The following is a 72,089-nucleotide window of genomic DNA, read 5'->3' on the forward strand; positions in this document are numbered from 1 at the left end:
ATGTTTTGTCTTTTTTTCTTTTATTTCTCTTATGAACTATCTCTTTCTCCACCCAGCTCTCAAACACTCATGTTGAGTGTCTCTTCGATCTCCTCTTAGGTTCTTTCCAAGAATATTCTTACAGCTGTTTTTTTCATTGATCTGATCCCATTTTAGAAGGAAGAAGTGGCTCGTAGGAGGTAGATTTCCTACCACTCCTCAGCTTCCCAGACCTCCTGTTGCTTGCAGATCATACCACTTTATAATATGAATAAAGAAACTTTTGACAGAAAAATAAGTTGTGACTGAAAGAAGCATGCAGTCTTTATCCCCATATCTTATACCCAGTTTTCCCCGGGACAGTTTTTCTGTTGGTTCCTCCACAGTGATCTTAGGGAAATAATGTTTCTTGAATGTAGCTGTTTGGGTCCTGCCAAGAAGGAGAGACAGCAGGTTTCTGCAACGTGTTTCTTCCCTTTGCACCCCATCTCTATTTTGAAGGTTTTTTTATTTCAACTTCCTGAACATTTCTGGGTCTTTCTTCCTTTCTCCTGATCTATTATTATTCCCATAATTGTGCTATGCACATTCATGATAATAGTAAGGGAGTATTTAAGTAATCATCAATAGATAACAATACAGATATATTATTTCATAACACCTCACTGGAATTAACATGGTTTTCCTAACACTAACAAGCATTATGAAGTTAGCATTAGTCTGGGGGCTTGTATTTGTATTACTATCTGTATTATATGCAATAGATCAATGAATGTTTTTAAGGTATTCTTACTGAGCTTCACATCCAATGAGAAATAAAGTGTAGTAGCTTCCTGTCAAAGGAATACTTATTATGGTGTTTTGCAATAAGGGTATGCCAGAGATCAAATTAGTATCCTAATGGGATGGAGTTCAGCATCGTGATCATCGTGACATTGTGTACATCAGCTGTGAACATGTGCAGGGGAGAAAGACACTTTTCTAGATATTTATGCATATTGAAAGCTACAGCCATCAGTGTTGAATGAAGCTAATACTTATCCTAATCTTTTTCTACTCCCTTTCACATCATAAAACTGCCCTGCAAATTAGGTTTTCAGAAAGTTATTTAATAATACAGAAAGCTACACTGCCACACCAAATATACAGTAGTTGCATGTGGGTATCCAGTATGTTTACAGATGGTGCATTCTAAGCCTTGAATGCTATTTCTCTATTTGTTAGGCTTCAAAGGAAGTAATGCTTGCTGTTTTTCATGATACCTGGCACTGGTATCTGACCAGCATAATGAAATGCTGACCATAGGTAACAGTATAAATTTCTTTATTTCTTTTCTTCATAAACTGTAATTCACAGTTTGTCTACAATTAGTTAGCATAAAAAGAAAAATGAGAGTTTAAAAGTTGGCATATATTTATGGAAATTAAAAATACTGTTCTAAGCAAGTTCATAACCACTAACAATGTATACATTTCCATGATAATAAAAAATTGGAATCTGTCCTGCACTTCCAAGAATTATAAAACTAGTTACCAACAACGTAATAGCCATTTGTTACAAATTTTTATCCAGTCATTTCAATCTACAAGTTTCATTCCCACTGAAATATCTTTGCTGAAAATTACTTTGTTTTAAAGAATGGACATCAAAAGTAAAGCTAAAACGATATTAAAATTGAACCTGCATTTTGAGATAAAAGAAAAAAACATTGATATATTTTTAAGATGGTTTTGTACAGTTTGACCTTGGAATTATATGGATGTTTCCTTTGCAATTTGGAGCTCATGGCTTCCACCATTGACTTTTTCATTTCGGGATCATTAGCTGCATCAATGATGATTATTTAAGAAATATTAAGGTCTTCAACATTTTCTGAAGATCTCCTCTGACACTGCAATTTCAGGGACATTTTGTGTGTACTAATCTATAGCTCATATTCTTTGACAGAATTTCCAAAGGCCCACTCAAGAAAACTGGGACAGGCAAAAATCCAGGTCTTTAATGTTTACTAACTGTTTGCTTCCTAAATCCTAAATTCACTGGATCAATGAAAGCTTTGTCTAAAAACTGCCTGAGTAAGAGACTCTTCAATTTAACACAAAACTGAGCAACTTTAGAGCAGTAAAATTCTTCTATACAAAAATCTGTCTTGACCTAATTCTTTGAATTTGCTGTCTTCAAAATACTTTTTCTTCTGTACAGTAAAATGAAATTGTAACACAGTATAACCAATATCTGGCCACTGACTTCTACTTCATTTTGGTCCATCACTGTCGTGGTTTGAGCCCAGCCGGTAACTCAGAACCACACAGCCGCTCGCTCACTCCCCCCCCCCCCCCCCCCCCTCTTCCTCCCCCCGCTCCCGGAGGGATGGGGAGGAGAATGGGAAGAATGCAACTCCCACGGGTTGAGATAAGAGCAGTCCCGCAACTAAGGTATAACACAAAACCACTACTGCTACCACCAATGATAATAACGATTAGTGAAATAACAAGGGGAGAGGATACAATTGCTCACCACCCGCCGACCGATACCCAGCCCGACCCGAGCAGTGATCTGGGCCTTCCGGGTAACTCCCCCCGGTTTATATACTGGGCATGACGTGCTGTGGTATGGAATACCCCTTTGGCTAGTTTGGGTCAGGTGTCCTGTCTCTGCTTCCTCCCGGCTTCCCCTCCTCCCTGGCAAAGCATGAGACTGAGAAAGTCCTTGGTTGGAATAAACATTACTTAGCAACAACTAAAAACATCGGTGTTATCAGCGTTGTTCCCAGGCTGAAAGTTAAAAAACACAGCACTGCACCAGCTACTAAGCAGGAGAAAAATGACTGCTATAGCTGAACCCAGGACAGTATCCACCCCTTATTCCATACCATTCACGTCATGCTCAGATCCCACATCTCTCAGCACACCATCACCCCTGTCCCATATATACACATATATATACACCCACACCCACACACAGAGAAAGATATCATTCCCTAGTCCATGGACCAATCCCTGTAAAATTGCTGAACTCATCCAGTCCATGATGTCAGGTTCCATCTCTTGTAATAGTCTTTCAGGGCAGGAGGGACGGTACATAGTGTTGGGTTGTTGCCTGCTGATGATACCGCCAAACTCATCTGGTCACTGCTGAGCTCGTCTGGTTTCCTCAAAATTCATTCTTTGTTGAGGTGATGATCGGAGGGAAGTCAGGGTCAATGGCTGGTGACCTGAAGATATCTAGCTAGTGGGCTATAAAAGTGTTATAGAGCAGGCAACAGCGTACAATTGAGTTCATTGGCTGTTTTCCCCCAAAATCAAATCCCCTTGAGGTACACATCGGACTTCCCCATCTTCCCGCATTACCCACCAAGTATATCCAGGTCCCTGAGCAAAAGCAACCCCACGAGTGGGTTTGCCTTTACCTGAAGCAGGAATAACCCAGACTGTCTTCCCCAACAAATTCTTTATGTGCACCACAGGAACTTTATCCCCCTCTACAGTACGTAAAAGTTCTGATTGGGCTGGGCCAGCCCTGTTGGCAGATCCCCTACTGTTGACCAACCAGGTGGCTTTTGGTAAATGTGTATCCCAGTGTTTGAAAGTCCCACCACCCATTGCTCTCAGTGTAGTTTTTAACAGCCCATTGTACCGTTCGATTTTCCCAGAGGCTGGTGCATGGTAGGGGATGTGGTATACCCACTCAATGCCATGCTCTTTGGCCCAAGTGTATATGAGGTTGTTCCGGAAATGAGTCCCATTGTCTGACTCAATTCTCTCTGGGGTGCCGTGTCGCCACAAGACTTGTTTCTCAAGGCCCAGGATAGTGTTCCGGGCAGTGGCATGGGACACAGCGTATGTTTCCAGCCAGCCGGTGGTTGCTTCCACCATGGTAAGCACATAGCGCTTGCCCTGGTGGGTTGGTGGGAGTGTGATATAGTCAATCTGCCAGGCCTCCCCATATTTGTACTTCAGCCATCGTCCTCCATACCAGAGAGGCTTTAACCGCTTGGCTTGCTTAATTGCAGCACATGTTTCACGTTCGTGAATAACCTGGGCAATAGTGTCCATCGTTAAGTCCACCCCTCGATCACGAGCCCATCTATATGTTGCATCTCTGCCTTGATGGCCTGAGATGTCATGGGCCCACCGGGCTAAAAATAATTCACCCTTATGTTGCCAATCCAAGTCCATCTGAGCCACTTTAATCTTAGCAGCTTTATCCACTTGCTGGTTATTCTGGTGTTCCTCAGTGGCCCGACTCTTGGGTACATGAGCATCTACGTGGCGTACCTTCACCACCAGGTTCTGCACCCGAGCAGCGATATCTTGCCACAATGCAGCAGCCCAGATGGGTTTACTTCTGCGTTGCCAGTTGCTCTGCTTCCATTGCTGCAACCACCCCCACAGGGCATTTGCCACCATCCATGAGTCAGTATAGAGATAAAGTACTGGCCATTTTTCTCGTTCAGCAATGTCCAAGGCCAGCTGGATGGCTTTCACCTCTGCAAATTGACTCGATTCACCCTCTCCCTCAGCAGTTTCTGCAACTTGTCGCAGGGGACTCCACACAGCTGCCTTCCATCTCCGATGCTTTCCCACAATACGGCAGGACCCATCAGTAAACAAGGCATATTGCTTTTCACTCTCTGACAGTTCATTATATGGTGGGGCCTCTTCAGCATGCATCACCTCCTCTTCTGGTGACATCCCAAAATCTTTGCCCTCTGGCCAGTCCATGATGACTTCTAGAATTCCTGGACGACTGGGATTTCCTATTCGAGCTCGTTGTGTAATTAGTGCGGCCCACTTACTCCATGTAGCATCAGTTGCATGATGTGTAGAGGAGACCCTGCCTTTGAACATCCAGCCCAGCACAGGCAACCGGGGTGCCAGGAGGAGCTGCGCTTCAGTTCCAATCACTTCTGAGGCAGCTCGAACCCCTTCATAGGCTGCCAGTATCTCTTTTTCAGTGGGAGTGTAGCTGGCCTCGGATCCTTTATATCACCGACTCCAAAAGCCAAGGAGTCGACCTCGAGTCTCCCCTGGAGCTTTCTGCCAGAGGCTCCAGGTAGGACCATTCTCCCCAGCTGCGGTATAAAGCACATTTTTCACATCTGGCCCGGCCCGAACTGGTCCAAGGGCTACTGCATGAACTATTTCTCGTTTAATTTGTTCAAAGGCTTGTTGTTGCTCAGGGCCCCATTTGAAATCATTCTTCTTCCGGGTCACGTGGTAGAGAGGGCTTACAATCAGACTGTAATTTGGGATGTGCATTCTCCAGAACCCCACAACACCTAAGAAAGCTTGTGTTTCTTTCTTGTTAGTTGGTGGAGACATTGCTGTTATCTTGTTGATCACGTCTGTGGGGATCTGGCGGCGTCCATCTTGCCATTTTATTCCCAAAAATTGAATCTCCTGTGCAGGTCCCTTGACCTTATTCCGTTTTATGGCAAAACCGGCCTTCAGCAGGATTTGGATTATCTTCCTCCCTTTCTCAAAAACTTCTTCCGCTGTATCACCCCACACGATGATGTCATCAATGTATTGCAGGTGTTCTGGAGCTTGCCCCTGTTCCAGTGCAGTCTGGATCAATCCATGGCAGATGGTAGGGCTGTGTTTCCACCCCTGGGGCAGTCGGTTCCAAGTGTACTGGACGCCCCTCCAAGTGAAAGCAAACTGTGGCCTGCATTCTGCTGCCAAAGGGATTGAGAAAAATGCATTGGCAATGTCAATTGTGGCATACCACTTGGCTGCCTTTGACTCCAGTTCATACTGAAGTTCTAACATGTCCGGTACGGCAGCACTCAATGGTGGTGTGACTTCGTTCAGGCCACGATAGTCTACTGTTAATCTCCACTCTCCATTAGACTTTTGCACTGGCCATATGGGGCTATTAAAGGGTGAGCGGGTCCTGCTGATCACTCCTTGGCTCTCCAGTCTGCGGATCAGCTTATGGATGGGAATCAAGGAGTCTCGGTTGGTGCGATATTGTCGCCGGTGCACTGTTGTGGTCGCAATTGGCACTTGTTGTTCTTCGACCTTCAGCAACCCCACAACAGAAGGATCCTCTGAGAGACCGGGTAAGGTGGACAGCTGCTTAATTTCCTCTGTCTCCAAGGCAGCGATACCAAAAGCCCATCTATACCCTTTTGGGTCTTTGAAATACCCTCTCCTGAGATAGTCTATGCCAAGGATGCATGGAGCCCCTGGACCAGTTACAATGGGGTGCTTTTGCCACTTCCTCCCAGTCAGGCTGATTTCAGCTTCCAGCATAGTTAACGCTTGGGATCCTCCTGTCACTCCAGAAATAGAAATGGGTTTCACCCCTTGATACCTTGATGGCATCAGAGTACACTGTGCACCGGTATCTACTAGAGCCTTATACTTCTGTGGGACTGATGTGCCAGGCCATCTGATCCACACAGTCCAGTAAACCCGATTATCCCTCTCCTCCACCTGGCTGGAGGCAGGGCCCCTCTAATAGTGATCACAAAATTCTCCACTTCTGTCTTGTAGAAAGGGATTAGTATTCCTTATCACAGGAGCTGGGGTAAAATCAGCTCTTTCGCTCCATCTGGGAAACTGCTCGCCAGAGACTGGAGCAGCAGCTTTCCTGGGAGGATCATCCTTGACCATTGTTCTCCTCTTCAGTTCACGCACCCGTTGCTCCAGAGCTGAAGTAGGTTTTCCATCCCACTTTCTCATGTCTTCTCCATGATCCCGCAGGTAAAACCATAGGGTGGCCCGTGGTGTGTACCTCGTATATTTTCTTTCTCGAGCAGTAGGGCGCCTTCTGTTGATAGCTGAGACATGGGTTGGTACGCGTGGAGAGCTGGATAGATCGGATAAATCGTCTCTCAATTGTTTGAACTCCTGGGACAGTTTTTCCACAGCTGAAATGATGGAAGGGGTGAGATTGTCTTCGAACTCTCGGAGTTGACGAATCAGGAAATCCACTGTTGGTGATACTCCGTCATTCCAGGTCATTGATGCCAATGTGTGGGCATATGATGATGGCGCACTCCGTGTAAGTTTCCGCCACATGGGTCGTGTACATTCGACTTCATCTGGGTCTACGGATGTGTTCCTGGAATCCGGCCTACGATAGATCATCTCTATAATGGCTGATTCCCTCAGGGACTGGATGCCTTTCTCTATCGTGGTCCAGTTGGCTGAGCGATTCATAATATCGTCTTTGTAGGGAAACCTTTCCTTCACAGCTGCCAGGAGCCGCCTCCAAAGACTGAGGGCTCGCTTCTCTCTTGCAATCGCTTTGTCAATTCCTCCTTCCTTAGCAAGTGATCCCAGCTGCTTGGCTTCCCTACCTTCTAGTTCATGACCGTCGGCCCCATTGTCCCAGCACCGGAGCAACCAGGTGACAATGTGCTCCCCTGGAAGACGGGTGAAATCTTTTCGCATATTCCGTAGTTCGGTTGAGGTCCGGGGTCGAGAAGTGACCTCTTCTTCTTCTTCCTCTTCCTCTGACCCACGTAGTAGTAACTCTTGTTCAGGTGCTGTTGCATATAGTAATGGCACTGGGTCTTCATCTTTCTTCGCTTCACGGGTTGCTCTTTGTGCCTTTCATTTGCTTTTGCTTACAGGGGCAACAGACATTGTCACAAACTGGACATTTGGTTTAGCTGCAGTGTTTGTCACTGTGGTTGGAGTGGCTGCAGTGTCTGCCACTAGGATTGGAGTGGTTGCAATGTCTATTGCTGGGGTTGGTGCAGCTGTTGTGCTTGGGAGTTGAGTAACACCAACAGCTGCATTATCTGTTGCTGTCGGGGTTTGAGTAGCTACTGTGCTTGTCACTGGGGTTGGTGTAGCTGCAGTGCTTGGAGTAGCCATATTGTCTGTTGCTGTCGGGGTTTGAATAGCTACTGTGCATGTCACTGGGGTTGGTGTAGCTGTGGTGCTTGGAGTAGCTATATTGTCTGTTGCTGTCGGGGTTTGAGTAGCTGTTGTGCTTGTCACTGGGGTTGGTGTGGCTGTGGTGCTTGGAGTAGCCACATTGTCTGTTGCTGTCGGGGTTTGAGTAGCTGTTGTGCTTGTCACTGGGGTTGGTGTAACTGCTGTATTTGAAGTTGGAGTAGTTGCGTTGTCTGTTGTGGTCAGGGTTTGAGTAGCTGTTGTGCTTGTCACTGGGGTTGATGTAGCTGCTGTACTTGGAGTAGCTGTGTTGACTGTTGTGGTCAGGGTCTGAGTAGCTGCTGTGCTTGTAGTTGGCATAGCTGCGTTGTCTGTTGCTTTGCCATCAGATCCAGAGACATTTTTTTCCCTTTGAAGGTGCTGGATAGTGTTGAGCAGGGCCCTGTAGGCATAGGCCAAGCCCCAGCACGTTGCCAAAATTTGTCCCTCTCTGGTATAACCAGGACGACAGCACACCTCGTTTAAGTGTTTTACTAGTTTTTCCGGATGTTGCACTTGTTCAGTGGTGAAGTTCCAAAGCACTGGAGGGGCCCACTGGCCTAGGTACTTGCCCATACTATCCCACACACCCTGCCACTCATAACTGTCCAGCCTCAGGGAAAATCTCCTGGTGGTCCTCCTATATCGTCGTCTAACCCTAGACCAGATTCGAACCTGATACTGCTGAATTTTTGACATTAAACAAAATAGGATGTTCCTACGACGGGATGGCCGTGGGTAAAACACACTCCGTATGTTTGCCAACATGCTGATCCCCAGCACAATCAGCAGGCAGGTTTCAAGGGTACTCAAAGGCCATCTAAAACCTTCAGAACTCTCAATTGCTGTTGCAAATAGGCTGGTGGGGGAAGGGGGGGTGAAAGAGAATGCTTCCTTCGTAAGTTTACCCCCCGAGGAGAAAAAAAAAGATATGCAATTGCTAAAATATTTCATTATATACCTCCCAATGTATAGTGGTGATGGCCACACTGGAAGCACAAACCAGACCAGTTTCATGATCAATGAGTCTATTGTATTACAAGTCATTACCATGAAGTACAGTGAAACAAGAACCTTAGCCCAGGCCCCCCAGCCGATAAACACTAAAACAGCAAATAGTGGCTGTAAGTAAGGTACAACATGCTGAAACTCTGAGATCAAGCACAACACGTCTGAGAGCCAAATAATCACCATTGTGACGAGTAGTAACAATGAATGCTTATCACAAATATGATTAAACACACTCTGGTCAGATCTGTCGTTATCTCAACCTTTCGAGCCCCACGTTGGGCGCCAAAAAGAACTGTCGTGGTTTGAGCCCAGCCGGTAACTCAGAACCACACAGCCGCTCGCTCACTCCCCCCCCCCCCCCCCCTTCCTCCCCCCGCTCCCGGAGGGATGGGGAGGAGAATGGGAAGAATGCAACTCCCACGGGTTGAGATAAGAGCAGTCCCGCAACTAAGGTATAACACAAAACCACTACTGCTACCACCAATGATAATAACGATTAGTGAAATAACAAGGGGAGAGGATACAATTGCTCACCACCCGCCGACCGATACCCAGCCCAACCCGAGCAGTGATCTGGGCCTTCCGGGTAACTCCCCCCGGTTTATATACTGGGCATGATGTGCTGTGGTATGGAATACCCCTTTGGCTAGTTTGGGTCAGGTGTCCTGTCTCTGCTTCCTCCTGGCTTCCCCTCCTCCCTGGCAAAGCATGAGACTGAGAAAGTCCTTGGTTGGAATAAACATTACTTAGCAACAACTAAAAACATCGGTGTTATCAGCGTTGTTCCCAGGCTGAAAGTTAAAAAACACAGCACTGCACCAGCTACTAAGCAGGAGAAAAATGACTGCTATAGCTGAACCCAGGACAATCACCAGCAGCTGAAGACACTGTACCAGCTGCAACAACAAAAAAGTATCCAATATAATGCTGGATCAAGTACAACAATTGCTCTTCTGTTTTCTCTTTTGAGGATGTTTGGTTTGTATTTTACTTTTATGAAGACAAAAAAGATACTTTTTGGATCTAATATCTACATTCTGGGAATGTCTGTACAAATATGCAATTCTGTCTGTACAAATATTTCTCTTCTTCTGAACTAAAAATAAAATTATTTTACATAAAAGCTTGGGAAAAATGTGAACCAAGGTGAATCATGTGCCATATTGCTCTTTGGAATATTAAGGCTAAATTCCCTGCTGGCATAAACTGACGTAGGTTTGTTGAGTTCAATGGAGTTATTCTAGTCCACACTAGCAGGGAATTATGGAGCAGCTTGGTTTTGTTACATAAAATAGACTGATGTATACTAGATAATTAGAACTACCAATTAAGCTATACATTGTGTATTATCTGATTCATGCAAATACAGGGACTGAATATACATGATCAGAGTTTAATTTTAGAATTTGTATTATAATATTCTGAAGAGACAAATAACACCTTGATTCTTTACAGTAATGGGAATGATTTTTCTTAAGCGGTGATAACATCCCCAAGAGAGGACTCCTGTATCTTTAACATTTGTGCATCTCACACACTGTAAATATCTCAAATGCTAAATAACTAAATTTAAAGTGAAAGTAATTTTCTGGTCAGTTCTCAGCAATTTCACATGCATCTATCTTGCCTTACAACCAGGAAGATAGACCTCTTCCCTGCTATGGAAGGGGATGAAAAAGGAGTCATGGAGAACAGAACTTGAGCTCGATGGATATCTCTACAGTTTATGGATAGCAAGTTAGGTTGGCATCTGTAGGAGAAGGAAGTACCATTAGAGAAACTGCTGCTCACAGCAGTCTGTTGGATCTTCATTGAGGCCCTGACAGGAAGACCAGCAGATCAAAACATCACACAGAAAACATCACACAGTATAATCTTTGATAAAATGTGTATACACTCTCTTCTCACCCTTCCATAAAACCCTTTCTAAATATTTTAAGCCACCACAGAAAGGGTTGGCTGCACAAGGAGTATCCAACAACAACATATCTGCTACAGAGTGGGCTTCCAGACCAAGCTGCACAACCATTGTTGTTGTCTGGATAGAGTATAAGCCAGCTAGAACTGATTTATTAGCAGCAATGAATATCATGTAGCTGTAGAGATGCACTATTAAGGCATCAATATTACAGTCATGCAGGTCTGCACTTCAGGCTGGAGTTGGTTTTCCAGGCTATCCAACATAGACAAAGGAGACCTACCCCCCCCACCAGGTCTTCACCTGCTGCTAAGACTCTGCTTCTGGCTTACTCTTTTCATTACATGTAGATAACCAAAAACAAATGTGAGCAATATATCTTTTGGAATAAAACTGCTCACAGACATCCACCCTGGTTCACAGCAAACATCAGCACTGAGATCAGCAGTGCAAATACTGAAAGCTGAGCATGTGTTGGCTGTCCAGATTCAGCCTGGATCACGACTTCCGTTTAGCTTTCTCTTAGGGAAAAGTGGGGAGAAATATTAACTATAATAACAGTATGACCATGTGCAAGTGAGGGAGAAATGAGCTCGCTAAACCTAGTGAGCGCTCATGGTGGGGAACAGAGCAGCCTTGAAGGAACCAGCCAGCAGATGAAGGACTGGGATCACCTACAGGTCCACACCAAGAGGCCTTAAGAAGGGTTCTGATACACAGGCAGATCACAGAGGAGATGTATTTTCTTCAGGGCCTAAAGGGGGCTGTGACATGTTTATTTTATCTCCTGATAAAATAAGCCACTGAAGATTTTTGGACTGAAAGCTAGATTAGAGAAAAGGATTCAGCTTGTAAATACATTGTGGACAGTGCAAACATTTTTCAGACTGTTATTTTAATTTCAAACAGCTGATCTGAATTCCTTTGTTTTAAAATTTCCTTTCCTCTACCCTGCATTCAAAAAAAACTACCATTAGAGGCTGAAAGCCCTTTTGGTGTCCTCACTATCATGCAAGATGCGATCAGCCTTACTTCACAGCTACACCTGGCTTGCCATCATAACTACGTATTCCAGTAAACTCTTGGAAAGCAAAGAAAAATGAGCTTTCTCTTCCTCTCCTCAGCTTTCCCGATTGTGCAGACCTGAATCCTTCAGTCTCCTGATTGATAACTGTGTCTTTCCATGGCTATTTGAGATAATCATGTGGAAAATCAGTGCAAATGATGCATGTTTAATTGGGGCACTACCAGAAATCTTGCATATCTGTCGACCTCTCTGGGAGATATCTGTATCCACTTTGAAACTCAACCAACAATTTCTGGCAGAGCCAAAGACAATTGGGCTTGTGCTAGTAAATAAGTGATATACTCAATGGCCAGAGAAAATGTGAGCCATTCAAATTGCTTTGGCTCCTTTTCTATGGCAAAGAAAATATTAAATTACATTTAGTTTCATTATTGATTGGTAAAATTCAATCTTTCTTGTGAATAAATCAGCAGATATCAAGTAACAATAACAGCCTAAATCGTCAGTTGGCATAGGCTGTCTTCATTCTGCTGCTCACTGAGAAATTGGCTCCACAAACTCTTTGTCTCCTTCTTTGCGAGTACGACCATCACTAGCACAGGACAGGACTTTACACTTCCTCGGTTTTAAACTTTGAGCCAGAGTCCATGGGGAGAGAAAACAGAAAGCTCCAGAGAAAAACCTACTGAGCATTGCATTCTGCTCCGTTTGGAGAAAACTTAGTAGCTATTTGCAAATTAATTAACTTAGGGTTAGCTCTAGGGTGAGCTCTTTAAAACCACCATATTGTTTCACATACAAGCAAAATATCAGTCAAACAAAGCGAATATTATATAATCTGATCTTGAATAACATTGTGCTGTGGTCTTGAACTGTCAACTGTTTCAGCAAAAAGACACAATGATACCTTTTGTGCTACAAAAGCTCTCAGAAGCTACACCAACAAGACGTTTGCTATGTCCCCACCTGAGTCTCTTTCATCATTGAGACATTCGTGTGCCTATTAAAAATACATTTCTGTTTCTAGACTACTTGTGGCAATAGGTAAAGACATTTATGGCTAGGAGGATCTGCTTGTTTGCTGAGCCTATCAGAACACTTTCGTGTCAACAGAGAAAATATATGTGCACAGCTCTAATGGGGATCCTTCTATTGTAGTACTTTGTCTTTTCGAGAGCATTTTGCCCTCCATGCCCTGTGAGCATTTTTTACAGTCAAAATCAACATGCCTGAGTTCTTGTTTCCAACTTCCAGTAATGTTTATTATTGTTTGTCAGCAACTCAGCTCTACTGGAAAAACCTCCTTCGGTGAATAATGAAGTCATTCCCACAGTGACTGCTGGGTTCCAAAATTTTCTGTACTCTACCTACGGCTATTTAGCTGTACATGAGAAGTGCAGAAAATCTTACTTTTCATGGCCCATAAATAAACACCCAATCCAACACTTCAGCACATTTCTAATTGTAATGCAGCGTGTAATGTTTCAGTGCACAATACAGATGTTTTCATTCAGATGTTTGAGTTATTATATGAAGAGGAGACAATGATGGTTAAGTATGTGTTTGCATTATAGTCACGGCGTGAAATCATGATGTTCAACTTTCCTGATCATTTTCTTCACAGAAAAAATAAAATTCTGTTCAGCCATGATTCTTTCCCACATGGAACAAGTTGCAGAAAAGTCAAAGATATCCATTTATAGTCTACTTACTTATAGCAAAATAAAGGGTAAAAGCTCTGTTTAAACACTGGACTCTCTCTGTCCTCTTTCCCTGTTGTTCATCATATACCATCTCTTTGTTGAAATGAGCCCAGGAGGTACTAGGATATAAGCAAGAGCAGGGTTTTCCTGTGGGATTTTTATCATCTCTGGTAACAGCCCAATCAGCCATTTCCCTTGCTCCGTCCCCACTGGAGGTATAAGAGGCGACTGTCCTCAATGGAGCACCAAAATGTTCTCTCTCTAACACTGGGGTACTGACTCTACTTCTTTGATACTGGTTCTCATTACCTTTTCTCTGCCTTCAGTCCTCTCTTCCTTTCTCCCCCATCCTTTCTGCCCACCAACATCAGTAGTCTTTTTGTAAAGTTAAAAAGTACCCAACTAAACCTTCTGCTGCCATTTCCTTTTCTATCCCAGAGCTATCTCCCTTTATATCTGCCTAAGTTCAATAAATTATTACTTGATGAGAGTAACTCATTTGTTCACTTATAAAAAGGCCTGACTTCACAAACAGATATTTTTATGAGTTCTATTTGTGTAGGGACAAATAACTATTTTGGTTATGTGAACAAGCCACATGGATACACATAGGCAATAAATATCTGGGCAACTCCAGACCACAACTTGAAACCATTTTAACTTTAGAAAAATCAAACCTTAAATGGCAAAAAAGTTTCATATTGCTAGGTTGGCAGGGTTAGGTTTGTCTCTTCAAGAAGACTTGTTTGACACCATTTGTGATGTACAAATGCAGATGAAATAACAGGAAAAAAAAGAGGTTTGACACTTTTTACCAGTGGTTTACAAGGTACTGAAATGAAAACCATAATCAGAAATGGTCCAAAGCCATCACTACAGCAATTCATACAATTAAATGAAGTAAACTTTTAACCTTCTTGTTACACCTTTCTTTTCTTAAAGTACAGAATTAATGTGAGACTCCAAGTCAAGACTAAAGGAGAGAAATCAGTGACATGGAACAGAACAGTTTGATTTTAATTCTAGCAAACCCTAAAATACTAAAATGTAGTGACATTACAGTTACTAAATGAAAGTATTTCAGAAGAAAATATAAGGCCAAAGGATTCAAACATGTAGACTTGAATGAAAATTTTTACTTTCAGATGAGTGCTGTTGATGAGAAAGTGATCAAAACCTCTGATTTCAAAACTAATCACATTTCGGATCCCATGTAATTTGATATCTCATTGATAAAATAATTTCACTGCAACGATTAATTGGGCCTAATTTGCATACGTGTACTTATACATGGTTTAAAATACAAATCTTAGAGAAACTCTTGGAAAAGAAGTTGCAGCGGTTAAATGACATGACTTAAGATTGCAGTTGAATGAGCTCACAAACAAACAATTTTTTTAAATTTAGTTTATTTGTCAAACAACTAATTATGGAAATTTATTTCAGTCTATTGTTCATCCCAAGCCACGTTTCTCACACCTCTGTACCATGCGTTGCTACAGTTGGATGATTGATTATCTGATAATAAAAATCTCCATTGAAGACTTTAACTCAATCCTTTCTTCCTCCTTCAAGTGGACTCCAACAGCACTTTTGGATAGTGTTCCAAACACTAAGGAAAAGAAGCAAAATTCAATGAGTTTATTACCCATCTCAAAATCAACCTGCAACTTGTTTAAAGCAGTCTTCTGAATAGGCTTCTTCTCTGAGTCATTGCCTGCAAAAAACTGTATATAGGTAACATTCATTACAGGGGAACTTTTCAATCAGCAATGGATATGGCTGAATGCTAAGCATAAATAGAGTGACATTAACCCTTTTCTTCGTATGGTTCAGTAATCAAGTTTGAATTGTCTTAATTTTTTCTCCTTTCACTAGTGGTCAGAAATAAATAGCTTTTGTGAACAAATGATGTGATGCGAGGTTTTTATACCTTAAAGTTTCACTTCATGTTGACACTTTTTATTTAGTGCTGTCAGCTAAATTTCATTACAGTCCCTTGTCACCTAACATTAATGACAGAAGAAAGAAGAACAAGAAGTATGTCATTAGAGGCAATTCTTGTTTTTTCAAGAATAGCCTAATTCATATGTGAACATTTTTTGGGAGCACAAAACTAGCACAAATGAGGGGAAAATGATGCAGTAAAGGATATATTAAGAATTTGAAGACTGGTATATAAGCATACTTATGCAGTATGGGATTATTTCTCTGGGTACCAGTACATATTTATATCTTGCTTTCCCCTCTTCCACACTTTTGCTCTGATTGCCTGTAAACTTTGAAGATAATATTCAAAACAAGCTCCTACAAATAATTGCATTTTATCATGCTTCACAAACTTCATGCTATACGCTGCATTTTTTTTTTCATATTTAGTAAAAGCGACTGTAAACTATTTGTATTATTAATACAATGCAGTATTGTATTAATAATTGTATTAATAAGCACTGATATCGAAGTGAGGTACAATAGGTACCTAAATTCTAAATTAGCACTTTCAATAAGGTAATCAAGTCCATTTATAACACTGAGGTTCCAAAGTAAAAATGGAACAGACTTACAGTAATTAAGCATTTGGTTTAATGCATTAAATCATGTTTTGGAATTTACCTTATTTACTTTAAGGATTGAAAGTGAGTTTTCAAAAATAAGAAGATTAATAATCAAGATAAGATCACAAAAGGGAAAGGAAAACTGGGAAACATCGGTATTGTTTTAGAAGAGATGCTAAATTGAATTTCTGAAGGCAATGGTAAAACCATACATAATTTCAAACTAGATCAGACAAAACTCTTCGGAATATGTTGACCATCTCTATAGTCTTCTGAAAATTTCCCTGCATTACAGGTACAGACTAGTAAGATAGCCAAGAAGGTCATTTCCACCACTAACTTCTAGGCAACCAGGCAACATCTTGCTGTGAAGCAAACCACTGGAGAGAAATAAGTAGTTTTATACTTAATATTAATACATCTAACAAGGACATATTTGTGGTCAGGTTTCAAAATGGCTTAATTATAGGTCTTTTTATTTAAACATGCAAATTGCTGGTGAGTTAAGCGTATATTGCAGAGTACGAATTCCTCACAACCAACAACTAATAATAACAATTAAAAAAAAAAAAAAAAAAAAACCAAAAAAAAAAAAAACCAAAAAAAAACCTGGAGAAAAGCAGCCAAACCATCTGACAAAGCCTAGGGCACATGGGCACATGTAACCCCATCACTACAAATGACTGCAGAGCTTACAAAACGAGCCAGATGCTGCTTCTGGAAGGATTTCATCTGTAATACCCGAACCGCATGACAGCCTATCACAACTCATGCTTGGCCTAAAGGTGTGCATCACTGGTGGAACAGGCAAATAATGAGAGTGAACAGGAGCAAAGCCTTAATCCTAACTAAGGAGGGTTTTTTGCTGTGGCTTGTTGTATGGCATTTTGGGGTTTTTAATTTGAAAATTGCATTTGTTTTACCTGCAGACACTAGCACAGATGGTGCTCCTATAATATGCTGTTATAATAGACTGATTTGTTTGCAGTATTGCATTCATGTCCAAATTCATGTCCAAATATATTGGGTCTTCTATAGTGTTGCTCAGGATTGGGTCAAATGTAGATAAGATGTGTGTCCTTGGTGTATAACAAATTTGTCCATAGACCCTCTGGCAGGCGCAGCATCTGTGTTCTCAGCTCCCTTCCCCAGCTAGGCATGTGGCTGGATAATAAAATAATTGCGGAATGAATAGACTTTCTGAAAGGGTTCAAAATATACATGGGAAGCTGCATCTCACAGACATGGATACTAATAAGGGTTACACAATCCATTAATTCTGGCTTCATTTTCCTTTCTTGATTTTTCTGCAAAAAGACTGCTAAGTAAGGCTGGAGGTTGAGAAAGACCAGAACCTTCCCCCTGGTACTGTGGTTTTAAGCAAAGAGATTTAATAGTATCAACTGAGTTTACTTCCATGTTGCTTCTTTTTGATTAGTTTGAAGTTACTTTTATGAAAGCCTTTCCTTGCTGAACAGTCATGGCTGTGTCTACATTCAGCTTAACCTTTCCACAACTTACACCACATTTTTCAACCTGCATTAAATGATACTTAGGAGGATTATTTGCATCTTGTTAAATTATTTTGCTGGTTTATGACGGCAGATTTCTCTAATCAGAAAAAAATCATTGTGATTCCTAAAGGTAAACAAAAATGGCCCCTCGTTGTGACACTTAGGAAAGCTACTTCAACACAAAATTGATTATTAATACACCAGCATAAGTTCATCACCATTAGGAATATGCTTAAATACACATTTGTGTTGCCTCTTAATATGTTGAAGCAAGTCATAAGAAAGATTTAAGGCAAGAAACTTGCAGATCACAGCCAGAAGACAGCAGAAGAAACTATCATCCAGTGAAAGTTTGATCTATGCTGGATGCTTCAGCACAATTCTTACATGTACATACTTTCTTTTTAGTCTTCTCCTTTTTTTCTTTTTTCTTTTGCTTTTTATTTTATTTTTGATAGCCAAGAGAGCTCTAAGTCCTTGTTAATAATAAGTTCTTGATGAAGATTCAATCTTCCAACTGCTATTACTTCATCAGTTCACAGCAGCACATATATGCTCAGGTCTCACAAGCATTCCCATGAGAGATCTCCAACTTGCAGATAGACAACACAAGTGATTCTTTCAAAAGGAGCATTTCTGTCCTAACTTTGCTGATCAGGAATATGGGAGGGAAAAAAAGGGTCAGTGGGAGCCTCGGTCCTCTTACAATGATAGTTTAATCCATCTAGGCAACTCATATGAGTTAGAGAAGGTATAAATTTCCCGTTATAAATTGCATTCCACTAGATTTTTTCACTTGCTTATATTCCAGAATAGATAATGCCTAAAATGACTGGTCCTATTCCCTCTGAATCAGTCACCGAATAAAAGTTAAACTTAATGTAGAGTGGGTATACCACTATGGTGATACTATCTTTGGATAAGGAAATAACCTAATAACAAACAAGAGTGCAATGTTAAAACAATGGGAAAATGAAAGCCTTAATCAGCTGGAATCCATGTCCTGTGGCAATTGCTAAATGCTCTGTCTCTTGATTACTGCCCTTCTTAGGTAGATCTCAAGACACTCAAGGGTCTCTGGAGTCAGTGCGACGCTGGTTCTGCCACCTCTCCATTCCTAACCATTATCATCCTCATTGTGGCCAGGAAAGGAATAGGACTGTCTTGTCAGAACTGGAGCCAGCAACGTGCACTCAACTTTGGAGGTACCAGCAGGAGTTAGTTGCCCTGTTGTTCAAAACCCAGAAGCCCAGCCCTTACATGTGAGTGCCTTTATACAGTCCTGACAGTGCAATTGCACAAACAGATCCTCCTGCAGACCAATCCTGCTTCATTCACAAATGTCCAGAGGCTGGGAGGCCTCAGCAGGCTGTGTGTGAGCATCATAGCCAGGCACACCACAAGCCCGCAGTGTGCTTTCTTGTTCCTCTTTTAGGGATCAGTTAGGACAACTACTGTGCATACTGATGAAACTTTTCTTAGTGGTTTCCACACCATTCACATTCTTTCTGTCATCAGATAGAAGATACCATATAATGACCATCTTTGTAAACATGGTATTTGCTGAAGAGATTGCCTTCTACAGCACATAGCCAATGTGGCCAAAATAACTTTAAAAAGTAGAGTTAGTGAGTGGCAATGGCATATTAATGAAAAAGTTTTACAGTTTGTCTATGACCCCATTAGTAACAAAGTCAAAAAGGCCAAAAAATTTGTAATGCCTGTGATGCAGCTCCTCCTAGACTCCCCACCCTTGTTATGTGCAATGCAAATCACTTCCTGGTAAATCACTTCCTGGTATACATAAAATCACAACATAATTCTGGTTTGGAAGGACTTCTGAATGGAGATTTCGATGTGTTTCTCATTTTGTTAGCTTTGTAGAAGATACTACATCCTTTATTGCCAGCAGCAGTACTATTAGTAGTACTATTGATGAACATTAATGTCAAGCTAACTGCATAGCTAATAATCAGGTATTCTTAACTTCTGGCTTGAGAGCATTGTGTTGCTTGTGAGACATTACTCATAGATACAGAAGATTAGAGAGTTAAACAAAAATTGCTATAGAGCATAAAGATGACACATAGAATATGCAACTGCTCCTCTTTCCTGTGAAAAAGCAAAGGATAGGGATCACTGCGTTCATGTGTATCTTCTATTCTATAGATTGTCTGCAAATAAAGACCTCAGTGTATGTGAAAAGAAGGGACGAAATCATGTAAACATGGATTTGAAAAGCAATTATAGGCAGAGGAATTAGGACAATAGATATGCCCTGACTTTGTCTCACCTGTTCTACTGAAATACAACACCCATAATGGATGCACACGTTAGCGGAGTTGTTTGTTATTCACTCTTTTGATGTACTGCCTGATGTATCTTTGTCATGATTCATTATTCCTAACAGCTATATCAAGTGTTGCAATTACTGCAAAATACAGATTTAAGCCTATAATATTTCTAGATTGGAGAGAGAAAAATAATATATTAAGTTCTTGTGATATCTTTATGTATAAGTTTGAGAATCATTAAATAGCTGTCACTCTTCCTTCCTCCTCAGCATCAATTACTCCACTCTGGTTTTACTTACTCCACTCTCTATAATGAGTCCCTAGAGCATGTTTCATTGCAGGAGAATGAACACATTCTTCACTTGCGGTCAGTGGGATGTGGTTAATTTGAAATCACTTAAACTATTATATCTGTCAAGCGTGGTTATTTTATTTTCAATTCACGTCAGTGTTTTAGTATGCATGTGGGTTACTGGGTTAAACTGGCAAATTAATTTCCAAGCATTCTGTTGTAATGCTCTTCATCACTGCTTTACATGTAGCTCTTGTTGAAAGTTAATGTTACCATTAAAAATTACTTCAGAGAAACCTACATATAATATAAACACTCATATGATAAACACTCACCACTGAATGAAAACTGGCAAGATCAGTGGACTTTCAGCTTTTCTCATGAAGACACAGAATAGTTGGTTTTTTTATTGTTTCATCTTCACTTGTTTTGGAAATGAAATTTACATCATTACATGAATTTGCGACAAAACAAAGTTCAGTAACTAGAGTGTCTTTTACATATTTAGTTTTTTTCTGATATGTTTATATATCGCATTGTTCAAAAAAGCTGCAGGCTTCAATTCAGTGTGAGCAGATTCACAATTCACATTGTATAAAACTGTTTGGGTTTTTTCTTTTTAATATATTGTGGCTTGAAATTTATAAATAGTCAGAATTTGAAGATGCTGAAATACTGACTTACACAGCTACTAATAACAGAGTGCTCATCCAGAGAAATAGAGGAACCGCCAATGGGCTTTTTATTACAGCAATATTGTACATATTACGTGAATAAATTACATTGTTGCATTATGCAGCTGCTGCATCATCAGTTTAGAGAGTAGACTGCGATCCTAAGTATTCGGGGATGCAAGCTCATTATCTCTAAACCCACTTTGGTTACAGCCACAATGCGATCCAAGCTAAACTGCTTTCCTATAACGTATTGAATAAACCTATGTGTAATCAGGCACATAGCTCAGAGACAGACTGATGAGTTTAGGTGTCTAATCAAATTTACAAAAAAAAGTCTGTTTAACTGAATCAGGCAGAATCTTTCACTTGGAAAGGTTATTAGTAAAACTGTATTACCCATAAAAATACAAACCTACTTATGTTGTGAAACATTATTGATTTGAAAGATGCTAGTAGAAAAATATGCATTTATATAATGACAATTCTCACTGTAAAAGAAAAAGAAAAAACTAAATTAAAAAAAAAAACAAACCTGTTTTCCTCTATCTTATTATGACGATGACAACTGCTAATGTTTGAATGTTGCCAAGGCACTTCTTAAAACTCAGTTGTTTTTATTCTCTGCACGTTGTTCTCTCGTCCCACCAAATAAAACACAAATCTTAACACTCTCCACAGCTGCAAATGTTTGCCTAGAACTTGTAGATTCACATTTACATATTTTATATATTGATGCAAATATCTTTGGCTAGGCATATAATATGTTGTCAGTTCTGTTCATTTTGTTGAACCTGTTCCTTTTCATTGCTACTTTTTACTTTGCTGAAACTGTCTTTATTTTTGTTGTTATTGTTATTCCACTCTTCTGAAAGCACATACATCCCTTGCAATACCCAGCTGGCTCACTGTGCTCATCACCTCAAAGGAAACCCTGCGCCTGAAGAAATCAGTCAAGGTTTTACAGCTAGCTTCAAGCTGGACAATGTTTTACTACTGGGCTCTTGCCAGATGAGGCTGTTTGCTTGTTGTATGACATTTCTGCAGAACTTGTCATAAGTGGTTTCTTTAAGAGGTTCCTAAAAGCTATCGTAATCATGGAGATAATAGCAGTTAAGGTGAGGATAAACATGTAGAGCTGTATCTTTTTACTTATATACAATAAAACTAGGTGTGAGAAAAATCTCACACTTTCAGTCTAAACTGTTATAGAATAGAGAGGGCCATCATTCAAATCCCAAAGTTGGAAGCTGCTGTTTTGAATATTTTCAAGAGATTCTAGACAAATGAAGGTCTAAGCCTAATGTGGAGTGATGTATATATGATAATGCATATATTAGTCAGGGCACTGGAAGAGCACCCAGGACTCACTAGTCTTCTATCCACGGAAGACGTGGCCCAGCATTGACAAAAACTGAATCAGAAAATAAAAGGAAAAGCTTTGAGGCTGCGTTTCCCCTGCACCTGGACATGTTGCTAGCATAATGTAAGAAACATCCATGTTAGACTTGAAAGAGGGAAGGGAGCAATGAAAGTGTTGATTCAGCCATCAACCATGTGTCACTCCCTCTCTTCCATTAAAAGCAGAAATACATTTTTCCTCATAAATTTTTAAAGTTATGGTTTTCCCACATAGATATCTAAACACTCTGCAACATTTAGACTTCCCTAAACTTCAGGCTAAGATACAATGATTCCTGCACCTTCTATGCCATTCCAGAAGCACTGTCAGCTGTAGCCCATAGCTAGTCAGCAATCATGCATCCTGCTGAAGCTGAGAAGTTATACATGAATCCTAAATAATACTACAGCATAAAGTGAAGATACCCTATGTTAATAATATCAGATTACATGATTTGTTCCTGTTGTTAGCCCTTTTTGGTCCATATGTCTGAAAGTGAAGAACACAAATTTGAATACAGTCTGTACCTATAATTGACTCTTTGCTTTTTGTGACTTACAAAAATCATATAATATTGTTTCCATTATCCACATACAACAAAAAAAAAGAGCTTTATGACTGTCAAAGAATACTTTTGTGTTAAAATGTGCTCAACCACATGTTCCTGGAGAGAGAATAAGAGGGGTGAGAAATGCAAATTCGTTAATGCAGTTGGCAGTATTCATGCATCTCTGTGAAGATACATATACCTGAAAAGAATGAAAATTGCCCTACATTTACAGGTAAGACTGCCAAGGACCATCACTGATCTACTTCCAAACCTAAATTTACTTCAAGTGATAAAGTAAAGATCTTCTCAGTTTTCTCTCACAATATCCCTAATATTTTTATGAAAATAAAGAAAAGATAAGTGGATAACCTGTTTTAATTCTTCTGTAGAGTGAAAGAGCATAGTATTTTCCAGTACTAATCCTGAAAACGTTCTATCTATATGACACACTACTATATGGGGGGAAACATTAAAATATTATTGCATACTAAAAGATAAAAAGAAGTTAAAATTCGAAAAGGAATTGTCTAGGTGAATGCTGCCATACTCATAAACCAGCATTGATATATATATATATCAATGTGTGTGTGTAATGTACATATATGTATGCACAAATTTGTACATATAGATAATGATGCATACAGTAGTATGTACTATTTTTCTTCTTTTTTTTTTTCAAGGTCTTGAGTTTATTCAGCAAAGCACTGAACAGAATTTTTCAGTTATAGTATGGCAATTTCAAATACCTTTGGTCCCAAATAATGCAGTTATGAGGACGTAAGCTGTTTTGTCTTTTTATATCAAAAAATTGCTGAAGCAAGCTGGATCACAGTCACCTTTTGGTGGCCACAGTCATAAGTGGATATGAAAAATTTTGATTGTAAAGATTATTGTAGGTAAATGAGAAGACCTTTCAGAATGGAAATGAGTAGACAACCTTATCTTAACTTTTATTACATGCAAACTAAAAAGGCAATCAACTCAGTGGCAGCATCTGATCTCTGCATGTCTCTTCAGAGTCAGTCAGCAACCAGTACTGTGAGCAGCTGTAGAAAGTGAATTTAATTTTGCTTGTGTTTGTGTGTATAAAGAAATTGTAAAGCTGCAATTTTTTTCAGTTCCTGAGCACAAGAAAAAGTTGGCATACAAGTTGTCTGTGGTTACCGGGGTAAAACAGTTTATGTGCGAGGTTTTCTTCTTCCAAGCTGTAGTGAGAGATGAAGAGATCCCATATGGGCCACTAGTACAAAGAAAACAGAGAGTAACAGGAAAAAGAAAAAAAAAAAAAAACCAAAAAGTGTGTAGGGTAACAGAGGGAAATAAGATTGAAAGAACAAAACATCAACATTGTTAGTCATGAGGAACAGACAGGAGGGAGGCATTGCCTGCTGACCATGTGTACCAATGCCAAAGAATCTAAAAAAATCCAGCATCTGTGGTATGGGATGGTCTTTCTCTAGATCTGAAAGATAGCAGCAGATTGTTTTTGTAGAAAGAAAAGGTGTCAGCAGAAACGAAGGAGCATACACACATGGAAACATTTGCTGTAAGAAGCCACTTGAAAAACAACCAAGGAGCTGAGTGAGAGAAACATCTGTGAAACATGCAGTAAGACCACCACTAGTGCTTTATGGAAGAGGTGGGAACAGAAGGGAATGCACAAGAAGTGTTGGACATAGCATCTTGTCAGATTGACAAGGAAATGTCTGTACTTTCAAGAAAGTCCAGCATCTTGTAAGTCTGAGGGGGAAAAAAATTGCCTTCCTTTTGAGGGACCAAGGGAGTACTCTTTATGCTTATGAAGAAGCAAGTATGTGTATGCTCACTGACCAAAGTCAATCAAGGAGTGTTACCTTTAAGAAGAAATTGCACTTTTCAGGGAATATGTTGGTAATTCTGCCTACCAGGATCAAGGTTCATTTCCACGGGCTTGCTTCTGTTTTTAATAACCCTAATATGCAAAGTCTTAATGAATATTAGTTTAAGGGATTGCAAATTGTCACCAGTGAAACACAATGGCTGTGTATTTTTCGGGTCAGTGAAAGCAGGTGTAATATGTAACATCTAGAAGGAAGAAGTCCCATACCTTTTAGCTGTCTGGCCTTAATTTTATTATTCAGACTTTTTCTGGTTGACAGAAGAAAGCAAAGGTTTCATATCAAGACCATAACTGAAGTCACTTCAACTATTCCTCATGAAGACATCAGTCTAGATGCAAAATGACCTGCTTTTAACCCAAATGAAAAAGAAAGCATTGATTGGAGAAATTTCACTTCTCAGGGTCTCAAATAAAAGCTTTTAATGACTTTTCAGTATTGCCAAGGAATGGTGCAGGAAACGATATTTTGCTAGCCAACTATTATATATAATTGTATGGAAAGCCCATGTGCTACCCAAAGGCCTCTTAAGGAGGTCGCATAAAAGATGAGTCATAATGTAGCTGATTTCTACCAGATTATCTCTCCATTTGCTCACTGCAGAAAAAACAAACTATGGAATGCAAAAGCACTTTGAAGTGACTGATGATCTTGCTGGTTATTAACCACACTTAAGGAGACCTTAGTAAAAAGCAAATGAAGGCAAATAAGAAATAAAGACTGGGTGGCTCATTCTGACCAGTGTAAAGACAAAGCAAACCTTTTATTATTTATATAGGGGTGCTCTCTTATCTCTCTAAGGAGAGATATTTCTCAAGGGGGAAATATTACTCAGTATCTCTCAATATTGAGAAAAAATATTATACACTTCAATTTTTTTACAAAATATATACCCACTTTACTGAATTTAGAATTTTTTGTAAAAGAACTAATTCTTTAAGTTAACAATAAAATTCCTGCTTTTTTTTTTTTCTTCTTCCAGAGATTAATATGTTTTTTCATGTATTTTTGGTGAATCCATCAAAAAATCCACTTTTTCTAATGAAACAGAAAGATTAGATAAATACCTCAATATAAGAAAAAAAAAAGTCCAGAGGAAAAGAAAGATTCTTCACATAGAAACAGTGTCTATCTGCAATAAGTTCCAGGTAATTTTTCTGTCCTCAGTGTCTTTCAGAACAAAAAACTTTCTTTCCTAGTACAACCTTCCAAATGTTGTTAATGAGTTTTTATATTATCAAACAGCTCTTCAAAAACTGACTGTCTAAAAAAGATCAAAAATCTAACAAAAAAAGGCATCTGCTAAGCAAATGTAAAAAAAATAGATTATAAGTTCCTACTATTACAAGAAATTGATTTTTTTAAATTTGTTGTTTGATGTTGGCTGCTGTAGTATTAGTTATATCTCCTTTCCTTGTTGTTTATTATCTAGACCAGATTTTTCCTGCATCCTTCAATACACCCACAGACTGGGAAATCAAAAACCTGCTACACCTGTCCTCAGTTAGCTGCAGGATGGGTCCCAAGGGTCATGTAGCATCAGGCTATTGGCTGTGACTCACCAAAATCCGTCCTGCTTTAGGAGAGAGGTATGGCATCTCGGACATCTAAACCTTAATCCAAATGCCTGGCAGTGCATACTAGTCTTGACAGGTACTGAGCCAGCTTGCCATCTGGCAGATTAAAAAGGACTGCCTCCTGGAGATTAGATGGTTTGGCACAGCAAGAACACAGAGGTCAAACTATGATATTTGCCAACCAAAAAAGATCCTCTTATTTTCCCACTCTATCACTGTTCCCTGGACAAGCATTTTTGGCCTTTTACCTTGGCTTGAAGGCAAGACTTGTTAGGATTTAGCCTAAGGGACATGCTTTACTGTTGAAGATCAAGCTATATTTTAACTGTTGTGAAGCCCTGATACGATAAGGTCATATTCTTTCTTGTTAGGACTGATCTCTCAAGGCTCCGGGTGACTTCTGGGACATCATCAAGAATGGAAATTATTCCACACCTTGCCGAGACCAATTCCTGATGTTTTTTATGTTCCAGATTCAGGAAATACAGACAATTTTCCCTGAGATTGCAGCAGAACAGAACATAGACATTTCAATACATATAGAATTTCAGAACATGAACATTTGGATTTCTTCCCAGCAATATACTTTGTCTTGACTCCTACTCATTGTTTGTATATTTAATCTTAATCATCATGTGTATTTTTAAACCAGAAGTAATTACACTCTAAAAATGTTGAAACCAGACTTATTGTAAGGTATTTCATTGTCAATGACACAGCAGATTCTGAAGAAACACAATCCTATTGTCATTTTTCTAACAAATTTTACAGTCATGCATCAGTGGTGGTTTATTGTTTAGTTTTTCTGGAGCTAGCATCAGTACTGCAATGATGCTTTTCTGCTCTGGACAATACCTCTGCCTTTTTACTACTCAGTGTCACACAATCTCTGCATATCACATGCCCCTGAGCACCTGACACTGCAAAAAAGGCCACTGCTTCCTGGCATGTCTTGTGTGTCTGCTTAGAGCCAAAGCTTCAGCAGCAGCACAGGAATGGTTTTTTCCTGATTTTCTGGCTCAAACAACAGTCATCTGGGTATGCCACAGTGTGATATAACTATATCCCCTCCTCAAGACAGTCTGTTGAGGAAAGCATCATTTGATGCACCTCCAAATTCACAGCGCTCATCCTGTCCTGGAGACTTCCTCCGTCTTCATGATGTCTTTTATGAAAACAGAGTATCTCAGAAACAACCAGATGTTTTGACGAGAAGTGTAATAAAAGGAACTTGAGCAATCTGCATACGTTTTTATTCCTTATCTGTCTTGCTACAACAGACTGTGCAATAGGGGGAAAGTTTTACCTACTATCACACTCACAATTTGTCCAGACCTCCAATAATCCATTTATAGCTCCAGTACATATCAGCTGCTCAGTTTCTCATCATTGTGGTAGAGTTTATTGGAATTAATAATATAGCTGCTCTTCCAGAAGCAGCATAGACAATCCTTTCTTTTCTCAGACATGGTGTGAACAGTCTTCTGATTATGAAGTTGAAAAGGATAAATGAATTTTTAAAATCAAATCAGTCCAAATTGGCTTTTGACCTGCCAAGTTTTTTTGTTTCATTTTTCAACTTTTTCTAAAGTTTTGATTGAGGATTTCTTGACTTCCACCTGATTCTCTTCTAACAGACTGAGCAGCAAGGAGCTTCTGTCACTACAAAGAAAACATTCCAAATTCCCTGCTCTACTGTCAAGCCCACAATAAAAAAGAGAAAGTCAGCAACCTAAGGATGCTGCCTGAAAAACTCCTAAACAAAGGTGTATTTCCCAGAGTTTAATAAGACTATTTGTATGCATAAAGTCTTTCATAGCTGGAATTATGTCGTGTCAGATCAGGATAATTTTTTGTTTGGGGTTTTTTTCTAGTATTTTTAAATATTCTTAGTAATGTCAATACCAATGCTGATAAGAATTAATTTGCTGCTGTAAAAATTGTACTTTATTGAAAAGCATTGTGATTTTATTGCCTTTGCTTAGTATCACTTGTTATTCTCATTAAGAATGGTTGAAATTTCTGAACTCAAATATTCAGTATTTTCACTTTGCTAAATTTTAGATCTCTTGATCCTTTAAAATTCTAGACCATTGTGTCTCTCTTATTTGCTAATAGTTTCTAACCTAGAAAAAGACCCCCTCCCATTATTGCAAAAGTAAAAGTAAAATGTACTACTGGCAAAAAAAAAAGTCTACCCAAAACGTTGTTTTGACAAAGATTTAAGAAAATATGTTAATAATATGTTAATAATAAGGAAAGTACTGGAAAGACTAACATCCTGTGCACCATTACACTACTGAGAAAAATGTAATTAGTACAGAAAAAAGTACAGCAGAAGTATCTGTAATAGGGGTAAAACCAGAAAATAAATGCATAGAATTAATGTCTAAAGGATATCTGGATGGAAATCTTTTCTTTTTTTGTGGTGTGATATGGAACACCACTGTACTCCAGAAAAAGTAGCCAACGTAGTAGAGGACACAAGGACCTCAGTTATTAAAAAGGGTCAGACAACTACTATTTGTCTATATTCTTTAAGATAAAGAAGATTAAAAGCCAAATAATAGGGGCCTCAGAAGGCTGAGATGAATCACTCACTGAAATCAATGGGAAAATGCACACACATCTGAAGGCAGGGTTTGGCCTGAGCAAGGGAACCTCACTGAGAGAAATCGTTCTGCAAAGGCATCAGAATGGATCAAGGCTCCTGCGATCCTTGAATTCATGTCAGCCACAGAAAGGGAGAGCATTAAGAAAAACCAAGCATGGCTCAAGTACAAGAGGAATTGAGGGAGAATGTCTTTGCACAAACCATCATTGTGGAAATGAATTATGGAAAGTAGGAAAAATACCATTAATGTAAGATCTTAAAAAGGAGCACGGCAGCTTTCAGAGGAAAAAGCTCACTTTGTAGTGTACAGCTGCTAATGCAAAGGATGGGTCAGGACTGGCAAGACATCCCATCCTCCTTCTGCCAAAAAAAAAAGAATACATCAATCTTCTTGTATCATCAGCATTTAATCAGGCATTAAACATAACAATTCAAAGCAGTTCCAGTGTGTCCTCCAGATCAGGAAGGATATATTCTGTGAGAACTCAACATTTCACTAAACTAACGGTGCGTCGTGAATGAGTCAAGGTCCCCAAATTAGATTTAAAGGCGAAGAGACATGCTTAAATTGATGTGGAGTCCGTTAGGCGAATTGCTGCGGCTGTAGGACCGATGCAGCGACCGAGACTCTAAGCTGACATCAAAGCGAAAAAAAATCAGCTGAAATGACAGCAGCAGCTGCAGCATCCGCCTCTAAATTAGGCTGTGTTTCAAAGTCTGAACTCAACTGCTAAGCAGTATAAAGACCCAGGAGGAAGGCTGCCCAAGAAAAAGAGTTAGATTTCTAACCTAACACATCAAAGTAACACATGCTTAGAAGAGCAATAAATGCATATGGCACACATTCACATGCTGCCTAATTGCAGTGGGTTCATGAAGCCAAGACAAACCTTCAGCTGGTTCCTACTTTTAGAGAGGATTTGAGTCCTTTTCAAATACAGAAAGCTGACATAAATTGGTAGCAGATTAGAGTCTGGCATTGTGATAATACATCCCATAATTTAAAAAGATGGCCATTTTTCATATCGTAAGACACCTTCAAAATACTGAGCTCCCTGTTATATAATTTATACATCTACCAGATTACAGCATATCCACAACATAATAAATTCAGTAAATCTTTCTCTCAAAATTCAGAAATAGAACAGAAAGCCACCAATTTCACTCTTAATTTACTTACATACCAATTTAATCATACTTGTGGGAAGAGTGGGAAATATATGATTAAATTAAATACATTGCTGAACGTTTTAGCAGCCAAAATCATTGATTCAGGGAAAATACGCATGTTTCGGTACGCACTTTTATTTTAGTTTATTCTATACATCTAGGGAAACTATTTGTAATGTTATTGATGATGTACAGATTTCTAAGAAAGTAATTGGAAATAAACCTAAATGTGTGTATACTTTATTTATGTGCACCAAGCATGCTTAGTACAAAAAAATTGCATATTTTCATAGTTGTAGGGATATGATTTGATTTCTTTTTTCATTTCGCGCAAGCTCACAAACAAAACTAAGTTAATTACTTGAGATGTTTACTAAAATTCCTATGAAATTGCAGTGCAGCAGTGAATTTGTGAACTAATTCAAACATACCTTCCTCACTTGTCTTTGAGAAACTGTGAATAAGTATGTAATAGAAACACAAATAAATGAAAAAAAGAGAAAAAACATGAAATATAATTCTCTACAAACCTCTGAATCTTGTTATATAGCTTTAAATTTATACACTTTTGTAAAGGGTTAAAGTTGCAAGCAACAACAATCATCTAAAGTGCACTGTCTTAACTTGTGCATTAAGAAAAACAATTCCACCAGAAATTATGCAATAACCCTGATAGACTGGCATTATTTCTCATGAAGTAATATTGCTTTTTATGCTTATAGACTTCTACCAGTTTAAATGAATCTGTTTGAGGACATCAACATCAAACACAGTAGTATAGTAGTTATCATCAAATCAGAGATGCTAAAAAAAGAAAAAAAAACCAAAAGTGCAGTACTCTAGGGAAAGCAGAAGCACAAATGTCTATACATATGTTGTACTTACAGGATGTGCTATCTCACTCAAGAATCAACTGATAAAATATATCTGTTGAAATTATTCATCTTGAAATAAAAATTACTCAGAAGCTAACACTCAGACACTCCTAGAAGGATGCAAATTAATATGGTGCAAACTAAGGCCAGATTCTTATTTTGTCCAGATTTTGTCATTTGTGTAGTCGATGTAATATCGTATGAAGTCATTATGAAAAATGAGGTAAAACAGCACTGCATGCTGCTTCCGGGCCTCAAGCAGCAAAACATGGAGGAGTGGTGCAGTGGGTACCACGGGTTAGGTGCAAAAGGACGCTGAAAGCATGAAGGTCATCACAGCCCTTCTTAAATTAACTCATCCTGACTAGTTGGGTGCACTGACCTGTGTTTCAGGTCACCACTGCAACCAACTTGGAAACAGTGTGATTTGCTAGTGCTTAGTCAGATTACTTTTTATTGTTTTGTTTCACTTTGTCTTTCATAATACTTATTAAATGCTAGTGTTTAGTAAGCATTTTGGAGGAGGGATGTCTTTGTTAAAAACTCAACCACAGTGGCTCTCAGAAAGTGCTGAGAACTTGCAATGCAGACTTGCTGAACACTCTCAGAATTACACAAGATCAAATAGTTATGTGGTTGCCTCAATAGACAACTTGCCTGGTATGGAAATTAGGAGAGAGTTTTTTTCCTGTGGAAATTGAAAGACCATAAAAGGCCAAACTCAGCACAACCTTTTTTATAACTAAACATGAAAATACTGTTTTCATTGTTAAGATTAAATGTTTCTGAAGTTATACAGTAATACAAGCCTTTAATTTGTTTCAAGCTTTTCCGACCCAGAATATTCGTATTTTGAATGAGAGGATTTTTGTTGCAGTTCTGAAGAATTCTAACAACCACAATGTTTCTGAGAGGACCTGCTCATTTTCCCCCAGCCTGAAGTGTACCCAAACAGTGTATTTTCTGAGGATGGCCTTAGCTTTATGCTCTTTATCTCCTTCATTACTAGACTATTTCTCATATAAATTCTGTAAAAGGGGGAACTGAGACCATTTTTTCCAAGATTTCTGCTCAAAGTTTACCTTACACTCTGGTCCAGGAAGAACCTGGAAATCTCACAGAAATTAGGAAAAGATTCTCTGCAGCCTCAGCAGTTTCCAACTATGTCATTAACTTTCCTATCCCAACCCCAAATGAGCTTAAATATAGACTTTTCTACATCTAATGAGCCATAATTAGCTCATCAACTTCTGACAAGCCTAAATAGACTTGTTAGGGAATGACAAGTCTGGTTCATCTCAGAGTGGAATGGGTGTCAACCCTCCAAGGAAAGAAACAAATCTCTTACAAGTTATTTGAAGGGTTTCCAGTCTCCTCCAGGAGCCCCAAATGAAGGAACCTAGTTTAGGTCACTGCTCTCCTACCCTTCCCTTCTAAAGTTTGCAAACATTTGCAAAAAATTATCTAGATAAGGAGACTGTAGACATAATTTATTGGTGTGATGCATTATCCTTTCTCCTTCTGCTCCCCTAGATAAAGAAGGGACTGTGAAGCTGAAGGGAATAATCTTTGGCTTGTTTCTGTCAGCTCTGTCTCTGCAGTTGCCAAAGCCAAAATTAGCTCCTCAGCTCCTGATGACCCATGCCGCTGTTACTATTTAAAATGTCAATAACTCTTAAAATAACAAGAATGTAATCATCTAATCTTTATTTCTCTGCACTAAAGCTCAACTAGGTGTGTCCAGGGAGCCAAAACATACTTCATTTATTCCAGGTTATTTATTTATTTTTTTAGCTAGGGAATGCAAAAGTGTCACAGAGTTAACAGAGCATTGGGACTGCTGAAAAATGTCTTTCCTCTGTAGGAGAGCCATAATGCCTCACAGGATCCTGCCATTTTTGGCAAGTGTTGGTTTATATGGGTGTTTTGTTACTTGCATAATTCCAAACTGAAATGAGGAAACTGGGCCAATATTTGCAAGTTTTGAGAAATGGGAAGACACACCATTTAAAAAAAGCACATGTATGCATCTGATGTTAAACTTATTTGGACACATAAACCTTAATAGTGATCTGTCTGTTTCAGAGTCTATGCAGTTTGCATGCTTGTCTGTCTAAATGCTAATGTAAGAAAGATATTACCAAATAAAAATATTGCTTGGATGGCTAGAACTCTTCCTGAAATAGCGTAATAATGTGTTCAATTCCCTCCTGTGCTGGAGGGCGGTCAAACTCTTCACATATTAGATAGGTCTCCTCAGCCACAAGGATGCCATAGCTAAGGTCGTTCTCCCTGCCCCAGGAAAAAAAGAAAAGAAGATAAAATGAGGAAAGAACTGAAGATTCATTTCAGAAATTCCACATTGCAGGTTCCACAAGAATGAGCTCTTGTTTTACAAAATATGATGGCCACATCATCAGTAGGTCATTACAACATCTGGGATTTTTGGAAGCCAGTTGAAGTTCTGAGAGTGGGATACCTCTGGAAATCTGTATTAAATTTACAGCTTAACCACTATTGGTCTATTGACTTCAGCGGAATAATGCAATTTACAGCAGCTGAGTCAATGCTGAGTGCCACAGAAAGCCTGTAGAGAAATTAAAATTCCTGCTCTGATAATAAAATGGATCTGAAATCATGAAACTGCAATAAAATTAATATGATTCTCATTTGCTTTTTTAGCAGTTATTACATCTCAATTTCTGAAAAATATCTATTTTTTGTTTCCAAGCTATGTTTGTAAAGTAGGATTCTGCCCTAGGAGAATCTTACCACCAAGTTATAAATCTCAGAACCCAGAGGATATCAACAGAAATATTTATTCATTCCTAACTAGTTTGGGTTTAACACTAACACTGTAATTGTGTTTTCTTCACTTTTCCCCTGCTGTTTGAGAGAGAATGCATTTAGCTTTCTGTTATACAATGAGAACTAAGTGAACGCTAATCTACTTTAACCTCAGTGGATTTGAAGGAAAAGATAGACTTTGATTTTATTAATTGTTTTCTAAAACAGGAAAAAAACTCAGAACAGTGCCTTCACACACTGATGAGGAATTTCAAATAAAAATCCTGTTTTCATTACTCTAGCACAAAATAGCAACTGATTCAGCCAGACTTTAATTGATACAACTACTGCATGTCAAAATATTTTATCAAGTCTTCATTTATAAACTCAAAGTTAATGAAAGAATATGTCTTCTACTCCCACAAATATACTTAAAATTGTCTATATACAACATCTTCTCTGCTACCATCCTCCCACACTATGCTATTTAAATTACCACAAGGTTGTAAGTGCTCCCTTGAGGCACCAAATAAGGTTAAAATGCTCAACTACTGCTTCTTTTTGTTGATTTTTTTAAGTGAATGTCATCAAGCAATGGCTCAGGCATGACTGGGAGTGGATAACTACTGGGAGGTGACCCCGCTCACATGGACACAAACACCCAAGCAAATGGTGGAAATTATTTGGGGTGTCTTCAACTAAATTTGAATAGCTATATTTGATATGTTATCTTCTCCCTGATCCTGAGTTGTCCTGGATATTGAGTCCTCAAATTTTTGGAAAGGAAGTAGCACCAGATAGGCCTGCAGAAAGGCTGGGGTTGTATGTGAAATTTGTAGATATTTAGGTTTCCTGCTCAACCTGTTCAGACTTGCATACAAAGACAGCACTTTGACCAAATATTCAACATACATAGACCAAGATGCTGTTAGTCAGGAAGATGGTGTGATTGTCACTGAGCCATCTGACATACCCTGGCAATCAGAGAAGTTTGCTAAACTGACATCTTTCATCCTCTCCCACCACACAGGAGATCCAGGAGAACACATTTCCCTTCCTCACTACAAAATCTCATTTATTTTGGGGCTGTCAGGACAAGAGGACTGCTGTGTTATTCCTGTGCATCCTCTAATACAAAACATTGTTCATTTAATGGGTTCAGACAGACAGAACTTGAAAGTGACATGGCTCTAGTGAAATGTTTTATTATGCTCCTTGCAAGTGGAATACAAAATTACTGCTTTAAACTCTTACCTCCTTATTTTTAAAGTCAGAAAATGTGACAATGAAAGTTGGAAGCATTAGATAAAGCAGCATGACAGCTATAGAGAAAAAGTTACACTATAGGCAACTTGCTTACTCAGCAGAATACAAATAATTCTTTAGAAAATTTGTGAAAAGTAATACACTAAGAGCAGATAAATGCTTTGAATAATCAGGATCAGTAACCTTACATAGGCACCCGTCTTCTGGGAATATTGGAGAAGACAGAAAATCTTGACCTTTGCCCTGGCAGAAAATTAACCATCCTTTTTCTTGAGCAAAGTACAAGCAAAGAAAACCTTGTCCAAATACAGGAAAGAGAGTGCATAAACTCCCTCTGCAAAAGCCAATGACAACATGAGGAGCAGAAAAGTACAGCCTTAGTAGTAGCCTCAGAAGTTTAAGCTCACACACAGAATTCTTTAGATAGCCTAAAAGAAAGTGAAATGCTCTGGCTGAGATCTCTTCCTCACTAAGGTCAATGACAAAACATCTGCTGAGTTTGTCCTCCAGATCTTGATGTTCTGCAAACAGAGGTTGTAATAGGAGAAAAAAACACCGAGATCAAACTTGTTTACATTACCTATGTATTTGTATCATAAGGGGGTTTTCTGTCTATTAAAGATGTTTCAGGAACTAAATAATGAGCTACAGCATTCATTTCACAGTGGCATAATAGTATCAACTTACAACAAGGTGTCTAGGAATGAAGATATACAGGAGCACAAAAAGAGTCAATGTGATTGTTTTACAGTATCTCCTATTTGTAAGATTACCCTTTTGCATTTTCAACGATTAGCGGTGCTGTCTAAAGACTTATGTATTAAGATACATGGGCTGAGTATTTTCACACCTTCTTGCGAGCTGTTTATGCAGCACAAACTCCATGAGAAAAATACTACCTACCTACATTGAGGGAACTGAACCTTATAGCTTCCTGAGCATAACTGTGATGCCTGGGCCATGCATAAATGAAACACTATCTTTTTATTTAGATCCTTACAGTCCATGTGTGGACAGTATTTGTGTGTCTATGCTGTCCTGTCCTTGACGAACTGAGAAACATCATTTCTGGAGCTACAATGATGCAGAGTACTTAATTCAGAACAAGTGCTTGATTGAAAAATCTGTGGAAATGAGTATTTCTTTCTCTCTCCCACAGTAACACAGAAGCCCCAAGTTAATTAGCTTGTGTTAATTACCTAGAGAGAAAAAATAATAAAGCAATGGAAATATGGTGAACAAAGGTACTCAGATATTTTGTTAAACCTTTTGCGCACTAATATGTGATCCTTTGGAGTAGAATATCCCAGCCAGTCGGACCACCATATTGCCTGGCCTTCCATGCTGGGTTATGCTCTAACAAAGCCAGAACCCTTTACTATTCCATTGGCCATGTGGTCACTCAGTAGCCTGCCCATTCCTCTCAATGTCACTGCTTCACTGTAATTTCCTGATTTTAAACAAACAAATCAATAAAATCACTTTAAATTCTGTTTTTAAAGGTTTCTTTCTGACCTGGCGTATAAACTGAGACTTGAGTACAAAGAACTTAAAAGCTTTCAAACCTAATATTTTCAAGTACAAAGTTTCCAAACACAAGATATGGAAACTGTATCTTCTGTGGTGGGCTTTGGGTTAAATCACATATAATACCTTCAACCCAGAAAGAGGGCAATATAGAGACATCCAGGAAGCAGTGGAAAACCTCTTTGAAACGTGAGAAATACTGTTTTTCTTACTCTTAATAGGTTACATCCTGTCCCTTCCATACGTCCTAAGTACCCTTTCATCCTACAGGTCTATGACTTTGTCTCCTAAGCATCCACTAAAGTCAAACAATCCTTGTGCTTTCTGTGATATGCAGCCCATGCATAAAGAACAGGCAATAGCCTGGCTGTGTCTGAGCCATGAAGCGTTAGCCAGAAAAATATTCTCAGAATATGTTTTAAGATCTGTATCAAGTAAAAATATAGTACACTGGTCTGTATGTTATTTTCCATGTGAATGACACAATACAAAGCATATGTCTACTTTATAATGAAAAAGTCATTTTAATAAAAGTTTACATTGTGAAGTTCAGCAGAATGCCGTTAGAGGGCATGAAAGAGTAGCTGTGTAAAGAAGGGAACACAGCCTCAAGCAAATAAACCAAGCAAAATAACTGTAATCAAAATAAAGTCAGAAAAACATTTTAGTGAATCACCTCTGTTGAGCAATCAGCTCTGGATGTCATCTCTGCAAAGCCACCCTTCTTCCTTCTTGAGTCTCCTGTCACTGCAGGGAATGGGTCTTGCCCACCAGCAAAAGCAAGATCAAACCCATTTTGGTCCAGCAGCAATATTTAACTCCTTCTGGAATTTTTAAATCGTGCATAAAACAAGACACAAACCCAAAGGTTTAGTAATCTAACTGCTGTGCCAGTGATACAGGCAAATCAGAGGGATTACAAATGCTCAGTACAGTTGGAGCAGCTGATGTCTAAAAGGCTCAGTAAAATAATAAGAGATTCACACCAGGAAACAGCCACAACAACACATGAAATGTATTTTAAAGGTATTTAATAGATTTCTATTAACCCCTTGGACTGTTGGAAAAGGCCTGTGGAAATAGAAACATGTGTCAGAGCAGAACCACCAGCTGCAGAGAATGTTAGTTAAACAAAATTCCAGCTTTCTGAGAGACCTGGAGGAAAAGAAATGGTCCATCACAAGAAAACCATCATTTTCTCCTATGCACCCCAAAGCAGAGCTAGAGTGATACATGGGAAATTATTTTCTGCACTCTACTGCTCCTAATAACCCCTTAGCTTTCAGAAAAAATTATGGAGGAAGTAATTAAAAAAAGCAACTATTGAAAATATAATTTCTATTCTTTCACTTGGGAAGGCACTACAGTCATCAGAATCATCATCTCGAACCCCTAGAGATATGGTGACTCCTTTGTTATTATTAGGGTACTATTTGCCCATTTTTTTTTTTATGCCCTACTTTTCCTCCCTCAAAGTTCTGTTCGAGACATTTTTTACAAAGGCAGCCAGTCTCTATTTTTTTCTGTTTTTACTCCCTATCAGGAAAAGTTACAGCTACTCATTTAGTCTTGTACTTACAGAGAAGCTATCCAAGATTTCATCAGGTAAATAGTTGTTGCAGTTTGTTGGTTATGTCCTTGGTTCAGAGGGACCAAGGCCAATGCCATCATACATCCTTTGTGGAGTTTCTGCCCAGTGTTTATTGGCAGACTTTTACTAGGGTGCATTAAAGTCCTATTGATTGAAATAATTGTGAAGTTGTCATTACTATGACAAAGAGAGAGAATACAGCCTGAAGACACAGAGGCTGTTCCTATGAGACCCCAGTAGTCCAAACAAAACAACTTGTGAAACATAAGGTTTATGTGAGGTTTTTTAAATATTTTTGTCATTGTATGTCATAATAATTTTGTTCTTTTCTAAATAATTCATCCCACTCAATCTCATCTTCAGTTATGTCCTTTGACAATGAGTTCGACATGTAAACTACATGCATTAAGGCAAAAATACACCTCCTAATGCAGAGCAACGTTAAGGCTTCCTAAAATACCAAGTCTTTCCAAACTGAACTGGCTTATCCATGAAGTATGAGCACGGTGTTTTGTCTTCCCTCTCCATAAACTTAGTATTTTATTTTGCAATGTCTATCTCTTTGCAATAAAAGGTGTATGTGTATCCCCAGATAGCAGACTGATTGCCACAGAAATATTTTATTTTTTAAAAATAGTGAGGTACGAACATCAGGATAACTATTCCCATGCAATGGAAACAGACTCTGGATGTATGATATGGGGATTAAAAACATGAAGTATATTCTCAGTTTACAGGATTTTATTTCCTTATCATGTGACTTCTTTGCCTTCAGTTTTATATGTGATTGGGAGGCTTAATAAAAAATGAAGACATTTAAACCCTCCTCACATTATTTACTTCATGCAATCAGCATTCACAAGCATCAAAACTTCTCTTTCAGTGCTGTATCAAAAAGCATGAAGCTTTAAGGTTTGGCCAAAGAATCAACACAAGCCTAAAGCAGAGACATCAACTCATGAGACTGCTGACAGAATGGATTAAACAGACTTTTCAAGGTATCGCGGGGGGGAGGGGAGCAAAAAGCCCTCAGTTCTACACATGCTTTTAAACTAAGAAGTCCAGCTTTTGTAAACTATTGACTTTGTTGATGGTCAAGAAATATCTATTGATGAGATTACATCATCTGCTAAAGAAAATAATTGCCCAAAGGCTTAACCCTGGTTTTGCATACAATATACAGGCTAATCATGCTTTGACAGGAGGAAAAAAAAAAAAAGACAAAACAAAAAAACAAAGAAAGCAATAGATTTTCATGATCAAGGAAATGTCACAGTCTTTGCTTGCAAATAAGAACACTCTTTCTATGGGACTTGACTGCTTTCACAAACAGAATTGGATCCAGGAGGAATAATTTCATTGTGGTGTTCCACAGAATTTTAATACAGGCTCAAATTTTCTTCTTCTTTGCTTATTTATTATCAACTGGTTTAGTGCTGGGGATAGCTATCATGGTATTTTTTCATTTGTTAGCAATGCCATTACACCTGCATTGTCCATACTGGGAGACATTATGCTTTCCCTTACGTCACACTGCTGTTTCCTGTCTGCTGGCTCCAGTTCTTGCTTATCTACAGGCTGTCTGGTTTCTCCATGCAAAACAAGGCTGGCAAGGAACAAAATGTTCTATAAAGATCATTTGTATATCTTTAGGAATGAAAATTCTCTACTGTCTGCTCCATAGCAAGGTTGCAGCATAGATGGGAGTCAGAGGGGAACGCTGCTGTTTGCTGCTTTACAAGATGTCTTGTCAGCATTAGCTGTCCTGTCAGGAGATACATTGGAAGTAGATGTAGTTTTCACCTATCTACTGTTGTCCATTTCATATTTTATTGTTCTCCTGGAGCCAACAGAAGAGCATAGGCAATGGACTCATACATACAAAACATACAGGAAAAATAGTTTCAGAGTGAAAGAAGAGAAAGGTCCTTAAAAGCTTCTTGAGCTCCTTCACAAAGCTGTGACAGGCAGACAGACCTTAGAAGGCCTTCTCCATTAAAGATGTACTTACAGTAACTCCTCTGAAGAGCATACTAGAAGTATTAGGGAAAAAAAGCTGTACATGGATAAATGGAACAAGACCACAATGTGATGTTTATAAATACAGATAATGATGAACAAATAATGAACTACGATAAAAAAAAAAAAAGAAAAAAAAAAAAAAGAGAGAGAAAATAGTAACAAAATGGTGATGCCCAAAGCAAGTAATGGAATTTCAGCAAATGCTGCTTTATTGCTAAATGATCAAATTTGGCTCAGGGGGATGTATTAACGATTAAAATGGCTGTGACCCACAACTCTGTCAGGCTTGAAGCTAACTCACAAACTGTGGGCCTAAACACCAGATAAAAACAATTTTTATGGCCTTGCTAACCTTTGAACACTGGACAACAAAATGCCATGCTTCCTTGGACATTGTGTCATACTTAAGATTATTCTTTGAAAATTCCTTTCAAATTAAAAAAAATTTCTTCCTTTTGATGCAACTAGAAAAGCATTTATATTGAACTAGAATAAATCTGTCGTTGATTTCTCAGAGGACAATGACTTGGCCAAATCCTAGATTATATAAAGCCCTGAACTTATTAAATGTCTATTTTAAGCACTGAATGAGAACTACATTATCTACAAGAATTTTTTGGCATTTCCATCTCAAAGAACTATTAAAAATCATTTGTCTTGCTACAGTGTTGGACAGATACCTCTTTTCAGTAAGATCCAATAGCACATGACACTGAATTTGAGGGTTTTCACGTGTGGTTTTTGTCTTTTGAGTAGCAATATGTCATTAAAAAAGCATAAATTGAAGTTTGGTAGTGCCATGTAGCACCTCCAATCTTTCACCTTCATTAGGCTGATTCTCCTGAAAGTGCTCTCTCTGAAATTCAAGAGTAGAATATTTGTAGGGAAACCTCTTTAGAAAACATAACTAATTTCCTTAGTTATGCCGTTTGTTTCTTTAGTTATGCCATTTGTTTCTTCATGAAAAAATAAAAAAGTCAGACTTCTTCACTGCGACTAGAACTTGGTCCTGGAGAACCTGAATGAAACTGATTTATTCAAGCAATATGCAATTTGAAAAAGTAAATATACAACTTCAGCTCTCAGTATCAATCAGTTAAGTTCCATTCCTTCCATGGAGTTTTGTTATTTTATGCCAGTTTATACCTTTAGTCCAAATTTGCTTAATGACAGATTATAAAATACAATTATAATTGTGCAACGTCTTGTGAAATGTTTTGTTTAGCAACATTGGCATTGCTTTGAGAGTGGTAGAATAATTTGGGTTTAATTCTATGACCTTCCTGGTGGACTTAGACTTTTTTTTTTCTTTCTTTTTTTTAAAGCCCTTTACCTTATGGGTAGAAGAAGGGAATATCGTTGGCAAAGGAAACACCTTTCCTTCAGACATCTTTAGATTAATGGTCTGTATAGTAAGTATAATTACAGAACTTATATTTTCTTTAAAACTTCAAACAGTTGCATGTATTAATGCATAGATAGAGAGCTGATCCAGCACTATCAACATTTTCTAGCTACTCTTTCATTTTTCTATGAATGTGGTGATTTCAAAGCCATCCTGGAATGTCTGTAGGGCTTTAATTTGACTCACAATATCAACTTCCTGCATCTACTAATAATCCTTCTTCTCAGGTTAGATTTATGAGTGGTTTGTTCTTCATCTTTTAAGGATCCTCTGAGGACACAAAGGGGTTTTTCAGCTTTTTCCTAGTCAGATATATGAAATATGCTGATTTAAAATAATGATACGCTAAAACACAGCTCTAACCAGAAACACCCAAGATTGTCATGGCTGCCTTGAGGAATTATCATAAAGGCTCCCTACTTCCCTGTTCCCCTTGCATATTGCTGCTTCTGTATTCAGTAACTATTTCCACTCTTTGATTAGATGCAAGCTATGTCTTGCTCTGTGGATTTGCAATAAGACTTCAAATACCTTAGCATTTAGGAGCCAGAAGTGTTCTTCAGGCAGAATAGCACATAAATGTCAATTTAGCATGTTCTAGACTTGGGACGTGATTCCACCTGTTCATTTACACTGTTTTAATCCTGCCAACTTTAGCAAAGCTCACTTTGATTTAAATTGTTGAATAAGAGCCAGGATAAATCAGGCCAAAATTTTTATTTTTTATATATATATTTTTATATTTTATTATCTATATAGTGGTACTAAGCACTAGTTCCTCACATCCAGTTACATGGACTGTTGTTGTTGGATTTCCTGTTAACAAAGATGATGCAAGACAGAGGGACTGACTGACTTTAGTCAGTTGACAGCCAGCGAACAGCCACCAGTAAGGATGGAAAATATTTGAGCCCAGGTGTTAAAGCTGCATTTGTGTCTGCTTTTCATTGTGTAATGAATTTGTATCACTCTCTGAAAAGCATCTTATGTGTAGAAAACTTGTTGCATTTTATTTTCATCTTTTTATTGACTCATTTTTAAGTATCTGGTTTTTTCAGGGTTCAGGTGCATGGTGACACAACTTTGCCACAATTATAGCGGAGTCTGCTAGGTGATAGGGAGGCAATGAAGACGAACGAGGCCCCACTGGATGGGGTAAGCATATTAGCAGATCTAGAATTCAATTTATGGACAGAAAATTTATGTGCTTTGGGTTATCTCCAGCCATGGTAAACATAAGGGCAAATTTATTGAAGGCTCTGGTGTTACACCAGCTTTGTCAATGAAGAGGTTACCTGAAGAGTTCCAGCTGCTTAAATGCAGAAGCTTACTTAATAAGGCAAGATACCATGATGTCTGCCTGCCTCTTCACTGAATATCTGGTTATATTAAGGGTCTTACTCCTCATCTTCATAGCCGTCCATCAGAATAGGCCAAGCTACCATAGATGACATCCCAGGAGATCTCCAGTCCACTGAGCTTTCTAGACTCAAAGATAAAAAATGGAGTTAGGACTATGGAAGACAATTCTCTCCTCACCACTCACCCACAGTGATGTATCTCTGTCCTCAAAGACATGAACTCTTCTAGGAATCCCAGCTTTTTCAGATCAAAGTATAAAATCCCCCTCCTTAATATGGTCTTCCCTCAGAATAAAATATAAAAATCCTTATGTCAAGGAGGTGATGAGAGAGCTGTGGGGCTTTTCAATATGTTTACTTTTAGAGTCTGGAATGTGTTCACACAGCACAATGTTGGAGTGTGGCAAAACTGCTTCAGCAGGTAGGGAGGTCATTAATGGCATGCTTCTGTGCTGGGAAGAGACTAAACAGGAGTGAGGCACGGACAGATGAGGGACTGTGTCTCACTATAGTTTAAGTGTAACATGAGACTTTGGTGGTCTTCGTCTTGCAGTGTGCTCAGGGTGGTCTACATAAATTAGAAGACTAGCTTTGGCTAGTGAAGTTTTTCATGCTTTTTTTCTCTCAGATAAAAGGTAAATTTTCAGATTCAGAAGCTGTGATCTGATATTTCCTGTGCCATATATTTTATTTCTTACACCCTATGCAAAGGAAACCATGGTTGAATGTGAAATACAAAGGCTAAGTAATAGGTTTATTATGCTGCTTATTAGTCCCCACTAGTGTAGTACTGTATGATTTTGAATATAATCACACACTCACTGTATAATTTGTCTATATATACTCATCCACTCCAAAATAGGTTAGTCTTCATGGTGCATGCGCAAAACAAGGATTAGCTGCAAGAACCTTTAAAGTTTCAATATTTCTGCTGCTAGCATTAGTAAAAGTTTAGTAAAATCTATGTAAATAGTTGAAACTATGTATTACTAGAAACAGTGTTCTAACCAATGGCCACAGTGCATTGACAAAACAGCAGAGACAGCTACCAAGATAACTAAGACTGTATTGCTATTACTTCACCGACCCTTAGTTACATGTCTTTTCTGTAAAGTACTTTTATAAGAATTTACCTCTCATAGTCAGCAGTCATGAAAAGTAGCACAACTGAGAAAAATTGAGGTGCATTTACACTACAGACTGTTGTAATGCAAAGGTATCTCTACAGTCTCTACACACATATAAAATTAAATAGTCTTAACACTTATTTAAACCAGCTTTAAAAGAACTCAGTCTAGAATCAGTATCTTGCCCTGGCAAGACAGCTACCATTTTAACTCCTTTCTAACATATTAGCAGTGAATTAGGCATAATCATGAAGTTAGATTTTGGTTCCTTCTGTTTTGCTCATCTGGGATTTTTGTTCTTTATATTTGATTTTGAAGAATATATTTTATTATGAAGAACTAGTTTTAGTGAAGGCTTTGAACCTGCAAAACTGAATCTGCTTAGCCTTATCTCCCTGATTAATCCCCCTGAACTTCCGTGGCATTTCTCAAGAGCACACACTTAAGCATGTACCTGAATGTTTCCAGGTTTCAGGCCTCCACTGTCCACACGTTTTCACCATCCATTTGTGATTACATATATTATTTGTTATATCTTCTCTAAGATTTAAAGTGAATGTGCATTCCAGACATATAATTAAACTATACACTGGACTAACCCCAAATTTCGAGTAAATCGGCATAAAAGAAGAGCAGTGTAATTGAGATAAGGCTGCTGGTTTCAAGTGCACTATCTTGGATTTTTCCTGATGTAGAAAATAAAATCTTGTCTATAGTAGCTATTGTTTCCATAAAAAAAAAAAAAAAACCCACCAACCTTTCCCACAGCTATTTTTAATTCGCATTGGTAGGGTGGTAAATAAGTCCTTAGCCCATAAAATGAATATGGCACATGAAATACTTTCTCTTTGTATGCTTCCAATGTATGTAGCCTAATACAAGTATAGAAATGGATTAGGCATTCCTCTTTAGTTAAGAGATATATCAGTGCATAAAGTCACAGTTTGGGTTCATTTAGCCTTTTCATTTGTAGTGCTCCATATTACATGAGTGCAGATCTATTTGAATCTCTTTAATATTCATGATCCTCTCACCAGTCTGAGTGAAAGAGATAAAGCTTTTCATAGCAATCTCAGCAACTTGATTAACAATGCACTAATCATCACTACCATTGACCTGATTCAGAAATGTTTTCAATTCATCCATCACTCTATAACCAAAGATGATTGCATTACCTTACCATTTTTTATTTAAATAAAACCACATGAGCTGTAAATATCTTGCCATTTTACTAAATGCACCTTGGTACCAAATTAATTTATTTTTAAAACTAAATACCAAAATGACCTATAATAACCAATTAGGGCAGGAGCATAGGGAAAGCGTATCACAAGTGGTCTGCAATAAAATCAATTCACTTTGACTTCACATCAATAAATGTTAAATTGTGCCAAGGAATTAATTTTGCAATAAATTGTTATTGTTGTTATAAAATCTAACTAACGCATATTACCAGGAGTAATTATCCATATATCAGAATGCATTGAATGTAGAGTGTGCACTATAATTACTCCCAAAATTGCTTATGATTCAAATGGTAATTTTAGGGATAATGTTTCTTTAACTGTAACTTTATAAATTTCATCTGATATTTATTTTTAGGGGGGTTTTTTCTTTATTTTGTACTGCAAAGAAAATAAAAAATGGACTGTGAAAAATGCAAGAGATAATTATGCTAATATAGTTTAATCAGTATTTCTTACTTTTATATATAATTGCCAAATGTTGCAATAGCATTAGTGAAGTAAGATAGACCTCATTTTGAGTGGAATTTCCGTCATGAGTGCTGACTGGAATCTCCAAGCCTATTCATAACAATAGCTAGAGTGTAGCATTGCAAGATATATTAGCATGCAGGTCTCTGTGAATATAAAAAGCCTGTATTGGTCATTAAATGCTACTAGTAGATATTATTTTTTCTATTGTCGTAACACTTGTGTTCAGCCTGTAGTCCACTCTCACAAGGATTTGGTTCTGAATTTTTAAACTGTAATATCAGTGACCAAACAGATAAAAGAAAAAAAACTCTTATTTGATTTGTATAACTAGATAGATAAAGAGTTGCCTGTCCTCCTAATGCTTTGCAGGCCATGAATATTATTCCTATGGTGCACTGGCAATTATTCAAGACTAGGACAAACTCAAGCAGTGTACCCCACAGACAATCATTCTGGTGGATGGGTAATTCTAACTTTGAATGCAGAAGAGCTTAGCAGGGGTTCAAGCTTTTATACTAAATTACCTTTTCTAGACCTGGGATCATTGAAGGGTTCATTCCACAATGCAGGTATTACCCTGCTTTTAGTAATTCTTAAATACTATGATTAAATTGGGTGGATCATTACATGTTTGTCATTATGATGGCTGTTTCCAGCTCACCTGAAGCATTCTAATTGGATGTGTTGCTTTTTTCTTTTTTTCTTTTTTTAGGTGCCTTAACAGCATCATATGTCTGAAGTTCTGAACATTCTGCATCAAAGAGAACACCTGGAAAGATATCAGCATTTTGTTTGACTGGGTCATCAGACATGGAACCATTAATGTCTAGGTACAATTCCTAACAGTATCCAATTGCTTCTTGATGGATCATGTCTGAGTTAGTGAAACTTGTTTAGATTCGTCATCACTATTTGAATTAACTTTAAAATCTTTGGCAATTTATCTAGATAAGGCAGGGAGTTTGAATTATTTTATTTACGGAACTGGTCACTGTGGTTTAGACATAGTGATGATTATAAAAGGAAGAGATTAGGGAAGACAGCTCAGCTGGTACTACTGCGTGATGAAGCTCTTCTATGCAACTGCCATTGGTGTCTTTTTCTGCATATAACTACAAAAAGGAAAAGAATAGGGATACAGAAAAGTTCTTTACGGATTCAAAAAGAAATTAAGATGATGATTAACTTTGACGATGAACTTTGTTTTTTCTTCTTATGAAATAACACTATTCTTTTGAATATATGCTTTATGTTAGCTTTCATAACCACATATAGTAGCACAAATTAGACAACAAAGGCTTTTGCAAAGTATTTTACAAAAATAAATTGTTTAAAAAACAATTGTAAAGTGGCATGAATAAAAAATATTAGATTCTGTGGGAGCTACTGAATTTGCAGTTTCATCAGAAAGTGTTTGTGAAGACTACCAAATCACTTGTGTTTCAAATGTCTGTAATACACATCCTGAAGATCTGACAGAATTTTCTAACATTTTCTTTATTCCCATCGGTTAACTGCTGATGTCTAAAAACCCAGTGTGCTAGAGGGAACCCAATCATTAGCAAGAATTGATCATGATCATGAAAATACACTTTCTTTTTGGAATTGAGCAACACATTTTGTAATGATTAAATGCAGATCTCTTAATTATTACCCACACCTTTTAGTTGTAAGGAAATATTTCAGTAATGAGCAAGACATTTTAAACTTCCTGGAATTTCATTCTGAAAAACTTCATAATAACTGGGTTCATGGGACTTCTCATATATCACTTTGGATATCCAGTCTAAGCCTCCAAGTTAGTCAACCCAAGTTAGGTAACTGATGTAAGCCAGACTCACCCCTTGGGAGCACACAGAGAGGCTATCTGAAATTACATACCTATGGCAGCTAAAATTTGGTGATGCAATTTTTATTGTACTGTCTTTCTTTTTACATTTTTTTAATATTATTCCTTACAGAAAGTTTGAACTCTTACAAGGGTTTTGTAAACCAGGTGCTGTTAAGTCCTTTTGAAGATCCTGATACTATAAATTGTTAAGAATATTAAAGTCATATTTTGAGAATGAAACACAAAGAAAAAAGAAAGTTAAGATATCCATGAGACATATATAGTACTTAAAATAAAGCTTCTTCATGTGAATTAGCTAAATGCACCTTTGACTTCTAGTAGGTGCTTCTGATTCGATTGTTTTGTAGGTGTGAAAAATAGTTTCTTTTCATATTACTTATAAGAGCCTATGAAGTGAATAGTTTTTCTCCAATGTATAATTTTAACAGATTACCTAAATTTAATTTTGATAAAGAAAAATGTGTATCATCTTATTTAATACGAAAATACATGGCCTAGAGAAATGTTATTTTAAACCTCTTTGCCTTTTAAATTTAAGTCTGTATATCTATTTGTCTAGACTCTATCAAGAGGACTATTGTAGCTAGAGGCATTGGTTTGAAGAAGACTAAAGGGCTACATCATGTCAAAGCCTCAAGTAGGAATTATTGCCTTTCTTGCCTCAGTTCACAGCTGTATTATGTCACCAAATCACATCACAGTGTAATCAAAGATGAATAAAATATTTTTTTTCTTTACCTTAAACGCTTTCCTGTCAATTACAATCAAAGGACATGATTTCAGGTCTGTCAGTTTGCTGGGTTCTCTCCTACTGATGACTCCAAAACTGTAATCTGCTAAATATAAAATGAATCATAGAAGTCTTAGAATGATTCTGCTATTAAGAAGAAGAATGTTTTTCTCCCACAGGGGACAGGAAAGTAATTGGTCTTTAAAGAATGAAATCAAAGATGTTAAAAATGACCTTTTCTGGTTTTGCTCTCCACCTTTGGCTTTTTGGGTTTCTTCTGTGCTAAACCCTCAGCTGTTCAGTATTCTCCTCTTAAGAAAATAAGCATAAGTATTCTAATCAAACCTGTCCAGTTTTGTGTGCCATTAGAGTAAACATTTAACTGACATCTTGTTTGCTACATCACACCTTTTTTTGCCTCTGTATTATTGCCGATTTGGTGCTTTGTAATGGGCAGGCTGTATGCCTGCTGCAAATCCAACTTCTAGGCAGTTTACTGGCTTGATTACATCATTAACCATAATCAAAAACATTTCCCCAGAATGATTTTAGCTTGGTAGTAAGAATTGCTTCCTTTGATCTCAGTAGCATCATTTTACGATAGGTTGCTCCTCATTTACACTACAAATGCCAGCAAAAATGAAAGTGGTATCCTCACTAGTAATACCAGATAAAATAAAATAACTGGTTCAGCAGTCATGCCAGCTGCTTTCATCGATGAACAATCACTTTTTTCTCATAAGAAAAAGTATGTATATACACATACGTATGTATGTGTGTGTATTATTCTGCATACTACAATTTCCTACGTATATCCTTGCATTGTACTTAACAACACATCCTTTCTCAGTTTTTAAAACGTGGTAAAAAGCACGTCACTGGGTTTCAGCCTTTCAAAATGTTTTCAGTTACAGCAAAAAAATTACACCTGCATTGATTGCATATAGGCCAGATGTTTATTTTAGTGCACTGTAGTCTTCCCAGAAGCCTCATAGACAGCAGATTTAGTTTCTATGATTACTAATTACATGTCCTTGTTATAAGGCTAATTCAATAGTTATAGCTCCTATCAGTTACCTGCGCTATGAAAACATTAAGTAACCACTCCAAAAGAGAAAAACTAGATGGTAGACTTACCTACTACAGTGAAATTATACATGTGCTATTCTAGAGCACTCACAGCAATATACCAGATGCATATCATAAAAAGCATGTTTGATCTGTACTGTCTCCAGGACTGAGCAAGAGCTGACCCATGTGGGTGTGACAGACAGAGGATGTTCAAAGACCATTATACTGGCAATGCCCTTGATCTCTCCTGTGCTCTTCCTGTCAGATTTTACAATTGGGGCTTTTGGTCTTTTACGGTAGATCTAAAGTTTACTGGGGGAAGCTGGGAAGTGCTTTGTGGCCTGCAGCATGTGTCAAAGGGATAGGAAGAGATATTTTGTGGACCTCTTCAAGATGTGCATCTATGCTTCACTTCTGGGGATTAGGTTTGATGTCCCAGCTGGTGCTGTTCAGTCCCATGTCCCTACCTTGCTCCCATTCAGCTGCTTTATGTACTGAAGGGTCATAGGACATGGAGGATTTACGTAACCTCTCACCTTCCCATGTTGGAGCTGGGCAGCCAGGAGTTGGGCACCTCTAGCTATTCTGCACGCCAAGTCTCACTTACTATCAGATTTTGCAGCTGAATAGATTCCCCAAAACCTAATTTCTTTATTACTTTATTCCCATTTCAAAGCAAAAGTGCTGCATTTTACAAATATCTAACAGACACTTGTCTTCCATATGCTTACTTGAGGCGCAGTAGAAAAGGGAAAGGAAATTAGTGCTGTCTTGCTGGTTTAGCTAAGGATATTTGTTTGATGTTCTTCAGTTGCTGATAGTTTTGTAGACTCTCATATAAGCCTGAAAAAACCAACATCAAAAATCTAGAAGCTCAGAATCTCCTGAAATTATCATCCCCTTATGGCATCCAAAGTGGCAGAGGACTAAGGTTTTCCAGTGATATACTTTCAATTTTTAGAGATGCCAATGAATAAAGGAAGGGTAACAACAGTGTGCCAGTGAATAATGGAAAGGTGGTGATTAGGTCCTTCCTTGGCAGGTGTCCAAGCAAGCCATGATGTATTATGCGGATATTCCCCGGCTTTTCAGAAAAAGAAAAACAAATACAGTCTCTAGTGACCATGTCTAAAATGGTCAGTGCCTTTAGTAGGATGATGCACTACACAATCTACAAACATGGAGACACAGGAAGCAGACTGCCTGCATCCATCAACTGAGTAAATGCCTCCAGATTAGCAGAAATATTTTGAAACTGCCAATAATTATAAAAGAGTTGCTTTCCATTGCATAATTATTTTATAAACCACATAACATACAACTGTTACTTAGTCACAGAGGCCCTCTTCACACTGTACCATATGGCTAATGGCTTCTATCACACATCACACCATACTGAGTATTCCTTCTCATCATACTGTATTGGCTACTGTCTCAGTTTGCTGCTAATGTCTGCGTTACCCTTTCACTGCATGTTTATTTTATGAAACTGTGGCATCTGTTTTTGGTGTTTATTCTAAAATGACAAAGTGCTATGTTTCTAGCCCGAGCCTGAAAATTACCTCAGTATTAATTTCCCAAGGTAGATTTAAAGATACATTTTTGTTGTCTTTTTCCTGAGTCTCTGACAAACAACTTTTGACCTTTTTTGCATTTTGATTTAAACTAAGGGTGGGCTTTGTTTCCTGAATTTTATTCCTAAAGGATTTGCTCTGTGTAATATTGGATTTCTTCTTTCAGTTGATTATAAACAAGCTTCACCTACACTGACCAAGCTGCCAAAATATTAAAATATAAATAAAGCCTTCTTTTTCATTCAGCTCCCAAACACCTTCATAATCTTTTCACAGCAAATATCTAATTCTAGTATGAAAACACTATTACAGGACCTATACATCAGGGCCACACAAAAAGAACACTTTTCGACGTTCAGTGGCATCATAGCAGCTGGAATATAATTTTAAAGCAAATAATTTAGTACAGCAATCATAAGCTATATTTTAAACTTTCTTAACAATACTTCGAATGAGTGACTAGAATTGGAGCAGCCCTAGAGATCTTAATTTTGTGTGATCAATCAGTGTGTCTGATTCAGGCAAAACATTGATTACATCCCAGATACCAACAACAAGAAGCAAAAACACAAACAACTTCCATTTGAGGACCCAGTTCCAACAAAAGTTACGTTTGACATCAGCCAAGTGTATGCTGTGGAACTGGGTCATTTGCAGTCATTGTCCTGGAATCTGTTCTGCAGCCACAGACACCCCCTGACAACAGAAACAGTAACAATCTGTTGGCAAGACAGAGAGGTCCAGGATAGCTACAAGGCTGGCAATAGTGCATATGTTATGCACTTGCTTCTCCAAGGTGAGTCACACACAGCTCAAAGCTCACGTCACGGTCCAGCATGGTTCCCCAACAAATGGCCTGTTCTCTCACCCTGCAGACCATTACTAAGCTAAAATCAATCTGCTCATTCAGTTTATCTGCTGACAGATTAGACAGTAACAGAAAGCTAATAGGCAAATTCAGGCATCTGCAACACTTGGAAAAATTAATCAAATTCGTTCAAGTATTTTTGAAGCTGTCTGCTGCTCAGGGTGTTCCTCGGGCACTTACAGTAACTGATACCAACAGAAAGAGAAGACCCATTCCAGCATACCAGCTCTCTGCTGAATACTGTATGCAGCAACTGCAGAGCCTTAACTGCATATTAATAAGTTTTTTAATTGACCTGTTCTAGTTTAAAGTGTCTTGTGTTATCTTTTGCTTGCCTTTTTTTTTTTTTTCCTAGATGTCACACTGAAATAGTCTCAGTGAAGCAAAGAGTGAAACAGTCACACACCATGCGTGCAGACTAAATCAGAGGATTCCCATGCATCAGTCATGGAGCTGGCTACACTTCCAACTTGTCATTTGGAAAATGGTAGAAATGCAAAAAGTGGAAAACATTCTGGCAAGAACAATGAAGAAGAAAGTGTTTGTCAAATGCCTGATGGACAGCTGGAGAACTTTAGATCTGATTTCATTCAAAATGCTTGTATACCTGAGTGCAGTTTATTACTTATTAACATGACCTAGTGCTTGTTGAATGGACATGACTGCAGTTTTGCCAACTACATTGAAACAGATACAGGTCCCCACAGTAACCTCACAATAATATTAGCACAACCTAAGTGCTATCAGGTGTGCAGTTATAAGCAAAAAAAAAAAAAAATTTACTGTATATTGAATAGGAAACTCATCCACTTTCCAGTTTGCAGGAAATCACACAATTTAAAAGTTTGTTTCTCCACTTTTTCAACTTTCACAAATCTAGATTGGGTTTGGGGTTTTTTTTAATGGAATAAAAGAAACCACCACAGTACACTGAATTGCACAAATAGGAGAAAGGAACAATAGGAAAATGAAGTATTAAAAATATATTTTCTTCTAAATATTCTCATCCAAATAAGGGAAGAATTGATTTCATAATATATTGTCCAGGCAATCTGTCTGGATTGCAAGCAGGTCTTTCATGAAATGAAGATTCATAACAAGCCAATAGGTAACTTAAGTAATATAAAGGTCATCAAATAAAGGAACTTCGAAAGTGACAAGAAGTGACAAGAAGTGACAATTGGACTACTGACTTCATGGAAAAAGATCTTTACATCAGGCATTTTGGTCTGAAGAACCATGGATATATGCTTTACTGCATTTGTTTTATCACATAGATTATGAAATTGCCCTGAGAAACAAAGTTTGACTTTACCTTGTGATTTCCTTTGCATCTCTGATATTTGAATTAACAGTTATTCAAAAGTTATGCCTCATTTCCTTCCATACCTCCATTTTCAGAATGCTGTCAAGTATTATTTAAGTCTATTCTAGTACCACATTGAGACCCCAATCAAGATTATGCCCCTACTGCGTTAAACTCTGTACATTATGAAATAAAAGATAATCCTTCTCCCAAATTCTTACATCAACATAAGTGAAAGATGTTAACATCTCGTGATAGTATAAAAAGAACTTAAGTGATTTGATCAATGGTCAACGGCAGGTCAGTGGCAGAGCTAAGGCCAACATAACTTTCCAGCTCCCAATCAGCAAGAATATGACAAGAATGTTATATACAAGAGAGAACTTTTATCTTATTTTCTTGCAAGAAGAAGCAGCATCTTTATTTTATTCATTTATTTCATTACTTAACAGCTACCTGAATTGTCCCTTTGGACAGACAATTCTTTGGCTTTCAGAAATAAAGTAGAATGTAACAGAATACTTATTGACAGGAGGAAGAACAACAAAACAACTCGGTTAGTTAAAAAGTCATTAGTATGTGAGCAAAGATCTGTTGTACATTATCTAATGTTCTTCCCTTTTCAGTGCCCAAGATCCACTGTTCTTTTCTCTATTGTCTCATTGTACTTAGACAAGATGGAACAGAGGATGCATGGTCTCACTGACCCAGTGGAGCAATAAAGATACTCATATTAAAAGAGGTGTGGTTACCCTAAGCAGGAAAAATACATCCCCTTCCAGACTCAGCCTCTGGTTTTTAAGAGATACAGTGTTGAGTGAGTAGCAGATAAATAGCAGAATCTGTTACTGTTGAGACAAGCTATTTTAACAATTAAAACATATTTTAGGGAGAACTGTATTTGGTGCTTAGTATGTTAATCTGAGCAGTATGTGTCACTGAATTCCTTGATCATAGTTTCCTTTAAAATAATGACAATTAGTACAGAAAGGTAGCTTTTCACAATAGGGTTAGATTTACTGATGATGATCTTCCTTAACTACATAATGAAAAAGATTAATTCCTCAAAGGAAACATGTAGGTTTCCACACTGGACTGGAAATAGTCAAATCAGACACAGACAGCAGCAAGCAGAGCTGGGATGATCACTTAAGGTTGTTTCCAAATGAGAAACAGCAAGGATAAAGAAATTCTTCCACAAAACAATTCCTGTTAAATAATTCTTGGAGTAGCTTAACTTAGTCAAGAACTTGGATATAATATCAGATAAATCCTACTGCCTACAACTAGGTTTAGGCATCTGCATTTAACAAGAACGTCAAAACCTTTTACAGATGAATCGTGGCTGAGATATATGCAGTCTGAAGAGCTCTTCAGAGTCTGTTCCAATGAAAATATTGTCTAAGTACATAAGCATTAGAGCTGAACAAATAATTCTCTATGAATAATTTATCTGATTGATTTCCTCTTTTTATTCTCTCCCTCTTCAGAGGCTATGCATGGACAGAACAAAAAGTATATTGAATTTATTCATTATTTGAAATTATTCACAATCTTGTTCAGTGAATAATTCTAGGCCTACAAATCCTTTGAACTGCGGACTTTGAGTAGCTAATTTGCAGCTCACACCATAAAGTGTGTAATAACTAACTAGCTAGCCAAGCACAGTTTTTAATTGCAAGAGCCTGACATCTGAATGAGTCCTGTTTGAAATTCAGTAAGTGTACAAATGCTCAAGCTAAAAAGTCATTTTTCAGAGGCATTTTCCCTACTACACTGCAAGCACTCCAAAGATGGGTTTGAAGTATTTGGAGGATACAAGGCTGCCCATTCACACAATTCTGATAGTTCCCTTTTTTTCTAATGCACCTTAGCAATAAAGAGATGAACTTATTCAGGAGAAGAAACGTTCAACTTAGTGTAAAAGTGCATGTTAATAAGACTAATAAGAAGCTTCATGTGATAATTTCTGCCTTGCTGAGAGCTCACATGGACAAAGAAGGGAAAGGAAAAATATCACCTTGAACCAGTGAAAACACTAAGTTGAGTCTGGCAAGTCTCCACAAATCCACAACCACAGCCGTTTTTCACTCTTTCTTCCTTCTCTGCTCTGTTTACTCCTGTCCGTCCTTGACAGAATCATCAGTTTTTAAAGTGAACTTCTGGGTCTCCATTTCACTCTTCTCCTTGAAAGACTGGCTACAGAGAGCTGATCAAAACAGAGGTCAGGTAGACAACCAGAGCAGGATTTCAAGAAAGGCTTTAGCATGCTTTAAACTGTTTTGGCTAGGAGCTTGCTGAGGTCAGAGGCAGCATTAACTGGAATTTGTCTGCCACTTCTTTGGTGTTTCTGGGTGTCCCTGGAGGCTTTCTTATATCCTACCTTTGAACTTCAGACTTTTGCATGCTGGTGTATATCTCATTCCACAATTTTGATTGTTAATCTAGCCAAAGAAAGTAGCTAGAGTTTATTTACCACCCATCAATCAGCAAATAAATTATTTACAGATGTGTTCATTTATTTGACTCTTTCATTTATTTACTTATGACTACAGCAATACCACCACCAGACAGTGTCCAGATGGAAAACAATTACTTCACACTGGAATCGTACGCTTCCTAAGAGAACTTGAGAAATTATTTGAATTTAGGACAGTTAGAAACACCCAGAAGTAAGTTCAGGCCTGGTTTTGCAAGAAAATCCCCTTTGGACGCAGTTGCTATTAAATCTTTCTGACATATACAATAAAAAAAAAAATCAGATAGACGCTTAGGATACTGTGAGTCTAAACTGAATGGTAATCCCATGTAAGCAGCAACTCAAGAGTAGACTAATCTGTGCACTGTGTCACGTGCAAGAGTAACCAACCCACATTGTTTATCCAAATATATGTCACATAACGGTCATGGTATTGCTAGAGGTAGCACGTCAGAATTTACTAGGAGAGGAAGAGCCCTTTGATTACATTGGAAAAGAAATAATTAGAATCGTACTAGCAGATCAAATTTCAATATAAAACCTTACACTACTTGTAGTTGCTTAATAAAATTTAAAACTACTTACAACATTATTACCACTGAGGTAAAATGGGAGCACAGTATGATTGATTTAATATAGATCAATAGAGATGGCAAGGAAGAACGCATCTCTATATTCTTCACTGGCATCTCACACACTTCACAAAGGCAGGGAAGTAACAGTTTAGCAGTAATATCCAATGCCAGGAATCTACAGTTTGAGACCTTCTTCTCTGCATCTCCAGACTGCATTGAAACAGAATCCAGCCTATCATCTGGGTCATTAGAGTCCAAAACTCTACAGGCCCCACACCATTGCTCAAATGGTAGAAACGATAGCTTTCATCTGCACTCCTCTGAATCCAGATGCACTGTCATTTGCTCCTGCTGTGGTATTGCATCTTGAACTTCATGTTTCACTGGGTTGTGCCTTACAGGCAAAATGGATCCCTTATAATTCTAGAGAAGAATTGAATTAACTCACTTTCCAGACATCTTTTAAAGATGTTTCCATTCCCATATATGTGGTCATTTGGAGGGATACTTTTTCAGGCCTGGCTCCTTCTGTTACTTCTTTCAGGTGATTGAATGGGATAAAACCCTAGCAAGAATTCTCCCAAGGAATGGTATTAAATGACAGCTTAAAAGAGAATGCAGTGTTTGGGTATTTAAATAAATAAGAGTTCAGGAAACAGATTCTACATACTAAAGAGCACAATCCTCTATTAGAAAGAACAGTATGACCATCTTGTTTAAATAAGAGACAAGAAGATGATCAACATCATGCCTTATTAATAATAAAACTGGAAGTAATAACTATGGAACTAATTTATCTTGGAGGGAACAGTATATTCCTGTATTTCCTGTCTTGGAGGGAAGAGCAGATTTTTGCAACAGAAAGCCCTTTCCACAACCAAAAAGATGGGTTTCATCAGAAAGCTTATTTCTTGTTGTAAAGAAGCTGAAACATTTTGGAGGTTTGCCAGACATCATGAAAAGCTAGGTTTCTTAGGGATTTCTTCATATCATGGAGTATGAGTCCCATTAACAAGAGAGGGGAAAAAGATATTAAAGCCTTGAAAAATCATTACTCCTTCACACACATATTTCCAACTATACGAACAACAATACAAATAATACCTCACTTTTTAAGAGAGTCTAAGGTGTTTTCCAAAATGGAAAGAAGCAGCAGATCAAGTTTGTTAAACCAAAAGTGATTTGGATAGGGACATCTAACAGAAAAGAAAGGTTTAGTTAGAGAGAGAGAAGTAAAGAGTCTTTCCTTCAGCTTTTCCTGTCCAGGAATCTGGGAATTGGCTTTGCCTTGACTGACCTTCCCTAACAGAATACAGATCAGCATGGGATATTTCTGGATGCCGGCACTTATGGACTGGAATATGGCTTGTCAACCATAGACTGCAGCTAATATGTACATAATTTAATGGCTATGAATTCCTTCACTTGCCAAGCACCTTCAGAGAATTTCCATTATTCAAATAGAAGGTGATCACCATAAATTTAATATCTTACAGATCTTTTTTTCTATTGTTCTTGGTCAGTTTTTTACATTTTCAGATTACAAAGGTACAGATGGGATTCACTAAAGAGTACAGAAGCTAAATATACTTATGCCCTCCATTATACTACAGTATTAGTTTACAAACATGAAATTAAGCCTCTGATCATTGAGCAAACTAAATATACTTCTAACTTGAAATCACTCTACCAGTGCTACAGTTTTAAATTCCTATTTTATTTTCTTTTTTGCTTTGTTTGTCTGATTTAGAATTACTTTTTCCAAGGCTAAATAAATAGCAGATGGGTCAGTCTTTAGGTCGCAAGTTCTATCTTTTCATTGCCAGGTCATATTCACAGCACAGCAGGACTAAATGATGCTCTACAGTTTGAAGACTTTTAATGGAATCTTTGCAGTGATTATTTTAAGGGATGATATTTAAGTGGTATGAAGTGGACTCTAAATCTCTGGATTTTGGAATGAAAACTGTTGTGAGAAGGTATTTTCAATGTCACAAATGAGCATCAGTTAGATACCTTCCTTTTTGACTAACCTTATTTGCATTGCCCAAAAATAAACAATTCAAGTCATCTTGACAGACATAGCGTCTTTTTAAAGATTGGATAACTTTTTGCTTTATCATACTACCCTCTGAATAGGGGAGCCCACAACTGGAGACAGCACCCCAGATGTGGCCTCACCAGTGCTAAGTAGAAAAGAAGAACCACATCCCCCCATCCACTGGCAACACCCTTCCTAATGTATTGCTGGCTGATGTTCAACTTAATGTCCCTCCAGGACCTCTAGGGCCTTCTCTGTAAAGCTGATTTCCAGCTGGTTGGACCTCAGCCTGCACCAACGCCTGCAGTTGATCCTGCCCAGGAGCAGGACTTTGCATTTCCCTTTGTTTCACTCTGTGAGATTCTCGTCAGCCCATTTCTCCAGTTTGCTGATGCCCTTGTGAATAGTACCACAGCCATCTGCTGTACCACTCCAACAAGTTTTCTATCATCCACAAATTTGCTGAAAGTGCACTCTGACCCATCATCCAGATCATTAATGTTAAACACTATCAGCCTCAGTATTGACCAGTGTGGTACACCACTGGCCTCCAGCTGGGCATCATGCTGCAGTTGAACATTCAGTTGACCTCACTGCCCACTTACCTAGCCCATACTTCATCAGCTTGTCTATGAGAATAACGTGGGAAGAAGTGGCAAAAGCCTCGCTAAATTCAAGATAAACAGTATCGACTGCTCTCTCCTCATCCACCAAACCAGTTATCTCCTTTAAAAGGTTGTCAGGTTGTTGAAACATGATTTCTGCTTTATAAATCAATGCAAATTACTCTCAATCACCTTCTTGTCCTTCATATAACTGGAAATGGTTTCCATTCAGCAAAGACCTTTTTTTTTTTTATTATAATATTGATAAGGTATCTCATATTCACCTCAACTTTTTTATGTATTAAAAAAAAAATCTAATATTAATACTGGTGCATCACTGAGAACAACAAATAGTAAGTACAAGTTGTGAAATATTCCTGGTTCAGAACTTCAAAAGTAGGGCAGAAATCTAGGCTAGGATAACTTATAATACTCTTAATTAACAGATTTATAATGGAAATGCGAATTCTGAGAGAAATGATATAAGGAAGTGTAGAACCTAATTACAGCTTATCAGAAAAATATTTTAAATGTTGAAGTAATTTCCATTTTGCAAGACTGACAATGATCATAGTAAAAGCAAAACCTTTCCAATAATCTTCCAAAAGTTTTTTTGCCTTGGCTTGTTTTTATGTTTAATAGAATAATTTTTTTGCTTGTGAATTCATTAAAAAAAAAAAAGTAAAATTAGTTTCTCGAATAGATCATTAAAAGGTACAAACCCAAACAATGAACAAACTTTTTCTTAAAAAAAGTTCCATTCTGATGAACAATTTTGTGTTGACTTCATTTACACAGCACTCCACAACATTAAACTAGGGTAAGGCCTGGGGTTTTATTTTTTCTAAAGAAGTGATGGAAATCACATCCTTGAAGTGCTGGTTCTACATTAGGAACCCATTGGTTGTGATCAACAGGAGGAGGCTCCAGCCAACCCTCGATCTCCTCTGGTGGTGTTGCTATGGCAATACTGAGCATCAGATCAGACCAGCTGTAAAGAGAGACATGCTGTGTGCTCCCCGAGTCCCTACTTTTCTCTTTCTTTTGTTGTTTGTTTTATTTAATTAAAATAGCAATACAGATTTTTTGCACTGAACAAGTACGATAATGTGTGAAAGAATAAACTCATTAGCCAGCAGAAGCTACCGTCAAGGCAAAAACCTAGTGGTAAGTAAAAAGAAGAAGACATTTTGTACATGTGATAAACCCTCATGTGTCAAGACAGAGACAAAAATTGAATGAAACCTCTCTGTGGTTACAGTAGCACATTAATATTCATCACCAGTGTTTAGGGTTTTTCAACTTTCCTTTGAACCCATCGTCAGAAGCAGGCACACACTATTTGCAGCACTGACCTGAAGTGGTGCATTACCTTCTAAAAGAAGGTTAACATAAGCCTACAATGGAAACCTCCCAACTAACTTAAAGCATCCTAAAAGTGAGAATAGCAAAACAGCAATTAATAAATGAAACATAGAAACTTCATTTCCATTGTGTGTTGGTGTGTTTCACTTCAAAAACTGCAGTTGGCGTCTTGCACTTATCAACTCCTATTCCTCTAAGACTGCTTATATTTAACATTAATGTATGGTAGGGACACAAAATAATTCTAAAAATACCATGTGTGCATGTATATACATAAATACACAAACACACTGACATTTTTGCTGTAGAAAAAGCACGTTTTAAGATGTTGCATGTATCAGAGATGTATATACTGCAGGAATCAAGGAACCCAGAAAAGGTTCACTGTTGTTTGAGTCTTGTGCAGCCGGTCTTTGTCCTCTTGGTAACTCAGGGCCTGGCCAGCACACTGGCAGTGTTTTTTAAACTCCATGCCCTCTTTTGATACTTAAGCACTGTAACTGAATAGCTTTTACTTAGCAGGTTTCCTCAATAAAGTACAGATTGAGCTGAAAGAAATTGTTTAATCCATGACTTGGTCTAAGGCCAGGTCAAGTTGCTCTCATTTATCATCTTTTTAAGGTGGAGCTTTTAAATATGGACAGACGATACGGCTCTAAGTGTTGGAACCCATATGGAGAGGGTATGGTTCCATTACTATTAACAAGTCGTTGTTAATACCTCTTTGCCAAAGTAGCAGAACACAGAGCCTGGCCAAACATAAAAGCCTTTGAAGATTCTTATGGGAATTCAGTTAGACTTTCACTGTGTAAATGCACAATTTGTTTCTACTATATAGACCTTGAAATGAGGTAGATCCCAAAGGCTATAGCAAAACATCTGCAAGATCCTGTATGGGTCAAATATTCTACTGATGTGATTTTCTCTTTGAAAATTGGCTTACAGATGGTTAGCAAGGTGTTCACAGTGTTCAGTTTTATTATTTCATTGTTGACATTTGCGTCCAGTGCTCTGAAAATAAGTTTGTGAATTCAATACAATAATTACTGCCTTAAGGAAATATTTTTCAGTTACGTGAGGAAATTAAAGTGAGTCATTTCATTTTTTTTATTACCATTTATTAACTTTTCTCCATATGTAAAGCATCGGAGAATTTTGAGGGGAGTTTCAGAAGAATTACTCGTTATGAAGCCAAATCCTGCTACTTTTACGTTCGGGCTTGGCATCGGCCAGATTTATCAGCCAGATTTTGCAGAAAAATGCTTTGTCCTGGTGTGTATCACCATCAAATTCTGGCTCTTCATCAATACAGCTAGCCCAGGGAGAGCAGCGCCACTTAAACAGTGATCATCAGGGGAAGAACAGCTAGTTTAAGAGCGCTTATACTAGAAAGCAAGCACTATGGATATGGACATTCTCAACAGACAAGATGATCAGAAAATGGTAGGTTCAAAAGAAATATTATTTTTCTCCATGATGAGAAGGGGAATAGTTTCTTGAGTTGTTGTTGTTGTTTACTGTCAAGAAAACTTTGAAAGAGTGAAGGTTTTCATCTTGGGAATTGCTTTATTTGTTTAAAAAAGTCAGAGCAAGTGGGCTACTTTTCTAATCTCTGCTTAGTACTAGGAGTTGATTTGAGTTTGATCCTTAAAAAGTCTCAATTTACCTTGTAACAGCAACACTGTACAAATGTAGACATTCAGTCAGATGTGTTTTGTGGCAAACAGCCAAGAAAATACAGTGCCAAATATCAGTAGAACTAATAAATCTGAGTAATTAATACACTGATCACCATCACAATCAGCTGTCAGGCAAAAAAAAAAATAAAATTCAGTAAATAAAAATTAGTTATTTGTTGCTAATTGTTTTAGGTTTATGTATCTGGTTTAGATGCACGGAAAATTGGACAATGAGAAAGACCTGCTTTTCCCTTCTTATTTCCCCTGTTTATTAAAAATATGCTTGAGAAATACAACCTGAGGAAGGATGGGAGAAGAAAATATTTTATGCCTCAAAGGAAAGAAAAATTTGCTGGATACAATAGAAAAAAAATATTATAGTTTCCCATGTGGAAATAATACAGCTACAGCCAGCACACCAAGCCTGATTTCAGATCAGCATCATCTGTGGTGTATGAACTACTCACGTAACACAAGGGCTTGCGAGGATAACTTCAGTGTCAGCCTAAAGAGTTCGCTTTACCCTGCCTTTGTTTGGAAAAGGCGGCACTAAAGTTTTTGGTTTGTTGTAAAGCTTTGTTAAATCAGCGTTTGAAAAGTATAAACGAATAGAAATGCGCCTTCATATCAGATAAAGGTAATTTGTGCCTGACAAGCATCTATCTGCTCTATTCCAAGCAACACAGGAACACTACATAGCAAATGTGATTTGAGGTAGGAGAAACAGCACCAGGATTTTTGTTTGCCTGCAACACTTCAGTTGCTATTAGCTATAAATCATTCTAGTCCATTCAAGTCCAGCTGGCCTTGGCTTAGCCTTTTCCCACCTCAGTTAGGTGCACACCTGTGGTTACTCACTTCATGGCAGATGAAAAGAGATGAACAGCTCCAAAGGGCAAGTCTAACTGCAGAGGAAACGAACCTGACTTAATCACCCAGATGAGGCATCTGAACTTCATCAGGATAAATTAAGGGGTCCTGATTAATTTTGTCACGTTTCTGAGGGAAGAAGAGTTCTGCACTATTTGTAATGTGGTGAAACTGTTTTACAGTACCTGTGGGTCCTTCAGACTGTACCAGAAATGATGCCATGTTTGGGGGAGGAAAATTGGGGCTTCACATGATATCTCGCACCACTCTTGCTTGAAACTGGGATGGCTACACTTTGACTCAGAGCAAACATAAAAAATACTGACTGCAAAAGTGCATGCATGGCAGCATACTTAGCATTTTAATAATAATGGCTCACTGCTGTACTATTTCTAATTTTTTTTTTTTTTTTTAATCTTGAAAATGGATTAATGGTCCATTTTATGATTTTTCAACACTATTTGTTGCTAGGCTCAGGCATTCTGCTCAGATGGCTAACTTCTCTTCTGTAAGCTTTACCAGTGTGCTCCAGTTTGCTCTTTTCAGTCTGCTGTATATTGAATATTTATCTATGTTTTCCTTCAATCCACCTCCAGATTTCTGATTCTTGTGATTCATGACTAAGACTTTAATGACATTGGGAAGAACAGCCACCTCAATCTCATTGTTTGCACGACCAAAAGATCATAATCCATCTGCCACAAGTCTCAGCTCTGATGAGAAATAATTTGGCATTGCCTAAACATGACATGAATATGTTACAAAAGTCTGTCTTCATTTCTAACTTGCAGCTTGAAGCTAAGAGCAGTGGATGAGATCCAAAGTCTACAGAGTACTTTTTGGTCTTGGTCTTTGAAGCTTACTAAGACTTTCTCAAACTGCATTTTATAAGCCCATTACATATTTTTTTATGGTAAAGCTCACATATTTTCTTGTCATTTTTTCCCCTCCTTGTCCAGTTGAAACCAGTATATTCACAGTACGATCAAAGTGCAAATGTTGACATTTACACTGCTGGATATTTAAAGAAAATTCTTACATAAGTATCTATTAGGCAAGATTTACTTTACACCATTTTCAATCAACTACATAGGCAAGCAGTATACATAGAAAAATAAATCCCCTATTCATACTTATACAAATATTTCATGTACTCTTTGTTTATTCATTGGAAGAAACTGAGCATATCTTCCGCAGCTTTACCACAGGTCATCTGAAGGGCAGTATCAGGATTCCTGTGATCCATGTAGGCCTCCCAAGGGGCAAAGAACAAGACCTGTTTGATCCAGCACCTGCTGTGAAACCATCACTTGGATACTTTTTTGTAAATTTTTGCCAGACTGTGAATAGTATAAATATGTAAGAAAGACCAACAGGAAAATCAGCTGGATATTGACAAAAAAGCCATTAGGTGCCACTGATCAATCATTTCAGGCTACTTTTTTTTCTGCTGGGTTTGCAGCTTCAGCAAGGTCAGCAACTGACATCAGTATTAGCAGACCAAGGCCACCACACAGTTTTTAGCTGCACATGTTACCACACTGTGCTTTTGCGATTGTCTACAGGTAATGTGCCCAAAATGCAGAAGACGGCAGCCGGCATTTTTATGCGTCATGTATGACTGTCAGGCAGTTTGGAGACTATTCAATGAGCATTCAGAATACCCTGTGTGGGTTTAGCAGTACAGCTTCTAGGAATCATGAGATTCTAATTCCACAGAAAAACTTTAGCAAAAATCCTCTTAATTGCCAGATAAATTCTTGGAGGGTTGTTTTGTTTTGGTTTAAGTTTAGGTCCTCTGGAACTTGACAAAAAGACCTTAGGGAATGCATTTGAGTAATGATTTTCTGAAGCTATTAAACTTAACAATGACTTCAAAGATTTAGCATCTGTTTTTTAAATGTTTGCATGAGGCTGACAGTTGGTATACAATGTTTCACCCCATTGCAGTTGGCAACTACCAAGATATTAAATGTTACATAAAATACAAACTTTGCCTGAAACCATGGTTCTGATCTGGAAGAAGACTATGAAATATGGCATTTTTGTGTTCATCAGCCCCAGGTGAGGGTTTAAAGTCTGCTTGACTTACTGACAAACATACCTTTATGACCTTAATTATTTGTTTGCACCAGAAAAAGGCAGTGGAGTGAGAGCAAACTGAGTTTCACTCCCTTCTGGCTCACATATCAGAAGCTGTTAACAAAATTCCAGCTCCATGGTGGTGATATGCGAGTCCAAACAAACAAGATGTTTTTCAGATGCTAGACTGTGTTTAAAACTCTGACACTTGGCAAAATTTCTTTTATTACTAAGTTGAGCGAGTTTAATTAGTATCAGCTCACTGACAAACAAGTATGCTGGTTTAATAGTTGGTTTTCACACTGTGCACAAATCGTGACACACAAGCCTTTATAGGAGTCCAAGACCCAGACAGCAGAGCTAATGTGGTTCCACTTTGCAGCTGGCTGAAGGGTGTCAGAAACAAACCTGTGCAGCCCCCTGCCTTTTGTGGAGAAGTTCCTTCATTTCATTTCACAGGCCTAAAGCACAGCCAGGGGCTCTCAATTTCACCAGCCACATGGAAAAATTTCATTTTGAAAGAAATTTACATCATCTATTGCTGTACCTGTCCTCAGTCTCCATGGGTAGTGTGAAAAGTGAGTAATTTACCATTCTTAAAACTCAGATTATCTCCTATTTGTTCTTTTACCCTCAGCACCAGCTACACCTGGTAGTGGAGTAGGCAAAGTAACCTGTGAGTTAGCTCCACTATTTGACTCCTAACTATACAGGCTCTAGGTGAATCAGCAATTTTATCCAATAAAAGCCATACAGTAAAAAAACAAATGAAATGCTGACCTTTTAATGCTGCTGATCACAAACTGTGAAGGCCTTGCTTTCGCATTGTTTTGCTAACTGATTGCTACCTTCTGCATAAGTAGCCAATGTTTGCAATCAAGACGTCAAAAAAATACTTTTATGCATTACTATAAACTGTAAAGCAGGGTATAGTCTGGGCACTGTATTTGAAAGTATATAAGTTCTTGGGAAAGGAAACAAGTGAAATTTCAAATCTTTAAGATAACTGTTTCAACTTTTCACTGTGCCTCTCCCAGTTTACTTACTTCAGAGGAAAACACAGGAAAAGCTTTTAATAACTTGCCTTTCATGTCTCTTAATTTGAAAGAAAGGCAGTAAAGAAGGGGGTATTTCTTAATTTTGAGAAGCCATGCCACAACAAAGGTTGGGCTACTCCCACTTTCCCTTATTTATATAGTTTATTGAAACTAAAGAGTGGAAAGAGGAAGCCTACTGAAAGAAAGTCTGTTTATGCAAAGCCCATGGAGGAAAGCATTCCAGAACATTAATTTATTTTAAAATATTGTCCGTTAATACTGCCAAGATTAATGAAATCAACTTTCATATGCAAAGGAAGTGGCAGTTTACAAGCCAAAGCTGTTACAAATTATGTGCAGGATTTTTTCAAGATTTCAGAAAATTTTGGTAGAAACCATGTCTGTAATATGCTTATTTGATACAATTCTCCATTATTCAGCTCCTATTTTTTCCAGTGCCTTCTTTGGTTATGGATAAACAACTATCATCACAAACTGGGAGGTGTCCAAGAAATATTGAGATAAATAAGATGCATTTTCCCTAGGGATTTAGGATGGTATGAAAAGCTGAGATATGCCTCAAAGACAGATATAAACATAAATGCAAAGTACAACTGTGTGAAATCATCAACTCTGCCTGCTAAAGTCAGTCCTCAGCTTCTCTGTGGCATAAAATATTCACTGTATCTTTCCATAGCATCAAAACTTTCATCTGTTTTGACATCAGGTTTCTTGTACTCCCTGAGTATTAGTGAGCATTAGCGAAAGCTTTCACCAGGGCTCATTTCCTTTGTCAAGTTCATAACCTTTTTCTTCTTATTCTTTCATTGATTGAGCTACCCAACATCATCTGGAAGGTAATAGATAATTTTTTCTTTATAGTTTCTCAGAGGGAAATTCTGATCTTTTTTTGTTTTGAGTCACTTAAAAAATGCAGATCCTTCACCCATACTGGTTATGCAGAGGGATATACATTTAGCTGGTATAAAGTAATACAAATCTAACTACCTTCCAATAGCTATATACATTTATAATTTCTGAGAACTTAGGGCTGCAATTACCTTGTATAATGCTACCATCATTATTACCTGGAATTTTCACTTTGATGACAATATATATTCTGTAAGGAGCATAAGATTGTAGTATACAGTTTGCCATAGCATTGATTTTCACATAATTCTGTCATCTATAAATAATCCTTTTTTGTCTGTACTGAAATGGAAAAGGTTATAAAGGTCTTCTTCATGTTAGTAAATATTTATTTAACATAAGGTTTTCTTTTTTGTGATCATGTGTTTCAAAGTAGTGAGCCAGAGAGAAGAACATTTCATCAGGAAATCATAAGAGTTATGCACAGACTGATACTTGCTTTGAAATTTTACCCTTAAGTGCCCAAATGTCATTGGAAAGGAAAAAGTAGGTATGTGAAACACAACTATTGCATCAGGTAGAATATAGGTGGGCTTCAATCCCTAAGGAAGCTGCATCTAGCAAAGAGATAAAGTAAGTTACTCCCTCAGCACTTAAAGTTCAAGAGTAATTCACAAGCAACAGTAGCAGGTAGAAAAGTTAAAAATCCTCTTGGCAATGAAAGGGAAGGGTGAGACAGAAATCATTCATAAGTATGGACTCCGGGTATCATTTAGGTGATCAGTTTTTGGTAGGGATCCCAGAAAGACTAGAGTCTTTACTCAGGTGAACTCCTGCTCATCACAATGGGATTTTGTCTAATCAGACAGAAGAGCATACACACAGCTTTGTCAGTACCACAACCACTCACACAGATGAGCAGATATGTAAGAGGGATGGAACATAAACCTACAAATGATGTTAGTCTTTAGACAGACAGACTGAACTAGTAGAGAAAGGCTTTCCCAGCGGAAAAGTACCCCCCATGGCAATGAGCTAGGAACATCATTCTTTTCACTCTATTCAACCTTTGCTATGTTCTGGTAAACACTGTGGAGGCAGAATACAGGGGACATGTTAGTCACAGTTGTTTCAGCTGGTCTGAGCTAGGGTGAGTATAAAATGAAGCAATATGATGCCCCGGCAAACCCAGTACTCTCCACGAATACAGTCTCACATCAAGGAACATATAGGTGCTACACCTAAATCGATAGGTATACAATTAGACAAGCAGACAGCAGATTTGGATTAACTTCTGGACAGTGGACTTGAATTAATTTTACCTAAGTCCAACGTTCTGTGAAATTATTGGTGAGGTTAGGAAAAAGAAATCGATTGATTTTCCTTAGACCCCTCTGAGCTGTGTTGTTTCTCTATTTTCCAAACACTGCTTAAAAAAATTAATTAAAACCCAACAGTTTATAGAGGTTTATACTGATTATACACCCCACATGGCTTTTTTCAGGTGATAAGGTACAGGCTCCTGCATCCTGGCAAAACTCCAGAATGGATAATTGCATTGCCTTGCCAAGTTTTAATTGAATGAGGTGTTCTTCTTAACTTTGTCTCCTAAATTACTGTGCATTGTTGTGCATTGTTAATTACTGACCACACATCCCCAGAGGAGCTAACTTGCAGAGGTACCATATTGAATAGTGTAATCCAGAAAAGAACTAAAGCTGAAGCCTTCAAATATGTCTAGATGATGTTGGCAGAACTGATGTAGTGCCCTGTCATCCAGGCTTCACTTCTCCCCTTTCTTCATGCATTTAAAATAATTATCAGCGTAGACTGATGACAAAGCCCTTCCATATTTTCTTGTATGTTCTAAGTGAAGAAAAAACAGACTAGGGTATAATTCCACAGCTTCTCAGCAGTCTGTTGATGTTGTGGTGATTTGGAGGCATTTCTGTGAAGATCCCCAATAGGCTGATTGGAGACATCTCAAAATATTCTTGCTGGGGTTGGAGGGGATTCTGTTTGTTTGTTTGTCCAGAGAAATGTTAGTTTGTTCTAAACAAAACTGTGAAAGAGGAGCATAAATCTTTTGTCCCAAACCATTTTAAGATAGACACCAAAAATATTTTTTTTAATATTTCAAATTAGGAAATTAGGCAAAAAGGAGGAGAAAAGAAACAAAGTCCAAGAATTTGGTATTTTAAAATTCTGGGGGGGGGGGGGAAGGACTGAGGAAAGCAGAAATCAAAATAAAACATTTCCAAAGCATTTACAGAAACTTGTGTAACCTAAGCATTTCTTCTAGCTTGATTGCTCAACACAGGAGATTGTAATTTCAGCTTTTACCAGCCTAGTATATGGGAAAAAGATAACAAATATGAAAAATTTTGAGAAATCTTAAAAGCTGTCTCTTTCCTATGCACAAAAATAACATCATTGCATTTTTATATGACCATGTTTATTTCATGCTGATGTCCAGAGTTTAAGCTAAGTGATATCACTTATTTGTAAATCTACACATACACATTATATATATATGTAATTATATAGATATAATTGATGTGTATGTAGAATACACTTGTGTAGGATTTTAAACATTTTATATGTGTATTTGTACAAGTAACAAGACAATTTTTCTATGCCATAAATATTGCTGTTAACTGGTGTGACAGTTTAGTTCGAGTACCCAACCCAGATGACTTAAGATGTGAGGGAGTCCAACTCCCTCTCCTGAAAGACTTGTGAAGAGGCAAGAATAAGAAGCAGACAGTCCCCAACTGAAGCAATAGGAGGTCCCTAAAGCTGCTGAGATCCTTAATCTTAAAACTACACAGATTTTGTGTGAAAAAGTTGTATGCCCTCTGGTTTTAATACTTTACAGGACCTTCTCTTACTCTAGAACTCCAAGGTTGGGCTTATGTTAAAGAGGACATGGTAAACCAAGAATGAAATTCCAAGTCCTGACCAGTCAGGGTGGGGGCCAAGGTTTATCTTTTGTAGTTTGCATGGTTTAAGGAATGTTCTTTGAGCAGCATTCAGTACTTTAGGCATTGAGCCATGACATCACTATCCCTTCTATGGAAACCAGAGAAGAGTAAATGTCTGCAGCAGAGCTGAAAACAGGGTTGCTAAAGCATAAACAGGCAAAGAAGGAAGAAATTGCTCCTGAAGAGCACTTGCTCTGGGAAAATTATGACCATATGCAAATTCTCCAGGAAGTTGTGGAACATGCTTCAGGTTGTTGAAGAGTTCATCTACCTTTTTACCTGTTCCCTAAGAAAAAGAAAATACAACAAATTTCTTGAGCAGAATGATTTTAAATGATTAAGGAATCTCCTTTTAGTATCCCAAACAGTTGCTTTATTGGCAACTGAAGCCCCTTTTTCGTTCTTCTTCAAAGATCCCTCCATTTCAATTCTACTTGTTCACATTCTGCTTCAAATGATACCCCACTGAGCTGACCACATGCAGGACTGTGTTCCAAGACCTCTTTTTTTTAATAAAAATTCTCTTTCAGTTTCTCCACACCATGAAACAAATCACATAGCTTCATAAGCCATCAGACAATCCTTTCAGTTTCTCGTGCAGGCGAACTGAGCCTTTTTTCATCTGATTAATTCACCAAGCAAGCTGATCTGGGAAGCATAAAAAGCTTCTGAGGCAGGATGAGAATCAGCAGCTCATATTTTATAATGGCATCACTAATGCCTCAAATTAAGTGCTGAGGCTGTTTTGCTTGGCAATATCATTTCATGTTAATTTTGGATGGGACCAAAAATGAAGTTGTAATCTCTCTCTGTCATGCTGCGACTATTTCCTTGACCATCTTAAGTGCTGCATTTTATGAGGATGTAGCTGTTACTGCTGGGTATGGAAACCACTATACAAGTAAAACCTTCTTGAGTTCCTGCCCCAAAGAGTTTACAGATTCATGTATTCATTCCTCAGGGAGGGCACCCTTGGGGAGCATCCCTGGCTCCATACAGGGGCTGGCCAAAAGGACACAGAAAGGAATAACTTGTAGGCCTGAAGCAAGGCAAGCATCATATTCAGTGAGTTTGACCTCAGCCTCTGAGGGAAAAGGAGCCATCTGAATGAGCTGCAAGCACAGGTCTTGCATGCTACACTGGTAATGCTGCACCAGATCACCTCTCCTGAGTAGTAATTTGCAGCTCTGTTCAGTTTGTTGGAGGAAAAACCTTAAGCGAAGGAAGTTTGATTCTTTAAAAAGCAAAAGTGGCTCTTTTTTCTCACATTGTGTGTTGCTTTAGTGGTTCCAGTTGGCTTGTAGTCATTTTTAATGTTTTTCTTTTCTGAAAAATCAAGCTGTGGTTTTTAATGACCATGTACTACTCAACATGAACAACTAGCCTCCCCTTGTCAACATGCCAGTATGCCTTCTAAAATGAGGCACCTACCTCCATACATAAGAATTCTTTTTTTTTCACTAATTCAGAAAGATCATGAACTATCTAGTGTTACAATTTTTAGGTTACCCAGGTTTGATGAATTTTATATTGTTTGAGGCCCACAATTGATATTGATATTTATAAAAATATGAAAATTTTAATGTGGAAATATTTTTATTGGTCTTGGTTTTCACAGAAGAGTGGGTTTTTCTCCCTCAGATCTTGTCCCCTTGTCAGCTTCAATTCATCTCAACTAAAATGATCACGTTCCCAGCTATGAACTCCATATTTATTTCATAGACCCATAAAAGGTCAAGACTTTTTTTTTAATCTATGCCATTGTGATTTTAAAAGAGCCGAAAGGATCAACAGGACCAAATTAAAAGAACATAATTATGTGTTCATTCACTTCAGATCCTTGGATACAGCAGTTCCAATTTAAAATAAACACACGTTGGTGAGCAAGTCAAGCACAGAACTGTACATGGTATCATTTTTATTAAGGCTGGCCACTTCAGAGTTCATTTTTACCTTCATTAAAATATTTTAATCTATGTCTTTAAGTATATAAAACTTCAAAGTTTCATTCTACCACTACCATCTCAGAAAGAGATCAACTCAGTAAGATCCTTGCCATTTTCTTTGATCTTGTACAGACCTGGGAATTTTAAGCATGGTGTTGACTCTTTAAAGAATTCTAGAACTAATTGCTTAATGTTTTTATTGTGTCCTCTTCTCTAATTTAATATGATATTTTATGAAGTTGTTAGAGACCGTAGTGTCTGTATTACATTTTTGCTGTTACTGAAATATTTCTAGTGAAGTTTCAAGCTAAAGGGAATAATTTATAATGTTCCTCATTTGCTGATAAGAACTTTCTGGTGATCCTCTGCTACTCTGTCTGGGCTATAATTTTTCATCTGCACACATATAATCTTGCAATGAAAT

General features: G+C 38.0%; 1 long non-coding RNA gene across 1 annotated transcript; it reads right to left on the minus strand.

The window, feature by feature from the left end:
* Positions 1-15,003: 15,003 nt before the first annotated feature.
* Positions 15,004-48,393, minus strand: LOC115611558. The gene is made up of 3 exons (XR_003992618.1): positions 48,322-48,393; positions 42,927-43,008; positions 15,004-15,145 (listed from the first exon to the last, which is right to left on the minus strand). It is a non-coding gene; the product is annotated as an uncharacterized LOC115611558 (long non-coding RNA).
* Positions 48,394-72,089: the final 23,696 nt, after the last annotated feature.

The sequence above is a fragment of the Strigops habroptila genome, chromosome 8 (assembly GCF_004027225.2).
Source record: "Strigops habroptila isolate Jane chromosome 8, bStrHab1.2.pri, whole genome shotgun sequence".
NCBI lineage: Eukaryota > Metazoa > Chordata > Aves > Psittaciformes > Psittacidae > Strigops > Strigops habroptila.